This window comes from Beta vulgaris, chromosome 6 (genome assembly GCF_026745355.1).
Source record: "Beta vulgaris subsp. vulgaris cultivar EL10 chromosome 6, EL10.2, whole genome shotgun sequence".
Classification (NCBI taxonomy): Eukaryota; Viridiplantae; Streptophyta; class Magnoliopsida; order Caryophyllales; family Amaranthaceae; genus Beta; species Beta vulgaris.
The window spans coordinates 55,929,847-55,999,671 of record NC_079207.1 but is presented as its reverse complement, the minus strand read 5'-3'; the positions used below and the strand labels follow the sequence as shown (position 1 = coordinate 55,999,671).

At 35.8% G+C, this 69,825-nt stretch overlaps 2 protein-coding genes and 2 long non-coding RNA genes across 6 annotated transcripts; 2 read left to right on the top strand and 2 right to left on the bottom strand.

Moving 5' to 3' along the window:
- Positions 1 to 24,873: 24,873 nt before the first annotated feature.
- On the bottom strand, positions 24,874 to 32,133 carry LOC104897246 (probable LRR receptor-like serine/threonine-protein kinase At1g67720). Of its 2 annotated transcripts, XM_048637524.2 has the most exons (16): positions 31,693 to 32,133; positions 31,058 to 31,595; positions 30,178 to 30,689; positions 29,937 to 30,069; positions 29,699 to 29,770; positions 29,549 to 29,617; positions 29,392 to 29,463; positions 29,233 to 29,301; positions 28,984 to 29,150; positions 28,641 to 28,894; positions 28,206 to 28,332; positions 28,026 to 28,091; positions 27,747 to 27,933; positions 27,529 to 27,658; positions 26,916 to 27,235; positions 24,874 to 24,992 (listed from the first exon to the last, which is right to left on the bottom strand). In XM_048637524.2, the coding sequence occupies exons 1-16, from the start codon at positions 31,760 to 31,762 to the stop codon at positions 24,947 to 24,949; spliced, it is 2,832 nt and encodes a 943-aa protein (XP_048493481.1). In that variant the 5' UTR covers positions 31,763 to 32,133; the 3' UTR covers positions 24,874 to 24,946. The 2 variants fall into 2 exon arrangements, with proteins under 2 accessions (XP_048493481.1, XP_010682389.2); XM_010684087.4 differs by lacking the exon at positions 24,874 to 24,992 and having other exon boundaries at positions 26,631 to 27,235; positions 31,693 to 32,132.
- On the top strand, positions 24,877 to 27,031 carry LOC109135361 (uncharacterized). The gene is made up of 3 exons (XR_007270379.2): positions 24,877 to 25,006; positions 26,019 to 26,229; positions 26,923 to 27,031. It is a non-coding gene; the product is annotated as an uncharacterized LOC109135361 (long non-coding RNA).
- LOC104897244 (E3 ubiquitin-protein ligase AIRP2) lies at positions 29,983 to 53,235 on the top strand. 2 transcript variants are annotated; one of them, XM_019250393.2, is made up of 5 exons: positions 29,983 to 30,116; positions 51,187 to 51,349; positions 51,456 to 51,522; positions 51,618 to 51,852; positions 52,518 to 53,235. In XM_019250393.2, the coding sequence occupies exons 2-5, from the start codon at positions 51,230 to 51,232 to the stop codon at positions 52,723 to 52,725; spliced, it is 630 nt and encodes a 209-aa protein (XP_019105938.2). In that variant the 5' UTR covers positions 29,983 to 30,116; positions 51,187 to 51,229; the 3' UTR covers positions 52,726 to 53,235. The 2 variants fall into 2 exon arrangements, with proteins under 2 accessions (XP_019105938.2, XP_010682387.2); XM_010684085.3 differs by lacking the exon at positions 29,983 to 30,116 and adding an exon at positions 50,029 to 50,391.
- Positions 34,613 to 35,495, bottom strand: LOC125494021 (uncharacterized). The gene is made up of 2 exons (XR_007270380.2): positions 35,186 to 35,495; positions 34,613 to 35,097 (listed from the first exon to the last, which is right to left on the bottom strand). It is a non-coding gene; the product is annotated as an uncharacterized LOC125494021 (long non-coding RNA).
- Positions 53,236 to 69,825: the final 16,590 nt, after the last annotated feature.

Below are 69,825 nucleotides of genomic sequence, written 5' to 3'. Positions count from 1 at the left end.
TTATATGCTTCAAAATTTGAAGTTGCCTTAATTGTTTTATATATCAATCTAAGTTTAACTTAACCATCTATTTGGAATCATAGGTCCATAACCTAGATGATAACACTCTAGAAGGAAAGTTGAGAAAAATATTGGCCGGTGGTTTAAGCAACCGCGGTAAAAGGATAAAAAGCTTCATTATTAATGGTTATAAGTTTGATATTGTGGATCGTGAACGGTTTCGGAAGACACAAAATTCTGGAGTGATGGTTGAAGCCGATGGCCAAGTGTATTATGGAAAACTGAAAGACATATTTGAACTTGATTATTATAGTTCTTTCAAAGTTGTAATGTTTCGTTGTGACTGGGTTGATATACGTAGGGGTGTAAAACATACCCAAGTGGCAGAGTAACTGTCAACTTCTCGAAGTTGATGCACACTGGTCGAAATTTGCCAGATGATCCATTTATTTTCTCTTCTCAAGCAAAACAAGTTTTTTATGTCGAGGATGAGATACAAAAAGGATGGCTTCATGTAATTAAGACTAAGCCCAGGGACTTGTTTGATATACCCGATGATGATGAGATTCTAGAATAGTAGGGTTTTGGGTTCTTATAATTCATTATTCATTATATATATTATTCTTTTATGTCAGGTTCGTGTCCTTAACTGTTTTAATGAAATTTCAGTCATTAATACTATTGTAATTGATATTTCCCCATTTCTTTGTTCATATAACTCTTTCTTGGACTATATACTCATCATGCATTTTGAAGTATATGATTAATAATTAATATGTCATCTTTTCATGTCATTCTAATAAGTAAGAGGACTTATTTGCTAAGATTATATAGTCTGAAATCCACACAAAGGCTGCAGTGAATGCGCTCACGTTTTGTTGTGGATATTTTGTGATTTTTGCAGAGTCCATGTGAGCACGCCTTCTGTCTTGATTGCACTAGGAGTGATTCAATCTGTTGTCTGTAAGTGCTCAGTATTGGTCCAATTTTGTAATAATAGTAGTATTGGTAGTTAGGTTAGTACTAATAGTAGTTTTTCAACTCATGATAAGCATTGGAAGCCCTTTGATTACCTAACATTAAACCTAAAATCAATTTTATCACTTTATTTCTTCAAGGTGTCATGTAAATGTTGACTTGATTTTTGCATTGGGGTCTTCTGGGATTCTCTCCTGTAATTTTCGTTCATTTTAATATAGTATATGGTGTGGGTTTATGATCATTTGCTGATTGGAGACACTTATTGATATAAATGAATGTATTGATCTGGTGTCCTTGTTCATCCAAGCTGGGAAGCTATCTTACAATGAAATTGGTTTTTTTGACAATCAAAGAATTGTTCTGTCTTTGGGTTACAAAACTAATTGTCAATGTGTGTTTTCTGGTTGGTGATCATGATGATGATATGACAGCTCCAAATGGGTCTTTGTGAGATGTGGTTGAATAAGTTTAATCTAGATCCATTTTGCCAATTTGCCTATTGTAGTGTTCCAGTACATTGAGGGTGTTGTTAACATGTCATGAATGGAGTTGTTTAGACATATTTCTTCTGGTACTTTTATCGGTGGTTCCGCTATATTTTGATTATTTCCGCGTTTGCATGAAGGAAGATGTTCATAGTTAAAATGAATATTAGGTCAACCTCAATGGCCTTATTGATTTGAGAAATATAGTTAGTTGAATTTTTATTATGAGGACATTCTGTGTAAGAACATGGTTGTGGTCAAAATGGTGGACAAAGATATCGGAGTTGTGGTCATTGTTGACATGGGTGTTTATTTACAGTAGCATGTATAAACTCATTAGTATTACTAATACTTATTATTATTATTAACGAGGAATCAAAGTCACATATAAAAGCCTTTCTTCTGAAACTGGTTCATTTTAGCTGTCACTTTGTGAGCAAGATCTTTCGCTGGAAAGATGGGTCTTTGTTTGTTTTGGTATAGTCTGAATTTTACAAAACATGAACCTTTAGACCATGTTGTCTTTAATCTTTGTCGACAAGCTTGTTCTCAGCTTGCAGCGCAGGAAGAGCTTACTAACAAAGCACCCACCAATCCTGAACTCCAAGTGTCAAGCTGTTCATCAACCATAGTAATTATTAAATTTTGTTAGGAATACTATTTACATGTTTAGTAGCGGGTAATGCATCATGATAATGATAATAAATCTGTATGGGATACTCCTATATCAGTTCTTATAGTACTGAAATTCCACCTTCGTAAATTATATTTCGACCGAGTCTTATTATAGTAAAGGCAAATTAAAGTATATAAGAAGATCGCTATATATAATTCTTTCAAAAGGATTTCTTGGGATACTTTTGCATGTGTATGGCTACTGGACTATTGTTTTCTGAAGCACTGTGTCAAGAAGTGAGGATTTCCATTCTTTTAATGTAATCTTGCCATGAGTAAGGTTCCAATGTTTCCTGTGAATGTAGTATGGTCCTTACACTAATGAAAAGTTAGAAGCTTCCACTGATTTGAGTATGCGTTGGCTTCATTTCTTGTTTTGGCCTTTTTTACCTTTAGATGATGTCATAGCTAGTTGCTGTTCTAGAAAAAAGGTCAACTAATATATGTCGTGTAGATGGAGTCCACCCGTCTGAGTGTTCATATGTCTGTTTATTTCATTTCTTAGTTCTTACTACCACTCTCAGTTTCTTGAAGAAGAAAAAATATAGCAATTATTTACGCTTATCAATCACTGCCTTTCCTGCTTCAATCTGAGTAACTACATCTTGAACGTTTCAGCTCTGTTTCTCCAATGTCTTTAAATGCTTGATGCTTTATTGAGACCACCACTCTCTTGTTCGAGTTACCACAGGAAGGATTAGTTGCTCTTGGTAGTTTAGTCACTTGGACACATGTCGAATGTATATTGTTAATGTTGAATTACTAGTTCATAGTGGTACAGTTTCAAACTTTCAATGAATCATAGTTAAGGAAAAAAATAGAATGTGGGTTGTTTTGTCGGCCAGGGTAAATTATTTCACTACTACAAAAAAGGCCAAAGAGACCATTTATAGGAGACATGTGAAGGCTACTAACACATTTCTTAAACATAGCAAACCAGTGATTATCCAAAACTAGTCTCTTACGTTTGCTATCTGAATTATTGAAAAAGCTATTGTGAGATAGGAGACTGCTTCTTAGTAAAACCGATTTCCTTGACATATTTCAATTTATTTTTGTTTGACAATTTCTTCAACATAATACTAGTGTACATGCTATACACTCTTCTTATTGTGAGATAAGAGACTATTTTTAACTAAAATCGAAATTCTCGGAAATTTTATATTCAATTTTTTTTAACAAAATACTATATAATGTATATATATCTATACGTGATATTCTTCTTTATATTTTTAGAATTGTTTTCCCTCCTTGCAGCAACAAATAAGGATCATCCCTTTCTAAAAAAAAAAAATCAGTTGTTCAGTATTCCTCTTTTATCTCTCTCCACCTTCCTTCGCTCTCTCTCTCTCTCTCTTTCTCTTGTTTTTACCAAATTCTAGGTTTTTGCAGAGCTTCCAAGATTCTCTCATGGCATCAAAGCATATCCTCAAGTAAGTGAAGGATCTTCACAAAGATCCTCCGACGTCATGCAAGTGCTGGTAAATTCTGTATTTCTCCTGCATGTTTCATCTTTCCTTCATCTTCAAAGTTTTTCGCTTTTATAAATTTCGTCTCGAATTCGATGAACTTCGTTCCCAATTTGAGGAGAATCTAGTGAAATTGATTATTTAAACTCTGTTGTGTCTTTTAGTTGTTGTTCCTGATTTCCTGATTGTTTTTTTTTTCCTTGTGTCCGTTTTCTTTCTCAAAAGAGCAAACATATGGACTGACTTGGAAAATCCTACCTTATTGGGGTCGATCCCTTTCATTAATTCAACCTTAGTGCTACCTGATGTGAGAAATCAATTGATCAAATCCTACTCATAGAGGATGTCCATGTGAGTAGTATAACTTTATGGAATCCAAATCAATCGATTAAAGCACGCATTTCAGGTCTTCTTTGTTAATACATGAATAATTGCAGGTCTCCGATTTTTCTTCTGAGTTAGAGGTAACAGTTTTTCTACTTCCATGGATTATACTTGTCAGACCTCGCATTTGATAACGTCTGTTTTGTGTTTGGTGAGTCCTCTTTGTTTCTCTTTTCTCTATCCGTATCCCTAGTTTTTTATTAAACCAAAACAATGACATAAACAACATACGCCTAACTAATGTGGCTTTTATCCAGCTTTGCGACTGATCCCAACTACATAGAACTATATGGGGCTCTCGACGCACTTGTTCAAAGAACATACCTTCTCATGATGCAGATGCAACCATTCCATAGGAATTTTTTCATGTGATCGCTCAAAAACAAAAATATTTTCAAGCCAATGTTGTAAATGTATTAATTCATTAAAGTAATAGAATGTTTCATTTACAGCTTCACTCCATTATGTCTAACTACTGTCATTTTGGTCATGTTGTTTGAGTATTAAAAGTTTAGAATGTTTAGTCATTTTTTCGTAAATATACATAAGTCCCCCTATAATCATGAACAATTGTCATGATGTCTATTTAGAACAAATTCTAGCGAGTAAACTATTTTAGAGAAAGAAAATTAGATTTAAACCTTTTGTATCCAAGTAATTGTACTATACAAAGTGACAGTATATGGAGAACTCACTGCATGATATTGTAATGCATGGTAGATAAAGTAAATAAGCTGGAGCTGCACAACAAGTAATGGGTCATTTAGAGCTCCACAAGTGTTTCAATGTGAGTTGCACTTTGCCATTTAACATGGTAAGAAGTCTGCACATGTTAGCATGTTGTATATTATCAGCTAGCATGCTTTTGTATGTAAATTAAAGGATTCCATGGTTGAACATGAATGGTACACAAAAGAACTTATCAATTTACATGAAAAATATGTGATTTCGTATGATTGAATAATTAAGTAACATGTTCAAGTTATTTAAGGGAAGGCATAGACTTATTCTATGTCTTTATTTACCAATACTAGAAACCTAGAAGTGTAGAATTATTTTCTCATTTGATCTTTATTTTAAGAAATATTTTAGGGTGAGTGTTATGGGTGGGTTGGGGGGGGGGGATTCGTTCATGGAAATTTTTATGATGATTTGTGCTGCAAACCGGTACTTGAAACTGAAAGAAAGTGATTCCCTTTATTAGTAAGTTTCATACATTTGGTTTACTTGTTGACAAACGCAAAGAGTCTGAAAAGTGATAAATTAGAATGATAGCATATAAGTTTTAGAATAATGCATCTGGGTAATTTTATTTGTGAATGTTGGTAAGAATTTTGCTTGATGATGGGCTAAGTATTGAATTGATTCATAATTTGTAAAAGGGTTTTGCTTGAAAAGTTAGAATTCTTGTATTTTATTGATAAAATATATCTAGAGGCATTTCTTGGTTGATGAATTGTTGTTAACATCATTATGCTAACTGACCATCTAAGTCTTATATAATTACATGATGAATCCAGTTCTAAGGCCTTCTTTTCTTGATGAATTGTATACTTGATCATGACTCGTTTCTTAAGTGATAATAATTCTTGTAGTATTGCTTCAGATTAAATTTGGGTCATTTGGTTTTGTTAGTTCTGGTAAAGTGATGAAAAAGATAACTACCATATAAGATTAGCTTGAAATTGCCCAATTCTTGAAGTGAAGTCCTTTGTTCGCTATAGAGGGAATTAATGAGGTTATGTATATGTCATTTGGTACTGATGATTAGATTTACATAAACTAGAAACTTAAAAATTAGGAATCGTTTAGAAATTCGATTATTCTTGCTTTGATTTTTTCTTGTCGAGTTTGTATATATGAAAGTTAGAAAATATAGATATACTAGTTCTAATTATAATTCTTTGTAATTATTTTGTAGTACTTTCTTGGGATTCCTAGAACTTATTCACAAGAGATGATTGACGAGCTAAGAGATACGTGGGTGAAATATTTAAACAATCAAACACGAGACGATGGAGATTGATCACAATGGTCAAGTTTCAATTGTACTCCCTCCGTTTCCTAAAGATCTTCCCTCTTTCCGTTTCAGGGTGTTTCCAAAAGATATTCCCTCTTTTGCTTTATTCCTTATTTGGTAAAACAAATTTCCCTATTTACCCTCTCATGTCACTATCATATGGTCCACCATTACATTATAATTCAATTTTACTCCCTTTCTCTCTCCTACTTTAACCTCTTTTATTTGTTTATTTATTTTAACCCTTTCTCTCTCCTACTTTACTCACACCATGCCCCACACAACTTAATTTTCCTTGGTATCTGTAGGAACAGTAAGTGGGAAGATCTTTAGGAAACGGATGGAGTACATATTATTTACTCAAGTTAGAATTTTAATTTCTGTAGATATCATTAAATTATAGAAATTTTATTTTTAAGACATTAATTATTGGAATAAATTGATGCTTTGACTAGTGAAATTGATTTTGTATTTAAATTAAATGTAGCAAATATTTTTTACATTCTTGATAAAATAAGAAAGAATTTTTGTTTCATAATATTATTATTGTTATTGTGGTTATTTATAGATTTTTTTTAAAGGCGTATATACAAGGAACAACAAATACAGGAGCAGATAATGTATGTATATTGTAACATTTTAATTGAAAAAATCATGTAATACACCTAAGAAACTGGTTGTGGTTAATAACTGGTTTCAAAGGATAAGGTAAGGATACTGGTTATAAATGTTAACTGGTCTCCTAACCTCTTTTCACAGTGTACACTTATCTAAGAGACTGGTTTTACCTATCAACTGGTCTCCTAAATAAACAAAGAAACCAGGCATTATAACCGGTCTCTTAACCTAAGACCCATGTGAGATGGAGATGTGTTATAGTCCGGTTTCCTAGGCCATTTTCAACCGGTTTCCTAGGCCTTTTTTGTAGTAGTGTTTTATGCTCGTGTTACCTATTTTTTGGGATATATTACATGTGCTAATTATAATTTTTGTCTTATTTTTCATCTTTTGAAGGTACTCGAAAATAATAATAAAAGTCCAACAGATTAAGAACAAGAGGACACTACTTAAGGCTTCAAATTGGCTACCATCATTGTTTTGCTAGATCTTAGTATTAGTTAGTTTTGTAAGGCTACAACTACATTTTTAGTCTGTTTTAATTTTGTGGTATTTTTAGTAACATATTAGTTATGAAGTCTTATTGATGAGCGTGTGTAGGAATTTTAATTGTACGAACTACGTTTATGATTTATGATAACATATACATTGTTCGAGTATTTTTATGTAATCTTCAAGTTCCATTGTTGACTTTATATTCTAATTACTATAATATTATTATTACTGTATTATTATATATGATTATTTGTTATTAATTAATTATGAAAAAAGTATCAAAAGAGTCCATTACAAAATCTAGACGTTTTTCCTTGTCAAAAATTAAATGACAAATATAAGAATAATTTTTCAGCCAAATTTCTCTCAACACTAAAAGGCGTCGTGACTAATTGCAGTCGACAAAAAGCGTCTCGAAATAGAAAACTTTAAAGCGTTTATAAATTAATTGATGGCACCCCCACTAACCAATGTGGCGACGGCTATACAGGTAAGGGGGACGTTGTACAGCGACGCTTTTTGGTGACGCGAATTGCCGACTGATTCTGCTCGACGCTTTTTGGCAGCGTCGAAGCAAATTTCGCAACGCTTTTAAGCGTCGCCAATTGGGCCAAAAAGCGTCTAGGCAATACACCTATTCTAGTAGTGATTGGGGTTGAATGGTTCGATTTACTTAGTTGAATTTTGGGGTTGAATTCCAGGTTTGAAAGTTTGGGGTGATTTTGGTCAGTGTGGTGGTGACGACGTTGTGGTGACGAGGTGAAGGTGATTGGTGTGGTGGTCAGCAAATGTCAGTGGTTGGTGTGGTTGTCAGTGGTGGTTGGCGTGGTTGTCGCTGAGGAAGGTGGTGGTTAGTTTGGTGCTCGGTGAGGTTGGTGGTGTTTGATTATATAATCTTCTCTCTCCTCCTTTTCCCCTAATACACCCCCCTAAACTACAATATCAAATTTTCTCTAGGAGTCCATGTCGACCTAAAATATTGCAATAATTTTGTTACGGAGGAAGTAGAAGAAAAAAGAGTACCAAGGAAGTAAGGAACTCAAGTAGATGTAACACACATTCTCCCCCATATCCCAACTGAAGACAACTTCTAGTAACCAATCACGACCACGAGGGAAGACAAACACCACTAAAAATTGAACAAACTCCAAAATCTTATTAAAGGATCCGCAGTTACTTGAAGCAATAGCCAAAGACCTACCACTAAACTAATAAAGAAAACAACAAGAACTAAAAAAGAAACAAAGCATAAAATAGAAAGAGAAAACAAAAACAAAAAACAAATACTAACAAAACGGTTGCAGATGATGAGGAAGCGAAGTCGAACCCGCCACCCAAATCAAGAAAAGAGGAGGACCAATCCCTAACTCGAGCCTAGCAGAAGAAGAACAGATCGAGAACATCACCACCCCACCGACGAAGAGAAGCTTGAGCATCGATCTACCAAGGAGCGAACCAAAAACGACCACCCACGCCGCAAACGAAGAGCAAACAAGACTCTATATGAGTCAGAAATCTACGTGACAGGTGCAAACTAGTGCACCTGGCACAGGTGGACAGAGTTGCGCCTAATGCAAAGATGTGCGCAAGGCCCTACTCCAGGCACAGGTTGATGCGCTAGATGCACCAGCCTGGCTCCTAACGTGCCTTTGCCAGCTTTTTAGAAAACGCGTTGAAAAAGATTTCTTTTATCCTTTAATTTACAGGATAAAATCTAATTTTAACTATAAAAAAATATTTATCTATTAAAATAAATCAATTAATTATGGTCCAACAATTAATTGAACTTTTCAAAGGATTGGGCTCAAGATACAATTAATTATCATGAATAATTAATTGGGCTTAATTTAGAATAGGACTTTAACACTTTTCAAAATGGTTTTGAAGGGCTTTTTAATTAGACGGCTCTACCCTTGGGTCGGACCAATTAAGACCACGATATGTTTCATCATCGGATCTTTAAATGAGGAGACACGATTATGTGTCTGTAAAAGCCCCTACTATGACTGAGGTTTAGGAAACCGAAAGTTAAAGTATACGTTGTCGGGACGGAGAAAGATTATAAATGCTCTGCAGTTTAGAACTGATCTATATACGCCAATCTAATCTCTGCGAAACGAAGTTAGTATGCAGGACAATAACTACAAGCAATCTGATTACTTGCAGAAAAAGATGTTAGTAAATAGGTGCAAACAACTCAGATAAGTACATAATTATGCAATAATGCAAACTCAGACTCTTTAAGGATGCATAAGATGCTATGTAAGGAATAAAGTTATGTAAAGCTAAGAAAAATGACACGTCATGCAAGTTTAGGGTTATAAAAGACTAGAATGTATTAATATAAGGTCAGGGTTTTGCAAGGCTGAAATGCAAGGTTAGGATTTTGCAAGGCTAGAAGATGTGTAGAGTGATAGAATGATCATAAATAGATAGAATGATTTTCGAAAATCATTTTTAGTAAATATTCAGGGTCCGTAAACGAGGTTCGCAGATCACAACTCTTTGAGAGTTTGATTTGGAGGCACCATCATATAAGGAAGCCCCTACTTTGGGTGAGTTTGTCTTGAATTTGTCATGTACTTAATATAATATAGTGATGTAGTTGATACATTTTGAACATTGAAAGTTATTGCTGGGGATTCTTCGTTGGGAAGTTAATGCAAGCGAAGTCAAATATTGCCAGAAACCATGGAACTGTCAGAGACTCCTTCAGGGAAAATGAGAGCTTGGATCAAATGAATGTAGGTGGGAAAAGGCTTTGATAAGACTAGTTTCAGACTTGAGTCTATGTCGGGATCTAGCAATGATATGCTCCTAAATTATAGAAAAGCAAATCATTATACCATGTTTATTGAAGCGGTCGGACCTCGAGATGAGGATTCCGACGTAGCCTTACGGAATCAAACCGTTCGTAGTTCCGGATCTTATTTTTTGTTCCCTAACTTTTGCCTAGGCTGCCATTTCAGATTTTTAGCCTAGCGAGCTTGTACATACCTTGAGAAAGGAGTTATTGTTGATGAAAGGTTGAAAGGTTTAAGGCTTGAGGCTTAGATGAAGGTTTAACTGATTTGGCGAATGGAGGATCATGGATTTGGATTATGTGGTTAAGGTTTGATGAGGTTAAAGGATTTGAATGAGGGCACTAGTAGAAAAAGGTCGATTTGCGCCGGACCTCGAACCCCTATTTGCATCGGACATGGGTCAAACGGCACAGGTCTCGACGCAGATGACCAATAATTGATCTGCGTCGTATGTGAAACGACGCAGATCTTTGACCTATTTGCGTCGCACCTTGTATACGGTGCGACGCACATGACTCCTCCATCCAGCACTGGCACATAATAGTCATGTGCGTCGGACACATGGTAATGTGCGACGCACATAACAGTCATCTGCGTCTGAAATATTTCCACATGCGATGCACATGAGTCATCTGCGTTAGACATGTTGCAAGATGCGACGCACATAACAGTTTCAGACAGATGTTATTTCCTTTCGTCCATTAGTGTTGCATTCAGATCAACAATAGCAAGTGTGTTACATTCAGATCAACAATAGGAAGTAAAGAATCAACAGATTATTATAGGAAGTAATGAACTTAATTGTTATAGAGTTTAAAACCATTGCCTCACTATTCAGATCAAGAATCAACGGTTTTAGTAATTGAAATGAATTTAAGTACAAAAGAATCCTAATACAAAAAAAAAACCCCTAAAATCTAGAGAACAATACAATCTGGGTAAGAACTAAGTGAGAAAATCTTCAACATTCTAGTGGCCCTTCGCCTTTACATCGGCGAGAGTGAGCAGATGAATCCCAGACCTGAAAGAAAAAAATTGAACAAAAAGAAACCAGATCTAAAAAATGAAAAAAAAAACTGTAACATTCAATATTAACAATTTATAACTCAGAATTTTCAATTTGATAAACATTAAAAAGCGAAAATTCAAAAGTAAGAAAAAAAAATCAGAAGTAAACTAAAAAAAATAAGAAAAAATCAATAAAAACAAGAAGAAATTGAAAAAAAAAATTACCAGTAAATAATCTTGTTTGTTCGTTTCTTCGAATGAATCGTAGCTTTATCAAAAACAAGAATCTTCGAAAATTTTTTGCAAATATCACAAATTGGGAGCAACAAGAAGCTACGATTCGTGTTTGTTCTTTGTTCGTTCATTTGTTTCTTCGAATCACAAAAGTTACCAGTAAAGAATAATCTTTGTTTGTTCGTTCTTCACATGAATCGTAGCTTTATCAATTTTTGTTTCTTCGCATGAATTGTAGCTTTATCATCTTTTGTTTCGAAGTGAGAAATTTCGTCTGAGAAGAGGAGATGAGAAATCTGGGTTTTTTTTTCTTGTAGAGGGGAGGAGAGAGAAAGAAGATGAGAGGCGGCTGAGAAAGGGAGGGAGAGGGTTGAGTGAAATTTGGGTTGAGTGAGGGAGGGAGAGGGAGAAATGAAAGGTGCGTGCAGTTTCTGAAATAAAAAGGGTAGTGGGTTGTGGCCTCGTGGCCTTATTATGTGCGTCTCACATTGTATAAGGTGCGATGCAAATTGGGTCTTTTGCAACGCACCTAAAAGATGTGCTACGCAGATAGTTTGAATTTTTTTTCAAGGTAGAGACGATTTGCGTCGCATGAGTCAGGAAATCTGACGCACATTTGGCTTTTGCAACACACCTAAGGCATGTGCGACGCAAATGGGGTGCATCAGGTGCTTATGTACCCATGTTGTACGTCGCACTCCTCTCTACGTGCAACGCAAATGAAGTTATTGCGTCGTTTTGCCTTTCATGCGATGCAAATGGGGTGACGCAAATCATCATTTTTCTACTAGTGGGGGTAGAGCTTGTGTGCATATATTTTGATATGACTGAGGCATTTCATTTGATGATCTTAACTCCAGAGTTATTCATATTTTCATATTATCCTTCATCTAGCCCCGCTGAGCCTTTTCTGATTTTGTTTGATTGATACCTACATTACAAGCCATTGGCCTCATTTGATTCTTGTCCCAAGCCTAGCTTGGGGGAGCGAGTATTAGTTTTGGTTTGGTTTGTATTATTGAAGAGCTCTATTTGTGGTTTAGAAGAATGGAAAATATGTTTAGTGAGCTTGGAAATTGAATTGAAAGTGTTAAAAAAGGAAAGAAAAAAATAGTGAAAAATGAATTGAAAAAGAAGTGAAAAATAAGTTGTGAATAAAGTGAAATAAAAAGGGTTATGATTGAATTTCTTAAGTGAAAAAGGTTGTTGATTATATTTGGAGATTGTTGGTTGTTGCATGGAGTTGTTATAACCTTTCACGGTCATGTTTTCGGTTATATGATGCTCCTCCTTATTGGTTTTTCCACCATAATTTCCAAATTATTTCCATACCTTTAACCTTAGCCCCATTACAACCCTTAAAAGTCCTCTTATCATTGTGTATTATAGTGTTGAATATTAAGTGAGTCAAAAAGTCAAAGTTAAAGATTATTTGTTTCATCTGAGTCGACTTTTTAGGTTAAGTTTGATCATTTATCCTTTAAACACATGAATGATTTGAGTGCACATAACTATAGTGAGGTATGTCATGTTTGGTTGAATCTAGTTTGGGAGAGATGGTTCTCAATCATTGGTTTATGTAGTGATTATATCTCTAGTATTTTCAATTGAGTGCTTACTCCTAGTTTAGTCTTATATTGTAGGTTGTCTAACTTTTTCGATGACTGTGTCTTATTGCTTGAGGACAAAGAATGGTTTAGCTTGGGGAAGTTTGATAAGTCATATTTTTATATATAGTTTTTAGGTGCATTTAGGTTGCATTTTAGAGTATTTAGTTTCATATTTAGGTTCAATATTGCATCATATTCTTAAGTTATGTTATTCTACTCCTATTAGGTATGTTTTCTTGTTTTTGATGAATTCCAGGTAATGAGAACATATAATTTGCTAAGCTTGAGGATTAGGAGCACTTGTAAAGAAGCTACAATGCACTACGGATCGTATGGATATGTCATAATACGGTCTTGATCGAAAACAAAGCTGGAAATCAGTAAAAGAAATGTGAAAAAAGAGTCTCTTCTACTCTTATGATCATAACTTTTGATGTGCTTATTGAAATCGACTAATTCTAGCATATTTGGAAACTAGGCTTGAAGAACTTTCCAACGATATGTTCCACGCCCCAAGAAGACATCTATTCAAGGAGTTATGCCTTCCGGAAGATTGCACTAATTATGTTGGAATCTGCCATGCGTACGCGTGGATCACTAATCCACCCATTAGTGATTTATTCAAGACTTTTCTTATCTTGTAAATTACTTTCCTAGTCATATTAGGTTACCTAGTTTTTATTATATTAGGTTTTTATTCTTTCTCTCTTCTTCTTCCTTTTACACGTTAGTTATTATTTTTTAGGTTTAGTTTTAGTTTTCTCTTCTTTTTCTCTTTAGTTTTTTTAGTTGCAAACCCTAGTTTTTCATTTTCTTCATTAATTCATGATTTCTATTTATTTCTTTCATTAATTTCGTTGGTTATATTTTTCTTGGTAGATGTAGTTTTTATTCTTTGTTTAATGATTGAGTAGTCTTATTTTCTAGGATTTGGGAAGCCATGTTTATATGATATGATTCTTGATTGATATTTATTGATGGTTTGATTAGTTACTTATATCTCTAATTAATTAGTGTTTTTATTGTTAATCCTGCAATTTTATCAATTGTCTGATTAAATATTGCTAATATCGAGTCATAGATCGAGAGATAGTACTCTTTAGAGGCTTACCTACAATTAGCAAATCTGATTATGTTGAGCGACCGTACTAGCATATGTTGATTTGAGAGCGTTAAGACCCACCGTAGGATTAACTTGTGCTCTAGATATCTGATTAATGGAACTGTTGATGATGTTTTGATTGATTATAGTTATAAACATGGTGAACTATTGCCCTACATCTTTTTTAGTTTGATTTTCGTAGTTTGATTAGTTTAAAACTTTAATTAAAATATTTGTGAACTTATTTAGTTTCTCTATACCTTAGAAACTAGATTAAAAAGACCATCTCTATGTGGATTCGATCCTACTTACCCTACTACATTGTTAGAAGGTTTTGCAGGAACTATTTTTGACAAGATTACAACAACCTATAAATCATGCCCATCCACTTCTTCCAATATCTCTGCAACCTCCTGCCTCCTTTGCACTTCCACTCCTCTACTAAATGAGACTGTTGTCTTATCAAAAATCACCTTTTATCCCGAGGTCCTCTTATATATTGCAACATTTCTCTCACAATCTCAACTTCGCCAACTCTAGCACGCCCAAAAGTAACGCAGTCCTCTGCAAATAGTAAATGAGATATAATAGGTGTCGCAGGTGCAATAGGGATCCCATGTAAACTTCCTTCCTCCGCCGCGAAATCCTGAAAGAGCCTCTTCCACTAGGATGAACAGATATAGAGATGATCTCCCTGCCTAAGCCCCCTAGAAGGACTGAACTCCTTCGTAGGGTATCCATTAATCAAAATAAAGAAAGAAATAGAACATATACCATTCATCACTCTATCAATCGAGTTTCAATCAAATTGCATCCTGACCGATACTGCTTCCAAAAAATTCCACTCCACCCTGCCATAAGCCTAAGCCATAACTAACTTTAAAGCCATATACCCCTTTGATGCTCTAGAACTTTTCATGTAATGGAACATTTCAAAAGCCACTACAATATTATCAGTAATCCATCGGCTAGGAGTAAAGGCACTGGTTAACAGAAATAATTTTATCAAGAAATTGTTTCAGTCTATTAGCAAGCACTTTCGACACAAGTTTATAAACCACATTACAGAGACTAATTATTATCTCCTTTCTTTTTTCGGAATCAGCACAATGAAAGTTTTATTTAAATACCTGGGCAATGACTCTCCCTGCAGATTGCGGAGGACCAAGTGACGAACCGTCGGGCCAACAATGTGCCAGTTGGTTTGGAAGAATAAGGGACACATCCCGTCAGGACCAAGCGCCTTAATAGGATGTATTTGGCTCAAAGCTACCTTCACCTCTTCCATAGTATAGTTGGGTCAAACGCATTGATTCATTTCCTCAATGACTCGACCCTGCACTCCCCGCCACGCATCATCAACTCTCTCGATACCTTGCGACAAAAACAACTCCTCAAAATACTTCGTGGCCACCTTTCTAACCTCCTCATCCCCCTCCCTACGAATTCCTGTAAAATCAAGCAACAAATGGATATTATTTCTTCTCATACGCCCTGAAGCACGCTTATGAAAAAAACTAGTATTGCGGTCGCCCGCCTTTAGCCACAAATCTCTCGACCGTTACCTCCAGATCACGTCTTTATGCTTCACCAAACTCTCTATATCCCTTAGAAAATTTCGCCTTTGTTGAAGTTGGGCAGCAGTAATATTGCCTTTATTTAGATTTTTCAATTTTTTCCTCTTTGTGCGTAGTTCCTTAAAAATTGCTCCATACTTCTTCGCTCCCCATCCCCACAACTGAGCAGCACACTCATTCAACTTCTCACCCGTCGAAACCCTACCTAAGGTCCAAGCCTCCTCAATTACCTTCGCACACTCCTCACTCTCCATCCATAATTGCTCGAATGCCACTAAGTATTAAAAGTCATCCAATACAAATGACTAACCTCACAATTATTCTTAGCACATAACATAAGGTAAGTCTTCTTCATTCCTATTAAAAAAAGAGCATAACTACTAAACTTTTTTCGTTCAAAGGAATAAACCAGAACAATCTTCACCTTTAATAATAAATCTAAAATAGTCAACTAGGCTTACTTTGAAGTCATAATTCTTCTAACACTCATAAATCAATATAAAACAAATATATGCATACTTTATACATTTCATATAAATCACTTTGCATACATGCATATACGATAAATAACCAATAATTTATTTCATAGAAAATATTCATGCTAAAAAAATATGCCTTAAGAGATGTAATATCACAATATGCAAGTAGTTTCATAATAATATGCCATGAAAGACAAAATAATAACTCAATTCTTATAATAAACACTTTCTACTGCTTATGATTTTCATATTAACTTGACAATCGTCACACTTCCTTAAAATATATATATTAATAATAATCATATTCCTAATATAACAATAATAGCTAAATGATTCAAATAAAAAAAAATCAATGCTTTGTTAAAAAAAAGTTTAAGCATTTTGATTTAAAAAAATATATATAGTATATAAGTAAAATACGAATTACATATTAACATAATAGTCAAAATAAAAATAAAATCTTAACTACAATTTGAAATGAAAAGAAAAAAGATTTGAAATTCCAAAAAAAATATATTCAAACTCTCATGTATGTGTATTAAATTGAAATGAAAAGAAAAAAAGATTTTGAAATTCCGAAAAAAAATAAATTCAAACTCTCATGTATGTGTATTTGAAAATCGAGTATTTAGCTTATGATGTAATAATTTAATAATAATATTTACTTAAGTCTTGCTTAGATACATCCGAACTCTCAAAGCCTTCTATTTAGGGATGAGGTTTTGGACTTTTGGTAGCTTGGGGTAACAACTGCCATAATTAGGAGTTGAGTTTTTGCATTACCTAAGAATAGTCTCTAATAAAGCTATAAATTAGGCGGGTTGGTAAAGTATGAACATTGTAGGATACGACCTAAGGAGTGTAGCAAACAACACCTTGAAAGGTCTGCAGTACTTGTTGAAGGTTTCATACAAGATCTTATAGATAAATGATCTTATAGATAAATGAGGTAACGGGAAGGGCTCAAATGACTAGAAAGAAGCATCTAACAGAGAAAGCTAAACCCTTGAAGAAGGGAGCTATAATTGAGGATCAACATCAACAAATTGAAGTAACATATTCATTTAGTATTAACATCTATTATAAAGTGTCGTGAATATAGTTTTTAATTGATGGAAGTAGCACACATCTCTTAATGTTAATTATGCATGTCAAATACTTCAATCCACATTTAGCTCCATTGATGGTCAATTTATGCAAGTGATTGTAATTTGAATGAGGCTAGTAGTAGTTTTTGGGAAAATAGGTTTAGATACATGGTGTGTTCAACATTGATCAAGACACCGAATCAGTTAGTAAGAACACACATCGATCATAAATACAATTGAGTCAATGTTGCAAACTTGTTACCCTTCCAATTAGGGTTGACAAAAACTTACCCAACCCGATAACCCGACCCGAATCCGACTTAAAATTAGTGAATTTGGGTTGATATTTTCAATCCGTTTAAGTAATTGGGTCAACCTAAACCAACCTGAAACTTTAACGGGTTAGGTCTGGATCGAAGATCTCAATTACGCGCCTAACCTCTTTATTAATTTTTAACTAACCCATTTAACCGGTTAATAAAAATATGCATCTATTTTCTTATTTTGGGCCAATCCCAACACATGATGTATAAAACAAAAGCCATACATTATCTGCTTCCTTTTGGTTAGTAGTTTATCCCTTTTCTCTCTATCTTCACTGAGTTATTCAACGACTCAATCTCCATCTCTCACAACTCTCGTCTCTCAAGGAGAAGAATAAAGCTCTACGTCTTGATGGAATGAAGCTCCACACTTATGAAGCTCTGCATAATTAAAATTATTTCAGAAAAATAAAGCTCTACATCTTGCTGGAATATTAATAATATTGTCATTCTTTTCATTTGTGCTTGTAGATCCACATGCTGGGATTGAACCAATGTAATCGAAACAAGTTTATTTTGAAATGATGAAGCTACATAATTTGTATTCTTTTCGGAATTTGTGTTAATAATTGTAATATTAAAGTTCCATTTGGTTTTGAAATTGTAATAAATGTTGAGTTTTATAACGATATAATTTTTAGAAAGTTTTTTTTTTATCTATACGTTTTATTGTACGAATTTCAGTCTGAGTCGATTCAATTTCGTGATAACCCAATTTTAAACCTATGAAGTAGCTTTTACTAGTCATCAGGTTAAATAGGTCAGTACAGGTCAACCTGTTTATAATAGGTTTGGTACGACTTTACTATTCTAACATGTTTATCTAAACAGGTCGGATTCATGTTGGAGGGGGCTGGCATATTTACATAAATATGTCAACCCGAAGCTGATTCCTACAATGTACTTCAATCGTTGACGGTCACGTTGTTAAATTTAAAATGTAAAATTATATATAGTTTTTGATGTGCTTTCGTATGTCGTAAAAAAAAATATTTGATGCTTATTATTATTTCTTGAATTGCTTATAAAATATCAATGTAAGTAGGAATATATATGCGTCAATTTATGGTACGTACATCTGCCTTTAAACATTTTCCTAAGTTTATCAGCTTAACTAAACAAAATAATTTTTTTCAATTGATCAGCTTGGATAAGATTGTTCGTATACAACATTTTGTACTGCTTCCGCAAAGTCATAATCACTGTTTTCATTTTTGTCGGACCCCAAAGCATTTTACACGCTATGGTTGTCCCATTCTCCTATCCGAGCTGCAATTGGATTCCAATTAAGCTTTACACATGAGGAAATTATGTCGTAAATAATCTACAGAAGGATTAACAGTAAATTATGGTAGATCATTACATGTATAAAGAATAACTTTTGTTTCAATTACATGATGATATAAAGCAAAATTTTGCGCAATGCATTAATACTTAATGACAATAAGAATGTGTGACAACCAAATTTCTCTTTAAATGTGTGAAACTTTGCCGTGTAGTAGCTTAGCCAAACCAAAACATACTTGCCCCAGTTGTACTACCAAGCATTGGTGGCCTTGTCCAAAACACTGAGGGGGCGTTTGGTTGTCATGTGGGATAAAGGGAATGGAATCAAGAAAGGGGTAGAGAGGGAAAGGAATGCAAAAACCTTAGATGTTAAGTGTTGTTTGGTTGGTACAAAGTCATTCTCTTTCTTCCTCCTACCTCTCTTCCACCATAGCACCACCACTTCCTCCTCCCTTGTAGTGCTGCCGCCACCCTCTCCCCTCCAGTAGCGCCGCGAGCCGCCGCCCCTCCCCCTCCTCTTCTCGCCGCGCCTCCCTCTATCCTTCACATCGCGTCACACAACCCTCCCCCTCCTCTTGCCTGTGTCGCCTCCCCTTGATCCCCCTCCCCGTGGTTTAGTGGATGGGAGAGGCGGTTTATGGGTGAAGACAAGGCGTTGTGCGGTGGTCTGGAGAGGTGGTTGTCTGGTTGGCGTGGAGGAGACAAAGCGTTGTGCGGTGGTTGGGTGGTCAGATGGTGGTGGTTGGGTTAGGGTTCCAGTGGTCGGGTTAGGGTTGACGACAGGTGGGTGGTCAAGGAAGTGGTTGTGGTGGCGGTTGGGTGGTAGCTGGTTGAGCAAGTGGAGGAGTCTAGTGGTGGTAATGATTGGGTTAGGTTGTGATGGTTTGATGGTAGTGGTTGGATGGTCAAGGAGGTGGTCAATGATGAGTCAAAGAAAGGGAATGAGAAACCTTGAAGGGGAGTGGGTAATCAAATGAGAGGGATTTGGGGGTAAAGAGGGGAAAGGGTGGAAAAGAAACCCCCAAAACAAACAACATAAAAGGGAATCAAGAGGTTCTAGTCCTTTTCCCTTTCCCTTTCCAGTTTCCTCCAAACCAAAAGCCCCTTGAGGTGTTTTGGACTAATTTATTTACGTTTTTGTGTTGGAAAAAGCAGGATTCTTAGTGCATATAGGAGGAAGTATCTTTGGAATGCTTCTTTGTTGCTTACCTAAGATGTAGCCATTTAGCCATGTTGAGCAACTCCTTTTCTCTGATGGCACCAAACTTAGATGTAAAACGATCTTAATAATTATGAAAGATAAATATGGATATTCCAACTTATCATATTATTAGAAAGATAGGATAATATTAGCTTGTTGGATTGCTAAAATTTGAGTTTAAATACGATGATAGAGACTAGTTTGCAGGTAAGATAAAATTTAGTATTATAAAGCTAATCTTCTTACTACGTGAAGAAGATGATAAAGTCATATAGTTAAGAACCCCTAAATATTTGAATAAATAGATTAATTAATTAAATAAAATATATAATATTGAATCATAATAAATAATTATTTTTACTTATGATAATAAACTCATAGAATTAACGGTTTTTTCACCAAATACCCTTGACAAAAAAATTTATTCACCAAATACCTCAACTTTTTTCAAAATTCACCAAATACCCCTAACTTTTAAAAAAATTCACCAGATACCCTTACTATTAACGGACGTTAGTGTTCCGTTAGCCTGTATTTACAAGTTTGCCATTAGTCAACTTAATTAGCCCGAAGTCAACCCAATTAGCCCTAATTAAGCCCTAATTAACCTAATTAACTATCCCTAACCCAACCCCAACCCCCAAACCCTAGACCCACCATACCACCCAACCCCAGTCCCACCCCTCCCCCTCGCCGGCAACCCCCCTCCCTCGCCGGCAACCCCCTCCCCCTCGCGCCGCCTTTCCGGCAGCCCCCTCCCTCACTCTCATCGCGCCTCCCCTCCCCTTCCTTCCTTCCTTCACGCTCCTCTTTCCGGCAGCAGAAACAACAGCAGCGAAAACAATAGCAGCAGCGGCGAGGCCGACGAGAGTGAGGGAGGGGGAGGGGAGGCGTCGACGATAGTGAGGGAGGGGGAGGGGAGGCGCGCGCGACGAGAGTGAGGGAGGGGGCTGTCGGAAAGAGGAGCGCGAAGGAAGGAAGAAGGGGAAGGGGAGGCGCGACGAGAGTGTGGGAGGGGGAGGGGGTTGCCGGAAAGGCGGCGCGAGAGGGAGGTGGTTGCCGGCGACGGAGAGGGGTTGCCGGCGAGGGGGAGGGGAGCCGGTGAGGGGGAGGGGAGGGGGTGGGGGGGGGGCTGGGGTTGTTGGAGGGGGTGGTGGGTTAAGGGAGAGGGAGGGAGTTAGGTTAGTTAGGGTTTTTTAGAGTTTTTTAGGGTTTTTTAGGGTTAATTAATACTAATGACTAATGGAGTTAACCGCCGTTAGTCATTAAGGGCATTATTTGTCATTTTTTTTTAAACTTTGGGGTATCTGGTGAATTTTTTTAAAAGTTAGGGGTATCTGGTGAATTTTGAAAAAAGTTGGGGTATTTGGTGAATAAATTTTTTTGTCAGGGGTATTTGGTGAAAAAACCATAGAATTAATATTGTTTTATAGTATGAATTATGGAGCGTAAAATAAGGTATAATTTTGCATGTAAAATATAGAATATTACAATATATCACCCTTAAAGAAAGATTCGACATCGAATCTTGAATCACAGAGTTAACCAAGTGGTTTACGAATAATGTCATAGTCATTCTTTCTAACTACTGATATTGAACTAAGTAAAGCCAATATAGCTATTATCTCAACACAAATTTAGAGTGTTAAAATCCATCTTCCTTTAATGGAGTTACGTCTCGTAATTCAAATTAGTACCTGGTTAAATAAGTCAGGTTAAGGTTGCATTGTACTATCTTTTGTTTTCCAAGTGGCTTCCTCAGGGTCTGTTCTCTTCGGCAAAACAGCTGAACTGAACTGAACTGAACTGAACTGAATTGAACTGAACTTAACACAACTGAATTGAGCTGAACTGAAATAAATAGTGATATATGAGAGTAAAAGTATTGTTCAAAGCTGAACTGAACTGAACTGAACTGAATTGAATTGAACTAAAAATAAGTTGGGGAGAACATGCCCTCAGTCTGATGGTTTGACCATAATATTTTTCACTATTTTGACTTTCTTGTTTCTTTTTTTTCTTGTTTTCTCATCCAAAATCTATACATGTTTCTCTTCATACTTAAGACCAATCTCTAGGAATTACAATTTAATCACATAAAATGGATCATGGATGTATTTCTTAAGTTGTAAAATATGGAACACGTCATGCACTTGATACAACTCAAAGTTGGAAGAGCTAGTCGATAAGCAATTTCTTCGATTCTCTCCAAGACTTCATAGGGACCAATAAATTAAATCTTAGACTAAGCTTACCCTTTTTGCCAAACCTCATGACACCTTTGGTCAGGGATACCTTTAAAATTACCTTCTCGCATGCTTCAAAGACATCCTGGAGATGGCCACGATCAGCATAAAATTTCTGTCTATCCTGGGCAACATTCATCTTTTCCTAAATTATTCGAACTTTCTCAACCGTATCATGTAAGTAATCAGGGACTAGCACGAGTTGATCAGCCATATCACTTCCACATAATGGGCTTCTACATTTCCTTCAATAAAGTGCTCACAAGGGGATATTCTTATGCTTGGATAGTAGCTAGATATTATTATACGAGAATTCCACCAAATCTAGTTGCTCTTCCCACGATCGCCTAAACTTCATAGCATAGGCCCGTAGCATGTCCTTCATAATCTGAATGGTTCTTTCAGTTTGTCCATCAGTGGCTGGATGAAAGGAAATACCATATTTCAAGCGAGTCCCAAATGCTAATTGCACTTTCTCCCAAAAATTCGACAAAAATCTTGTATCTCTATCCGAGATAATACTATCAGTCACACCATGATACTTCACAATATTCTTAACATACACTACAACTATTTGTTTCGTAAACTATGTTTCCTTCATAGCAATGAATCTCGTAATTTCGGTTAACGATCTACAATAACCCAAATAGCATTGTTTACAGCCTTGTTCAAAGGGAGAGCCGATACGAAATCCATCAGAATCGAGTCCCACTTCCGCCGTGGAACATCTAGGGGATGAAGTATACTCTTGGGTTTGCTTCTTTCCACTTTCACCTTCTGACATGTTATGCATCTTAAGACAAACTAGATAATCTCTCTCTTCGTTCTCGGCCACCAAAAGTGTTGCTTAATTAAGGTCCTTGTAGTGTTTTCCACTTCCCGGATGTATAGAATATGGTGTAAAGTGACCTTCCTCCATTAGTTGTATTTTTACCTCTCCACACTTCATTGGTACACACCATTGACCATTCACCCTTGTAGCGAATGCTACCATCATCGTGCACCTTAAACTACCTCTGCATTATTCATCTTGGATATTACCCTTTTAAGCTTTATGTGATCAGTCATACGTGATCAGGTTGACTATTTCTTATTTGCTCAAAGTATGGTAGGGACTATTTACATTGCATAAAGTTATATCTCAGTTTCTACATCCCCATGTTCTTTGATCTCCAAGTTCAACCTCGAGAAGTCTTGACATAGCTTCTTTGGAAGTATCCACATCACACTTATGGAGTGACTAGACTTTCTACTTAATGCATCTGCAACTATATTGGCCTTACCATCATGTTAATGAATTTCAAGATCATAATTCGTGACGAGTTCTAATCATCGTCTCTGTCTCATATTTAACTCCTTTTGCTTGAAAATATACTTAAGAATCTTATGATCTGTGAAGATATTGCATGTTTTTCCATACAAGTAATGTCTCCTACTCTCCTTATACTCAGTGCAAACATAATAACCGCTGCTTCTAGATCGTGGGATAATTTTCCTCAAATGGCTTTGATTACCTAGAAGCGTAAGCAACAACCTTCCCATATTGCATAAGAACAAACTCCGACCCTTTCTTTGAAGCATCACTATAAACCTCAAAGCCCCTTATCTCCAGATGGTAACGTCAATAACCATCATGTTAATGAATTTCAAGATCATAATCCGTGACGAGTTCTAATCATCGTCTCTGTCTCATATTTAACTCCTTTTGCTTGAAAATATACTTAAGAATCTTATGATCTGTGAAGATATTGCATGTTTTTCCATACAAGTAATGTCTCCTACTCTCCTTATACTCAGTGCAAACATAATAACCGCTGCTTCTAGATCGTGGGATAATTTTCCTCAAATGGCTTTGATTACCTAGAAGTGTAAGCAACAACCTTCCCATCTTGCATAAGAACAAACTCCAACCCTTTCTTTGAAGCATTACTATAAACCTCAAAGCCCCTTATCTCCAGATGGTAACGTCAATAACCATCATGTTAATGAATTTCAAGATCATAATCCGTGACGAGTTCTAATCATCGTCTCCGTCTCATACTTAACTCCTTTTGCTTGAAAATATACTTAAGAATCTTATGATCTGTGAAGATATTGCATGTTTTTCCATACAAGTAATGTCTCCTACTCTCCTTATACTGAGTGCAAACATAATAACCGCTGCTTCTAGATCATGGGATAATTTTTCTCAAATGGCTTTGTTTACCTAGAAGCGTAAGCAACAACCTTCCCATCTTGCATAAGAACAAACTCCAACCCTTTCTTTGAAGCATCACTATAAACCTCAAAGCCCGTAATCTCAAGATGGTAACGTCAATAATGGGACCATTGGTAACCTCTTTTTCAATTCTTGGAAATGTCTCCTCACACTTTTTATGAAGAGCGATGTAAATGCTTACAAACAAATAACAATGAATTATGAGCATATCAGAAGGCTAGAATCCAAAATCGAAAATTCGTATAGGTAGAGGGCTATGAGAGCTACGCGTAGGTTGATATCATGATGGGTTTCAATGAGGCTAGATGGTGTTTCAAGACTGTCGAAGTGGGGCGGTGGCCTATTTAACTATCAAGTAATTTTGGATTTTTAAATAAAATTATTCTTAATCAAAACCATCCGATAATTCAATTTTTTTTAAAAAAAAAAACTCAATCTAAATCCAATACCAACCTAGTTCATATCCAATCAAATTACTAATTTAATTTGGATCATATTTAATTATGGATTTTATCCAAATCCAATCCCTATTCCCTACCATAAGAGAGTTCGAACTCCAAAGTACTCAATAAGTCTTAACGGCTAGTGTCTTGGCAATCCTCCTTGGGCTTCAGCTTTTGCAAATAACAGTGGTTTCTCTGATTAGTTTGGTATTTGCCGCCATATGATCACGTCAAAATGTACAATTCTGCAAGAATTGAGGTAACAATTTAAGAATTTTAAACCCTTTTGCATCAATAATACTATTATATGGGTAGCTTCGAATCAACTTATAATCTGATCAGGTAAAATTTTGGTGCTCTTACTATATGATAATAATCTTGAAAAGCTATTTAATTGAATAACTCATTTACTTAACTCTAGATGGAAGCAATTAAACATCTTTAGATTCCGCGGTAAGTTTCTGAAATTTTGCATGAAATTTACAAGTGCAAGTTGTATAATCACAAATATTCTTTTGGAAGTGCTCTCTTCTATATATTCAATTTGGTTATTTCGATGTCTAAATCCTTTGTTCCTCATTAGACCACTTTCAAAACCCTAATCTAGGTTGATGATGATTTTATAACTTTATAATTCGTCTTCAAGAAGTTAACTTTTTAAATGCTGCATTTATTTGGAATTTGTGTTCTTTTTAGGATGTGGTTCTTTTAGGGGTAAAACTGCATAAATCTAGCGATTTTGATATTGTGCTCGAAGTGGGTAGCCTGTTGCACCGGGCTGCTGTTGTGTTCTTTAAGCTTGAATGTTTAACTATGACATGATTCTAGACTTCTAGTGTACCATACCATAATATTAGGGATTATAGTATGTAATGCCAATGCTTCAATAGTAAAGGGGAGTTGTTTATGCTATAATTTCTCTATTGGAAATATAACTTACACTTTGTTTCGATAAGAGGAATTGAAGAGAAAGGGAGGGAAGGGAAAGGGAGGGGAACTAGTTCGCTTGTTTAGATAAGAGGTTGGGGAGGAAGGGGAGGGAGAGGGAGGGATCTATATTTCTCCAGAATTGGAGAGATTTGGAGGTAAAAGGAAACTCCACCTTTCAACTCTCTTTCATTCCCCTTCCCTTCTCTTTCGCTTCCCTTCATTTTCCTTCTATGTTGCTATCCGGATAAAGTGTCGAGGACTTCCTCAACTTCTAGTTGAAAGATTTTTGCTGAGTACCTAAACCATATGGAACACACTGCTCCTTGGCATGGGGGTGGCAGGTCTATGTTGCTCAGACTTGGCAATTTTTCTGCCTCACTCGCATCAATGCAATACAACAAGGATATGGGTTGGAAATTCAAAACCGATACTTGACCTTACTATTGGAGACTTCATGCTGCAATGAATGGGAATTGAACACGAAAGAGTAGGTGAGATGACAAAGAGCAGTGCGATCCAAGTATCTAGCTATACGGATCTACTTTTCAGTAGGTTAGTTGATTTTTATGTGTGGGTCTGGATCAGTTTTTGTTCCTCTGGTAGTCTGGTTTCCTATAAATCGTTTCATGTTTTATTTATTGCTAATTCGTGATAAAATGGTATTCTTAAAATTATTAAGCAGTCAGGTAACGACCGCCCTCCTTTATTCATGCACAACCCTTCCTTATCCATTCTTTATCCCTTTTGGCTATCTCTAGCTCTAGTATAGTGTCCCGAGTCCGAAATATCGAGCCTTGGCAAGTCAAATTGAACTTTTACCTGTATCCAACACCTGTACCTGAGTCTTATTAAGTAGTAGCAGGTTGCATTGACTAGTAAGAGCAATGGAGTTGAGTTGAGTATATAAGCATATATTGCAGCTTAGGGGTGATGTCGTTTGAATTTTTCCTAACTAAGAAGTAAGAACTTTGGGTTCTTTTTATTATTATTATTTTTAAATCAGTTGTAGGAAAAAAGATTTGTACTAAATCTAAAGTATACACAAGTTACATTGCAACTGGAAGGGACATGTCCCGAAGGCTTGTGAAGGAAGTTAGAGGATGGAAAAGTTTGGAAAGAAATCTAGAGCTATCTTATTTTTCCAGTTCCAAACTTTATCACTTTAGATGAAAATAATGTGTACAATACATAGATAATCTACATTTTGTATAGGTAACACCAATTATTTTCATGTTCACCTTGCAGATGGGGTCAGGCGAGCATTTGACAAATCTGGACTCTCTATCTCAAGGAAGCTTGTGAGCAAGGTTTTTCTTGAAGATTGTGTTTTTCCACTACCTGAAGAGAAATTCTGGTTATTTTCAGTTCCTTTCTCTAAAATAACTGCATCTTGTATAGCCAAGATAATTTCCTGCATTTTAGGCCGTGAGATTCCGTGCTGCTCAACACATTGTATGGCCACTTCAGCCACTCGCCATACAGACTCAAGTTTTACACTGTCAACTAGCAAAGGATCCATCATGCTTCCAACATCCCCTTTACGGATCAATGATCTCGCCTATAAAAGAAAAATAATCATCGTTGAGGTTTAAACATTTAATTCCAGATATTGAAGATAATACCCTTAGTATTTGTTATATATTTGTGGTGTTACATTCATCAAGAATGGCATGTTCTTCTTACTAAGCTGCTTATGAACTTAGAATTGGATGTGACCTTTTGAAGCCGGAAGAATATTCGTGTCATACTGCTCATAGGGGCTCTACCAAAAATATCTTGATGTAAAGAATATTTTCAATTAATAATTTGAAAATATAATGCTCCTGAATTTATAAAGCAAAACAAACCTACCCAATGAACGATGTTCCAGTCCATCCCGTATTCTTCTGTGATGGGCTTTCTTCCAGATATCAGTTCCAAGAGAACAATACCAAAACTATAAACATCACTTTTTTCAGTGAGCTGCTGATTGGCGTAGTACCTAGAGAAATACAACCAGCTAAGTAGAATGCTTGTTTGGTAATCAGTAATACTGAAATAATTAATTGGATGTTCATGAAAAATCTTACTCTGGATCTAGATAGCCTAATGTTCCTTTAGCAACACTTGATATGTGAGTGAGATCTTCTTCGGCTTGTCTTGAAAGACCGAAGTCTGCTACCTTTGCCCTCATATTTATATCTAGAAGGATATTGCTAGTTTTTACATCCCGGTGAATGATACTAGGACTGCATCCGGTGTGCAAGTATTCGAGACCTGTGAAATTCTTTTGGTCTTAGATACAATATAGTCCATGGTGAGCAAGTATTTATGTAATACCTTTATCCCCTTAAAATAAAAAGTAATACCTTTAGCTGCATCTTCTGCAATACGCAACCGAGTTAGCCAGTCTAGCTGCCTCTGTTTGATGGGATCTGTCAAACGATCACATATATCAGCATTCAGAGTTTTACCTCTGACTTAGACTACAAGATGTTCATCAAGCCATTCGGGCAGTCAAAATATAAAACTGGGTTTGAAAAGCAGACCATGTATGTGATCTCGGAGGGTTCCGTTATGCATATACTCATAAACCAGAATTCTGTGGTTTGCTTCTTCACAGTATCCAATCAGGGGAACCAAATTTCTGTGATGAATTCTTGATAACAAGGAAACCTGCAATTGTTAATTGATTCATTAGGCAACAAATACAACGGGAATCATCTCTGTTTCATGTTGCTTGACTTCTCTCTTAGTCTTCTATGCTATTGGATGTACTACACGAAGCTTGATAATGCTTCTAGATCGAACTTATGGCGCTGTTCTGTTCATGTTTATTTGAATTTGAAATGTATGTTTAGACTGTGTATACATATGAGTTGTATTTCCTCGCACAAAATAAAGAGAACTACTTTTCTAGTCAGTTTCTTATATGCATGATTGTGAACCATTATACAGAGGCATAATGGTGAAGGTTATATTACCTCAGTCAGAAATTGCTTGGTTCCTTGGCTTGTTGGGTCACCTATGGTTTTCACCGCTATCTCCTTGCCATCCTTCATCCTGCCATAATAAACAACTCCAAAGCTTCCTTTTCCAATGTTCTTTGAGAATTTCATAGTGGCATCTTCTATTTCAGACAGTTTAATGCAGCAAGCTACACCGTCTTCCATTAGATGTGTACCTCGTTTGAGGGTATGGCCCTTCGGAGGCTTAGTACTTGTATGCAAGGAGGAACCTAATTTGTACAGGCAAAAAATATTGATATGTGCATCTTTTGTCACTCGAATTTTATAACAATAGAAGGAAAGAAAACAATACCAGTACCTTTATAGTCAATTTTCTCCCTAGATGCCTTTCTTCTGAAATTGCGCAATAGTAGCACTATTACTAGGATTACAGCCACAAGTGCTCCAAGTGCTGCCACAGAAATTCCTAAAATCTTCACTGAGCCTAGTCGTGTTCCTTTAGTTAGCCTAGGATTGCCATCGTAGCTGTGAAAGAAAGCTTTTAATTTAGAACCACATTTATCTTCTATGATGCATATTTGTCGCTAGTTGCTGGAGGTGTACTCACTTGAATACTATTTTCTTGCCCAGCAATGCCGGAGGTATCTTGCCATTGAAGAAGTTGTTCTGAATGTACCTGCCACAGGAGATTTCAAATTGCTTTCGACATTAATTGAATTTTATGCAAGCGGAGAGAGTTTCTGCATCTAATCTTCATGACACTTACAGTTCTTGTAAGCTTGGTAAGCTACCAAGATAAGATGGTAAAGGTCCACTGAGTCCGTTGTTCTCTATATGCCTGCCCATTGATGAAAAGCGTGAGAAGAGCATCAACTAGTTGACCGCACCTTGTATATACAATTTGCATTTTAGTTGTAGCTTACACAATTTTCAAGTTGATGAGGTTACTTATATCAGGGATGCGTCCTGTGAGGGAATTACCATCTAACCACCTGCGAAATTTGGTAAGCAATGTAATACATAGAAGCAGAGAATCATGTAGAAGGTAATTTAGTGCAGAACAACAAGCTTACAAATCTGTTAGTGCATCCATATTCTCGATCTCAGGAGGTATGTTCCCTGTCAGATTTCTCTGTGATAAATGTCTGCATCCAAAATCAAGAGGAAATTGTAGTATTTGTTCGTAAAGAAATTGCTCTAAGCTTCTTATGTCCTTATATTGTTTGACACCTTCGTACTCAAATCTTAGTTGGTCCATGCATCATGTTTTGAATTGCATATAAATATAGCCTCACTGTAACACTGACTTACATTTCAAGAATACGGGGTGGTGCTGTTGAGCTACAGATTACCCATTCCCAATGTGTTGGACTGCAAGGATCCCCTTCATCTTGTTTCCCCAAGCTAGCGGGCAACATGGCACGAACGGCATTAAGGGCAATCACTTCCATCAGAAAACAACATTGTCAACATTAGTTGGGCTTTGTTAAGGTAAGTTAATGTCTGCAAGAAACTAACTTTTATGCATTTCTTCATCTCAGTGCAAACATACCATCTTGAGCATCAGTTTTTGAACCAATCTTGACATATTTGCTGATCTCAATTGCATTTAAGACCGGACCTTTTGTCGAGTCTGGTGTCTTAACAAATGAAAATGACAGGACAAAATCCAGAGTCACATTCATGTAGCTAGGTTCGTAAAGCTTGTTGGTGCCATTAGCATTCTCTGCTATGTTCACGACTGCGTTACTGTAATCTGGTACATACGGGTGCTCCATTTTAAATTTCCGGGTCTCATTCAATCTCAGATTCTCTATCTCAGCAAAATATGCAAAAGCTCTAGCATTGCCTGGGAAATCTTCTAGGGTTAGCTGGTAGCTTAGGTTCCCCTCTGTACCAACCACTGCCGTTTGCATCACTTTAACTGGCGGGTACTCTCTGTTATTCACTTCTATGTTCTTTGTTGTATTGATTCTTTCCGTTCCTGGAGCTATTCCTACTAAAAAGTTTGGCCTTTTTATTAGGTCTGATTCCCATATTCGATCATATGGGTCATCCGGGTACCTTAGAAAAAAACAAAAAAAGACATAATTGTATTTCATAGTCGTGCTCTTGCAAACAAAAACAGTGGATCATCCAAGGAATTGGGTCTTCCTAAATGAATTGTGATTTTATGTAAGAACTTACTTCTGCTTCATTCTTTCAGTAATACAACCTACAAACTATGTAGCATGGAAACGAGGAAAGCTTAGGCCCCAGCCATTTCCAGGCTTCACTAGCACGGAAATATCTGGGGTTCTAGAACGTTTTCAAGAAATGGAAAAATCTCACATCCCTGAATTTTTGTGCTTCACAGTCTACAACTATGCAATGAAGAGTATCTTTGTCATTCCAAATTCTGCTATACATATCTTTAATAAATTGGTCCTTACCTTATGGGTTTTTCATTAGGAGCTCCAAAGTTCACCCTAGCAGCAACCTTCAAGTAAAACTTGTCCTCATAATCCGTAGCATACATGGAAAGATTCAATGGGCGAAGCTCCAGAGTTGATATGAAAGGAGACCCTGTAGTTGCACAGCAAAGGCAGACATCAATAGAGCTAGAAGGTGCCCTAATGATCATCTCTCTGACGTATGTTCTCGCTCCGTCGAACACAGTAACTGTTGCCCACTTTGTTGCATCCAAGTATAGTTGGAAGCTAGGGTATGTATCTGCATTCCCTGTGCTTCCATATAGAAATGTTGCCCTCACTAGATACCTCCTCCTCTCCTTTGTGCTTAATGTATAGCAGTATTTCTTATCATCTGTTGGGAAATCCCTCCTCTTTTTGTAGGGTTCCCAATCATCATTTGTGTTCTGAACATCTACTACTTCTCCATGACTCATTATTCCACTGTCTGAAATCCATGCTAACCCAGTTCTTTTATCACTGTAATCACTGCCTCCTCCACAATCTATACTGATAAACTCTGCATATATTTATTTAATAAATTCTTATTACTATTATTATCAATTTTTTTTGTAATGCAAAGATTTGAATCTGAGTTGATAGTACTACATACATACCTGTTACTTGGGATAATATACATGGTAGAGAGAGTAGAAGCAAAACTAAAACCTGACAATACGAACCCATTTAAGATCTGGAAGAGAGATAGAAAGCTATATACTCTTACAGTACACTAAACTTCTCTCAGTGTTTGAATAACAAACATTTTTTGGTATTCTTTGGTTTTTGGTGCAAATTCTTTACTAGAGGTACCTTTTTTTCCTTCTCTTTACCTTTAACTTTTAGGCTGAATAATGTTCATTCACGGCTCTGATATGTTACTTTCCATTTCTCAATTTCTGTTTTTCTATATGCTTGTTTGATATTGGAATCTGCTTTATCTGAGATAAAGTTAATTTGGTTGATTTTTAGTGTCACTTTTTTGCTTAACTTTGGTAAAGAATACGCCATGCAACTTTAAAGCCAAAGATAGAGAAAGATATACTCGAGTAGATTGGAATCAGTTAATATGTTGTGTTTGCCTAGAAGTGTAGAATAATACTCTATTTGTGGTAGCATTTTGATCATATATCTGTATGCTTTGAAGAAAACCGTGTGGGCCTGTTCATAGCTGACATGTGACAGATTACTCCTTGATTGAATCTTAACCATCTGATTTTATTTGATCTAAGAATGTGTCTTGTGGGTCCCAAACTGTAATTGTAAATTAGTTATTCAGTCTCCTTTAGCTATGAATTTTTTTCCTTGGGCAAAGGAAATAAATTTCACTATGATTACATCCTTCTATTCTGGATTATCTTAAAATGACTATTCTACCTATCTTATTCTTATGTAATTATCTCTCTTAAATATTGCTTTATCTGTCTTCTTATGCTTTTCAAATTCTAGGAATATTTTCTAAAAATCAGGGATGTTGTTTAGTATAGTGACTCATATCACTATTTCAGAAGAAAAAACTGTGATAGAATAAAACGATCATATACTTTGATATTTAAATGCTCTATCTTATTACCATGAAAAACTAATTTAGTGTATATAGAGAGTCACAGAAGATAGTAAGAAAAATCGGATTTGATCTTGAACCTAATCAATCCAAAGTTAAACTATTATATATAAAACATTCAGATATGAAAATGTATCACTATTCAAAAGACCAAAAGAGCGTTCTGATTAGTCAATTTTTGTCGTATTTTAGTAATTCGTATGTTTTTAGCTATGACAATTATGATATAGTGAAGAAAGTACCTATGCGTTGTATGTCCTACAATTTGCATTGAACTGAGATTATTTGGAGAACTATTTTCCATAAAATATGTATGAGGCATTTAGTAAATTGATTTAACGTGGATCAAACACTAATTTCTCCTCTTTATTTGATGGAGAACAAGTTTTCTATTTAAGTATATTCTTTACTTTGAGAGTGGAGGAGAGGGCTCTTCCCCACCTACTCATTTTAATTCTTCCCCGCAGAGCATAACCAAAAGTCCAAAATAATAATAAAATATAATTACAGAATGATGATGTTGAATGTTGCTGAGGTACTTTTTGAAGGGATCTTGACCATGCACAATCGTCTGAAAAGACAGGGGATTACATTTTGCATGCCGTTGGTTTTTTTAAACTACTCCCTTTTTCTTAAATAAAGTTCTCATTTTCATTTTGGGTGTCTCAGTTCTCATTTTCATATTTAGTTTCACATTTTTTCCGTAATTTGTTTAGAAAAATCGTGTCCTATTATTTATTTGCTTCTTGAATTTTGTTTTTTCCTTTGTTTATTCATCTAAAATGTTTCAATTAATGCTTTCTCACCAATTATTTTCCATTTTCTCTCCTAAAATCATTTTTTCTCATACAACATTTGTTTAGATAAACAAAAAAAATCTTTGATATCTCTTTTAAATTCTACTTGTATATGTTACCGTGAAAAAGGGAGATAAAAACTATATTTTGAGACAGAGTAAACACCTCCCCCCTTCTCTATGCGCACTTATAATTGCTATGCTAAAATTTCTCTTTGCTGTTTTCCATTTAGACCAGGTCAACATCACCTTTTTTCAAAAAAGTTAACAAGAGTAAAAATTATTCCTATTTTTCTTCTCGTATGAACACAGTTCAAGATTGGTCCCCTTTATCTTCACTGAGTACTGAGCCCTCACTAAATTCCAGAAGAAAAGAATCATTTATATTGTGAGTGTTCATATTCTAAAAGTACCATTTCGATGTTTTGTGTTCATATTATTTGTGAACTTCTAGATTGTTGTCTTCCCTAAGAGGTGGTGTGTTTCTTGCCAGTAGTATATAGAGCTGTCAGTTTGGTTAATAAACTGTTGGTTGAACTGAACAAACTGAAAATTAAACTGAATTAAACTGAACTGGGAGTAACTGTAACTGAAATCAACTGAAAAATACTAAACTGAAACTGAAATAAACTGTAAATGAAAAACCAGAACTGAACTGCAACTGAACTGAAACAAACTGTAACTCAAAATAACTGCAAAAAACTGAAAAGTTGATCGATCAACTGAACTGAACTGAATATTTAACTGAATTAACTGAACTGATTCAAACTGAAACTGATTCAAACTGAACTTTTTTAAACTGGTTTTTTAATTGTACACGAACCATCATATTTATTTAAGTGGATTTGGAAATCAAGCAAAAACATACAGTTAAGAAAAAAAAACAAAATATAAAGTCCATCATATTTATTTATTCTCCGTTCATATATAAAACGAATACCAGTTATTAATGTCATTTATGGATAAAACAAGAATTCAACTTAATCTCTAGAAACCCCAAAAAGAACAAAAACAATTAAAGAAGAAATGAGAATACTGAACAAAAATAGAACGAACCCGGAAACTAGAAAAAAACAACTCCATCCATCATTTATCTTTCCCAAACAATTACTAGAGAAACCAAGAGATAAAAAATTAATCTGTAAAGAAGAGAAATAAGAAAGAAAGAAAAGGAGAGTAAGAATTGGTGATCAGATATAATTAGTTGCGGAGAAAAAATCAAACAAAAATAACAACAAGACATGTAAATCTGAACAAAAAAATTGAAAAATATAAACATGAACTCTAAGAAAACTAGAGTTATCCTGATATTTAGATCTAACACTAAGCATTACATCAAGTATATAAACAAAGTTCTTCAAGTATCAACTTTCAGCCTCTGTTCCTTGACTTCCATCTTTATCTCCCAAGCTTATCTTAGACAACACATCCCGAGCCATCTTACTAACAACAGCATACCTTGCACTATTAATCCTCCACCAACCTAAGATATCAAACTTCTCAGAATCTTCCATTGTATCTTCTTCTAAGTACCTATCAATGATTATTTTGCCTCTTCTTTGTCTTCACACTGAATGTTTTGTGTTCCTGGGGTGCAGTAGAAAGATCTGGAATTTCGTCCACATCAATGTGAACAGAATGAGATGTTTGAGCATTTGACATCTGAATCAATTATCAATGTCCAAAAATTAGATTGAAAGTTTAAATTAAAGTAAAATATTATGAATAAGAAGTTGAAGTAGATGCATACCGTGAATCGTGATCGAAGTTGAAACTTCAAAGGAAACACTAAGCAGAGACTCAAAGAGACTGAGAATCTGTGAGAGAAAATAGAGAGAAAATGAAAGAGTGAGGAGTTAAGTGAGAGAGAGTGTTATGCGGCTAGTACTGTATTAAAGAAGTACTCAATACTAGGACTAATGAACTAGGGTTATTGGCTTTATTGCCTTACTGAGAATCAATGAGTCAAGTTTTTTAACAATGGCGCCAAAATAGTAAAGTGGGTTTTTGCCTTTTCACTTTTACCTTTCAAGTTTTGGAGCCAAATGAAATTTTGTAGCGCCAAGTGAAATTATGTAGCGCCAAGTGAAATTATGTAGCGCCAACTGCCAAGTGAAGTACATAAAGATGGAAGATTAGAAACTCTAAAATTTTAAAAATAGTATTAATTTTTTTAATATATATATATATATATTAAATATATAGTATATATAATTTTTTTTGGATTGGACTGGACTTATTGGACTCCAAAGGGGTGAGTCCAAATCCAGTCCGAAAATAGTTGGGCTCAAAAATTTGAGTCCGAGTCCAGTCCAAAAACTTTTCAGTCCAATCCAGTCCGACAAGTTTGGACTGGACTTGATTGGACTCTGGAATTTTCGCAATCCGCTTACACCCCTAGACCTTAGCTTATAGTATACTACATATACGAATTTTCACTTTTCATTCAGTATCTTACTAATAAGCAATAAGGTTTACTACGACATACTCCCTCCATTTCATATTAATCTACACACTTTGACATTTTACACTATTCACAAATTACACTTTGACCCTCGTTTGTGATTTATACGTGAATAAAAACATAGTCATGTGGGATCTTGTTAGATTCGTCTTAGTATGTATTTCATTAAAATGTAATTTTTATAATTTTTACTAATACAAAACTAAAGATATATGTCTCCAAAGTTTTACATTGGCATGCGTGAAAAGTGTAAGTGTGTAGATTAAAATGAAACGGAGGGAGTAGTAACAATAATCAACTACTTGTTTCAATTCAATTAGATGATTTGAGTTTCAAAAATGAACTTAACTTAAAGACGATTACCTTAGATAGAGTATTGTTATCTTCTATTAAGTTAATTAATTAACTTACATTGATACATTTGTTGATATTATCAAATATCCATTATCGTAAACGAACTTACGCCATTGAATTAGCTAATCGACTTACATTGATACATCGATCTAATCCAATATTAACTTGTTTCAATTCAATTAGATGATTTGAGTTTCGAAATGAATTTAACTTAAAGACGATTACCTTAGATAGAGTATTGTTATCTTCTATTAAGTTAATTAATTAACGTACATTGATACATTTGTTGATATTATCCAATATCCATTATCTTAAACGAACTTACGCCATATTGAATTAGCTAATCGATCGACTTACATCGATACATCGATCTAATCCAATATTAACTTGTTTCAATTCAATTAGATGATTTGGGTTATGAAATGAATTTAACTTAAAGACGATTACCTTAGATAGAGTATTGTCATCTTCAATTAAGTTAATTAATTAATTTACATTGATACATTTGTTGATATTATCCATTATCTTTAACGAACTTACGCCATCTTGAATTAGCTAATCGACTTACATCGATACATCGATCTAATCCAAAATTAATTTGTTTCAATTCAAATTAGATGTTTTGATATGAATTTAACTTAGAGACGATTAACTTAAATGAAGCATTGTTATATTGAACCAATCTACTGAGTTATACTGTTCTACATCTGTTGCAACTGAATTAGATGTTTTCGGTTCCGAAATGAATTCAACTTAAAGATGATTAATTTAAGTAGAATACTATTATTATCTTGAAATAAACTTAGGGTACTGTTTAAATAGATGTTTTGAGTTTCAATATGAATTTAACGTATAGAAGATTAACTTAAATGAAGTACTGTTATATTAACCAATCTACTGAGTTACATCATTCTACATTTGTTGTAACTGAATTAGATGGTTTCGGTTCCAAATTGAACTCAACTTAAAGATGATTAACTTAAGTAGAGTACTGTTATTATATTGAATTAGTTTATAGACTTACATTGATACACTCATTCCAATAACAACATGTTTCAATTTAAGTGAACGTTTTGAGTTTCAATTACTTTATCGACTTACATTGATACATTCATCTAATCTAATATCAATTGTAATTTCTTTTAGTTTGGCTAAGATACGTGAGTTTCAAATTGAATATCGTTAACGATTAACTTAAATGGAGTATTGTTATCTTGATTTCACTTATCGATTCACATAGATAGCTTGAGCTAATCCATAATCAACTTATTTTACGTCGATTATAGGCTTTCAATTTTCAAATACATAGAGCTTAATGACTTATATAGATATATTACTCCATTGAACTAATACACTAAAAGTAAGACATTAATATAATCAACTTTTTTAAAACGTATAACTCGTCTTTTGAGGAAGTTTATAATAATTTATATTGATATGAGACATCCTTTTTAAACCAAATATGATATGATTTACATACAACTAAAAGTTTGAATACCGACTTACATAGATTTGTCTTATTCAAAATCATATATATGTCAGTAATAAAGTACACTTTTACCAATGTCACTTTCATTCACGTTTTTATGAAGTACAACTGTTTTTTTGAGACAATTTGTGGAAGTGTCGACAACACTTATTTGTTGCATTAATTTTTAACCGGATCCGAAAAAACACTTGGCCAAAATCGACACAAAGCTCAATTTTTCCCGAACAAATACAAGAGTGTGATTAACTTCTACCCGAACCGATGCGATTATCGTCGAAGTTATGTGGTTTTCGTTAATAACTGAAATAAACCGAAACGAAACTGAAAATAACCGCAACAAATTTTAACTGCTATGGATTCAACCGTTGGTTGGTTTATCTGTTTGGTTAAAACTGATTTAAACTGCAACTGAACTGAACTGAAAATGGAAAGGGAAAAAACTGAACTGAAAAGTTTGTTAACTGAACTGAACTGAACTGTTAATTATTTCAACTGATACAAACTGAACTGATATCAACTGAACTGTTTGGTTATAACCATAACTGAACTGTTGAACTGAATTGACACCTCTAGTAGTATAGGTAATAGGTTGCTTTCTTTTGGGTTGTCATCTAAGCTCCAATTGAGCTGTTATTTCTTTCCTTTTTTCTATGTGGATTAATTGTTGTCCTCCCCAAGAGATGGTATTTTTGTTTGCTAGTAAAAGTTGCTGTATTTTTGGGTTCAATGAAGAGAATGGCATGTGGTTAAATTTTAATTAGCTGAATTTTGTGAAATAATACGGATAAATTCTTTTAGATAGAGAAGTGATACGTTTAACAAATTCTCAGAAGACTATAAAATAATGGGACATTGCTACATCTACCCGGTGGGTAATCTACCCACTACTGAACCAAGCAGCGAGAGAGATGAGAGAAGTGAGAGAAAAACCTAGAGAGAGAAACCTTGAACATCAATGGCAGACTGTCGCCAAGAGGAAACCTAAACCCCATCTACCCCAAGCCCTTCATACTTGTTTCATAAATTATCTCCCTCTTTCCATAACCAGCTCTAAATTGAAAAAAAATTCTGAATTCACGGATACATAGAATTCATCTATATCCCCATGATAAAAAAACACAAAAATTACAAGTGTCCTTTTGTTAAATTTAAATATCCTCAATCCCTCCCATTTGCAATCCAAGATGAAAACGGCAAAAAATTGGGCCACCTCCAAATCACGGTGTTCCCTGCAAAATATGACAAAAACCCTCCACCTCAAACCCACCACCATCCTCTTCACCTTTCTCCCCCACCCAAAATCTATCCTTCCACCAAGTACCATGGCCCCAATAACAGAGATGCAAGACGGGATCAGAGATCTTACAGAGATGTCGCCTTCCAAAAACTGTCCAAAATCTCCCTAAACCCCCAGACACCCAAAAACCCCTCCAGCACCTCCTCCCTTTCGGTAAATCACCTCCCCAAAAACCAAACTCAACCTTACCTCACCCTTCGAACCACATAATTATGAGTTCTCGCACTCTTGGTGAGGACACTGAAAACATCAGAGAATCTCTGGGGACTATTGACATAGATGGTGATTATATTGCAGCGTTAAAAGGGAAAAAATGCGATGAAAAAATGGAAATGCTACAAAAGAAGTGTGGTAGCAGTAGCTATTTCTTCCCATAAGACATTATGGATGCCATCTTGACTCAAGGAGTGAATAACATGTCCATAAAACCAATGGGGGTATCCTACACCTTATCACGTTTGTCTCCCTAGAAGATAAACAAGCCATGATTGAGAGTAAATGGCTTGAACAATGGTTCCTCACTCTGCAAGATGTCAATAATCAATCATCCTCTCTATGGAGTGAAACATGGCTCAACATTTACGGCACTCCCCTTGTAGCTTGGAGCTATGACAACTTCTACAACATCGGATGTATATTTGAGTGTGTCTAGTGAGTAAATTATCAAAATTTTGACTGCGCTCATGTGCTTGTAATCACAGATTGCTTATTTGAAATAAATGGGAAGATAGCGTTAGAAATTGACAATAAACAATACCCAGTTTTTATCTTTGAAAATAAGGACAGATGGAATGGTTTAAACCCAGGAAGAAAGTCAGAAGTTATGTCAGGACATGTCAAGATCAATCCTCACCCTCCTCCTAATCCAAATTCACCAATGTCAAACAGTATCAGAACAGTCCATGGAAGCCCAATCATTCCCCATGGAAAAGAAGAACAGCCACAATCATTTAATGGTTGCATGGAAAATAACACTCCTACCAAGACCAACCAATCAAAACCCCAAAGACTGACAAACCTTTCCACTACCCTTGAGTCGCCTTTTAATAATGATACCAATCTAGTCAGCTCCCTACAAAAAGCCCCACCTTCCAATCATAACCAAATCATTCCTCTTCATGACGTCACAGGATCTTGCCCCCACACTCCTATTTCCCAATTCAACGGGCCAATTCCCCATGGGCCAAGGAAAAGCCTCTTTCCGGAATTCTCACCAACAACCAAAAGACCTACCCCCCCCCCCAATCCAAAATAAGACCCTCTCCCATCCCTCTAAGCCCAATCTCATCCTCCCAATTTTCAATAAAATTTGGGCCTCTCCTCCGAAATTATAAAAATTTATCCTCCTCTTTAGTGACTTTGGGCTCATCCTCTGAGTCAGGCCCTCTCTTCCCCCCTGGTTTCAAAATAATATTCCAAACCAAACTAAATTAGCCTAACTGGAAAAAAGAAAGAAAAAACAGGAAAAAAAGAAGAGGCTTAAGCTGATTGCTGCAATGGACCAGTACATGGTTCTTGAAGATCAACCTATACATTCTTTGGGCTAAATCAAGGTTGACGACATCATTGAGATGGCTGACAGCTTGGGCTTGACTTTTAGTGGTCCAAAATCCGAGCTTCGGAAAAGAATTCACTCTATTCTCGCGGGTCAAGATCAAGAATGGTGCAATCACCAACAGTAAGTACCAAGTCTCATCCCATACTATCTTTTTATTATGATCATCATTTCATGGAATGTGAGAGGGCTTAATGCCATAATTAAAAAAAAACTCCCTCAGAAAATTGATTACTTCCCATGACCCTAATTTCATATATATTCAAGAAACGAAGATCTCAGACTTTAATCCTCGGCTCATAAATCCATGTGGAAAATGGACAAACTAGCCCAGTTGTACTCCCCCTCAACTGGAAACTCGGGTGGATTGCTATCTCTCTGGAGGGAGAAATTTTTTCTCAAAGGAAACATATAGAATAGAGAACAGTTGGATCGCAATCTCTGGAACCTTCCCTTCTCTGAACTTTAAAGGGTGCCTGATAAATGTTTATAAACCCTGTGACAAAGAAGAAAGATCGCTAGTCAGGAATTTCCTGGCAGAGTTTTGCTTAGAATCTCACCAGCCACGTCTCCTGATTGGAGATTTTAACGAGGTCTTAGGGCCTAATGAAAGGGGTAGCAACCAAATTTGTCAATCTGGTGTTTTGGAGTTTCAAGCCTTTATAGATCAAGTTCGTCTCTCAGAAGTCCTTGCAAAGAATGGTTGGTTTACGTGGTTTCGAGGTCAAGCAAAAAGCAAATTAAATCGTTTGCTTGTGAATCCGGAACGGATTGATCTATTTCCAGCTCTTTAAGTCTCAATCTTGAAAAGAAGCATATCAGATTATTGTCTTTTTCTTGTATTATCCAAAGAAAGGAATTGGGGCCCAAATCTTTTTAGATTTCAGAACTGTTGGTTAACCCACCCAGGATGTATGCGCATCATTAGAGAAATATGGAATGAATCCCCAAACTGTAATCTAAGTGAAGAATTGAGGATAACAAAAGGAAAGTTGAAAGAATGGAACCTTAAAGAATTCGGCCATATTGACCATAACATTGCATCCCTTGAGAATACGATCCATGAGTTGGATCAAGTATCTAACTCAAGAGATCTCACTATTGATGAACTAAGTGTGCGGAGGTCCGCCCAATTCCATCTGTGGACCTGGCTGAGGAGGAAGGACATGTTTTGGGCCCAAAGCTCTAGGGAAAAGTGGTTAAAGGATAGCGATAGAAACTCGAAATATTTCCATGTCCTTGCCTCGATTCATAAACAAAAAAACACAATAACCTCCCTTTCTACTAACGGTTTGCTTATTGATGATCCAACGGGTATTCAAGAGGAAGCAGTATCTTATTTCTCAAATATTTTCAAAGAAGAATTTTTGTCCAGGCCAACTTTTAAGGGACTGAACTTTAAAAAACTCTCATCTGAGTAATTTGATTCTTTCACTGCTCAAGTCTCTCGCTCAGAAATTGACGAAGTTGTGCAGTCTTGCAATTCGTAAAAAGCTCCTTGCCCCGACGGATATAATTTCATATGTATCAAAGCAGCATGGGAGGTGCTAAAATTTGATGTCTATAGCATTGTCGAAGAATTCTCGCTCTCAAGCCGTCTCCCAAAGGGTTCCAATGTAGCTTTCATTGCCCTTATTGCAAAATGCGAAAATCTGGAAGGGCTAAAAGACTATAGACCAATAAGCATGGTGGGATGAATATATAAGATAATTGCCAAAATTCTTGCTTGAAGACTTCAAAAAGTCATGGACTTCCTCATTGGGCCATATCAATTTTCTTTCATTGCGAGAAGATAGATACTTGATGGTGCATTGATAGCCCGAGAACTTATTGAGACTTGCAAGAGAAGGAAAATAAAATCAACTATCCTGAAATTGGATTTCCACAAAGCTTTGATAGTGTTTCGTGGAATTTTCTAAAGTGGGTCTTGTGGCAAATGAACTTCCCACTTCTTTGGATATCGTGGATTATGGCTTGTGTGACAAGTGCGGCCGCTTCGATCCTTATCAATGGAACTCCCACCATTCCCTTCAAACTTCACCGTGGTTTGCGCCAAGGGGATCCTCTCTCCCCATTCCTTTTCAATCGATCTGGTTGTGGAGTCCCTAAGTCTAGTTATTCAAAAGGCCACGAGCCTCGGTCTACGGAAGAGTATTTAAATCTCTCGTGGTGGCACACCTTTAACTCATCTTCAATATGTGCGATACGGTAATTTTTTGTCCTCCTAATATTGACTACCTCCTCAACATTAAAAGAGCTCTCATAATATTTCAATTGGCCTCCGGTTTGAAGGTGAATGTCCACAAAAGCTCTATTCACGGCATTCACATTGAAGAATCATGGCTACAAGTGACTGCTAAGTCTCTCTTATGTAAAGTGGGTGGGTTTCCAATAACCTACTTGGGCTTGCCCATTGGGGGTAATACCTCAAGAATCTCACTGTGGGATCCTATTATCAAGCGGGTGGAGAGAAAATTGGCCACTTGGAAAGGAAGTCTCCTCTCGCTAGCGGGTCGCTTGACGCTCATAAAAGCCTCAATTTCAAGTCTCCCAGTATACTATCTGTCACTTTTCCGGGCTCCAAAGGGTGTTCTTGACAAAATGAATAAACTGCAGCGGCAATTTTTGTCGAGCGGAGGTACAAAAAATTCTTTTATGGCTTTGGCTGCGTGGGATCTCTTAGAACTTGTGAAAAATTTGGGAGGCCTCGGATGTGGGAATTTGTTTCACCGTAATCTATCTCTTCTCTTCAAATGGATTTGGAGGTTTCTTCATGAACTTTAGGCTCTATGGCGTAAGGTAATTTCTGAAAAATATAATTATCTATCTCATTTTCTGCATCATGAATTATCCACACCTTCGAAAGGAGGTCCATGGAGGAATATTTGTGCGGCCATTTTGAATAACACCCAGACAAGTAATATGCTGAAATCCAATATCATAAGGCGTGTGGGGAATGGTTTCAACGCTCTCTTTTGGCAATTGCAATCTCCTCGGTTTTTTCTATATCGTCACATCCATACGCCACTGTCTTCTCTTGTGGTACGTGGGATGGTTATTCATGGGCCTGGCGACTCTCTTGGTGTCGCTTACTAAGGCCGAGAGATTTGGAGGAATGGAAGCGGCTTCTCTCTATCTTAGAACCGGTTCACCTCTCAACTTTGGGAGATGACTCATTCTCATGGACCCCCTCGAAATCGGGATTTTTCACTGTCAAATCCCTCAGCTTTGAGCTAGCCAAATCATCTTCTGTGACTCGAAACCAAATCATCTCCAGGAAGAAAATTTGGAAAGGTCTCATTCCACCTCTGATTGAAATTTTCACCTAGATGGCTCTACTTGGCAAAATAAGTTCCAAAGTTCTACTCGCCCGGAGAAGCATCATCCCCACTGATGATGTTACATGTGTCTTATGTAATGAGCATCATGAATGTGCTGATCATCTTTTGTTGCAGTGTTCTTTCGCAAGGAGTATATGGTATTGGTGGCTTGGTCTATGGAATCTAAACTGGGTTTTTCCTAAAAGTATAAGTGAGGCCTTCGAACAATGGGCCATTATTGGTTCGCCCCCTTTTCTCAAGAAGGTATGGAGAGCAATTTTTTCGATAATTATATGGTCCATTTGGAAAGAGAGGAACTCCTGTATTTTCAGATATATTTCTTGCACACATGATCAGATTCACGATCTCGTATTAACAAGGCTTAGTTGGTGGATAAAAGGGTGGGGAACCCCCTTCCATATTCTTGCGAGGAAACTATCAGAAACCCCCTGTCTCTCTCTCTCTCATGGTCTGAGCCTCGCGCCTCACTTGCAATGATGGTCTCTAATTCTGATAAGTCATGGTCTGCACCCCCAAAGAATTTTTTCAAGTGGAATGTGGATGCTTCGGTTAACAGTTCCAAATCCATGTCGGCTATTGGAGGTGCACTTCGCAATGATCAAGGCCACTTCATGTGCATGTTCTCTAGCCCAATTCCACCGATTGATATTAATTCAGCTGAATTTCTTGCTATCTTTAGAGCCATACAAATCTCAATGTCATATGAGAACTTGAGAAAAGCGCCCTTGCAAATTGAGTCTGACTCCGCCAATGCGGTAAAATGGTGCAACGAAGTGCAAGGGGGGCCATGGAACCTCCGCTTTCAACTCAATTATATTCGCAGCGCAAGGCGTGAGTGCCTGGGTTTATCCATCTCCCACAAAGGGCACAGCTCCAATGTAGTTGCTGATATTCTGGCAAAGCAAGGTTTGGTCAGGAATGCAAAATTTTTTGCGTGGATTTAGCCATGCAGTTTGGATATGACTTGGTCTGTATCGCATGATGTCTGTTCTCATTTTGTAAGATTTACTTTGATTTGGGCAGCACCCCAACCTCTCTCTATATATGTCTATTATGGCTTTGCAACCTTTCTATTGAAATAAAATGAGCCCCCCCAAATTATCAATAAAAATCTACCCAGTACTAATAGAAGCATAAAATATTCTTAATCATGTGAGTTGGATTCCACTATCATACTTACCATCACTCTCTATTAGTGGTGGTTATATTACCCGATAGGTAGACTAGTTATTTTCCGTAATTTACATCCCATAAATTTACTAGTATGCCTTTTTGACTTTACTGACATTTACCTATAGAGAATTTTTCTTTGCTTAATTAGCTTTCTTGGATTTCATCTAGGAGTCTTTCGTAAACTTTTGCCTGTAAGATGGATTTTCTTAGTGTTATTAGCACGTCAATAACATTATCAAAGCCTTAGTATATAGAAAAGATATGATTGCCTCACGAACTAAGATATCATACCAATGAGTCATGGTTATCTAGATTGAGTCAAGGAAAAAAATATCGGATGCGGTCGCCACAGCGGTAATGTTTGGTTGTTGTGGAAGCTGCTTGTAACGGATGAAAGGAACGAAACGCGGCCGAGATGACGTGAATTTTTTGATACATTAATATGTTCTAACCTTATTTGCATTGATTAGTTTATGAAGCATTATTACAACATAATATAATCAAAACTATCATAATATCATGTTTTTTTGGCCAATGTTACAAAAGAACGGATGTAACAAGATATAAACGTTCTGACGCGGTGAGTTTGCGTTACGGAACGGACAATACGGTGAGACTTTGGTGATTTTTCTTAGGAAAAATTGTCAAGAATAAGTCAACCTTTGCGTTGACCGCTTTTAACAAGTCAACATTCATTTATTCCAGTAGCAAGTAAAGCTTGTACATGAATTAACTTTTAACAAGTTTTTTTAAATGGTAACCTGCAATAGTAGGTTCCAATAGGTAATTAAAGATCCGTTAGGTTTATTGCAATTAATCTTTAAATTTTTTCCCACCTATTATAAAACCCACCCAAATGCTTCTTCCTCCCTCTTTGATACTCTGCTTCTTGTTCCCTTCTTCCTCCTTTTCATTTTTTTTCCTCTGTTATCTGATCCCAACTGACATTACTCCTCAAATGAATAACAAAGCTATCTTTCCGATAATTATTTGAGGGTGAGCATCTAATAGGAAAAGCTATCATTTTTATGAGCCCTACTCAAATTTTCATCAGAAATGATAAACCCATTTGTTAAATTAACAAAATTATCACCTACGACGCCCCACCATTGCACATGATCAGACCCAGGTAGCATATCAAATTCACTAACCCTAAAAGAAGAATTGTCAACTACTGTAAAAATACTTCTCAATTGATGTTGCAACATTACAAATTCAGACTTTAAACCAGCCAAAGAGGTGTCATTCGAATATTTTGAATCAGAAGAATCATAAATACAGCAGAGATTCAAAACTATAAAGAACATTAAAAGGGATCTTAGAAACCCTAAAAAGACCAATTTATATGCCATAGGAAGGGACGATCCAAAACAGATCTGGGCACCCCTCCCTACCTATTCCCCACAACTTAATCCTCAAATTTGGAGGATACCCTTTTCAATTGAACATCAAAATACCCAAAATCAGGTCAGAAATTTGCCTAATACGGTGTAGATTGAAAGATAGAGGAGAAAGAATCAAATCAAAGAGTAGCAATAATAGAAACAATGAAGATGAAAAAGGAAGGTGAAAACATATAAATAGTGATTGCTTTGCCCAACAAATATGTCGAGAAAAAAAAAAGAGATGAAATTCGTGAAGGGTTTACCTTATTGGTGGAAGCCCCCCGAAAGTCAAAAACTTTATCGTGTCAATGAAATCGGTACTACGCACAGTGCAGAAGAAATTGGGAGGAGAGAGACAGGGGGAATTCTGGTGCGAGAAGAAATTGCAACCCTAATTGGAGACGAAGAACAGGAGAGAGAGAGAGAGTGTTATACGAACAGTTAGGGGAAACGAAATGTGGAGGGAATTTTTTTTGCCAGAGTCAATAAGTCAAAGGGAATGGTAAGTTTAAAATGAAAGTTTACAGGTTGTTCAGGTCATAAGTAAAAAAACTCGTTAAAATCTAATTCATGTACAAGCTTTACTTGCTACTGGAATAAATGAAGGTTGACTTGTTAAAAGCGGTCAACGCAAAGGTTGACTTATTCTTGACAATTTTTCCTTTTTCTTATTGCGTTTCGTAACGAGCTTTCGCAGAACGGCAAATCCAAAATCTGTTATAGAACGGCCGTTCGGAGAGTTTTAATTTCATGAATTGAGTAGATTAATTTCATCACACCTACATTGTAGTCGTAATTAAAGTCACCACATCTCACATTGACTAGATTCACTAACACAACTTTTTAATCAATACTCCCTCTGTTTTTTTTTATCTTTCTCACTTGGAATCTTGACACTATTCATGCATAGAGAGAATCTTCTCAAATGTTCTTAATTTATAAGAAAAAACATAGTCATGTGGGGTCTTTTTGATTCGTCTCAATTAGTACTTTATTAATATTCAATCGTTATAATTTTTACTAATATATAATGAAAGATATTTAAGTTTTAAAACGTGCATTGGAAGACGCGCACAGGAAAGTGAGAATGATAAAAAAAAAACAGAGGGAGTACTAATAAATTTTTTCAAGGATTAATTGATCGGCTACACTTTTACATTTAAAGAATGTCTATGAAAAAAGTAAGCTAGAATATTTTTTTTTTCTCTCTTCCATTTTAAAAGAATGATTTAGGCAGAGAGATGCAATTCAAGAAGTGGGAGAGAAAAATGACCTTATTGATTTGGATGAAGCTCAGTGCCTCAGTGGCCAGTGCTAGCTACTGCTTCTTCCATGAGAGGTCAGTTTTATTTTTGCTTGGAAAATGTACAAGAATAATTTGAACTAAAGCTAGTTTTCTCTAATAATCTCAACTTTGTATTATTTCATAATATTTAAACTATAGAGTATGTATTCTGAAAATTATATAGCAATAATCTGTGTAGTTAATCATTGGAAAAATATATAAAAAGTTAAAAAATTATATATCACGGGGTTTTTTAAAATGCCACCTAAAGTTTAGATTATTATAGAATTTTTTTTTGAGGGGTAGATTATCATAGAATAATTAAGAGTTATGAGTATTATGGGAAGATCAACTATGTTTGGGATAAATCTTGTGAATTTTCTTTTTATCTATGAACTTATGTTGTGATCTTTGTGATCATCCTCACATGCTCGAAGACTAATTTTCCAATAGTTGCAATTTGTTGACAATATTTTCATTTAGATATATAATACAAATGTTATTAGTATTTTTTTTAAATTTCTCAATGTATGAGATTTTATAATATCAATTCCTTTCATAATATTTTCTAATAAATGATTATAAATATCAATGGCCTAAGTTGTACATCGATAAGTATCACAATCAAAGTTTTGCAACTATTATGTTTTATGGAAAGTATTAGTATGAGACCATCTCATAATGTCTTACGCAATTTGAGATGTGGTGACTTTTTCAAGAACCATTTTAGGAAAAGTTGCAAAAATTATTCTTATATATAGAACTTCTAGTTGGGCCTGAATTTTAGCTTTGAGAGAGAGGATAGGCCCAAGAACTTTTTACCTCAAGGAAGGGCAGGTTGCAAGGAAAGGTAGAAAAGGTAGGAGTAACTTATAATGGATCATCCTTCTTGGGTATAATTTGATCCATTGAACTTCACCAAGGTTTGGGCCCAACTTTTAATAGTAAAGATGGCAAACCAAGCCCACTAGAGCTCAGATAAAGTGGCTTTGTCATTATTAGTTATTGATGATGAGCGCATCCTCATATAAATGGGGAAAAAGAAAAAAGGGAGTGAAAGATGTGGAAGTGGTTATTTAGATGTTATTAACATTCAGATGAAATTGATTAGGTAGGTAGGAGAGAGAGAAGAGGTATGTGAGGGGACTGGGGGAGGTGCTGTAAATTAGGTTCTGGCCATCACTTTTGTCTTTTGTTGGTAAAATGGTTGTTAAACAAAAAAGTCTTCCAGTAATATCATTCTGTTTTAGCCTTCTTTTTCCACTTTTAGTATTTAGTGACAATTTTGTATTCCAAACAATGATACTCCAAATTCCTAACTCCTAATTCATATAAATTTGTGCCTAGGTTATCTATAAGTTTTGCTACTTCTGAATCTCTAAAAAATACTTTACTCAATTGCTTTTTCGATTGGGACCATATGACAATTATAATACTCTCGAGCGATAAGTGCTACAAGTGGTATTACCGTATTAGTACCACCTCCGATCCTATATGTCATGAAATCTAGTCTCACTCCTTAGTCCTTCCCCTTCTTTTCGAGGGACTTCAACTTACCTTTTAAAAAAAAATTATAATACTCTATTACTCTTTCTATGCTCTATATTATCCATGATCACCATAATAGATGTTTCAGAATTTGAATTGGAGTCGGCTCAAGTGGTGAACTTTTCCATCTTCCCTAACGAAGTTTAGATTCAATTCCTACCCTTAGCATTTGCTTGGGATTTGGGGGTGTCTGGCTTAATGGGCCTTTGGGTGGGGCCTTGTGCGAGAGCATCCCGAAGGATTTAATCTTACCAATTTTTTTAAAAAGAAAGTGGAAATGTTTCAGAATATCTATTTTATATTGAGATTTTTTATCTTCTATCTCATGTGTCCACCTTTTCTTTCTATGTCCCTTTCTATTTCTCTCCTTTTCTCTTTCTTTCCTCAATGAAAATACCAACTATTTCTTAGTAATTATATTTTGAGGGAGAGAGTATCAATTTTGACTGATTAGTCTCTCATCTAATTATAACACTGTAAAATAATAATTAAATTATTACATTTTATTTATAGAAATCCAGGAATAAAATATTTATAATACCATATTGTAAGATGGAAGTAACAACAATGTTAATTGTTTCAAAAGTATAGACTGTTGTGAAGAATATGCTAATTAGTCCAAGACCACAAAAATTATTTAAGAGGGAGAATTAAGACAGAGTTAGGAAGAAAGATTAAAAGAAGCCATCCTTTTCTTTCCTTGGGGAACCAAAAAGGTTTCAATCTTAAGCAAGTGGGATTTATCTTATGCCATCCTTTAGTGGCAACTAATTTTGAGGAAATCACCTGTCATTACTCTTCTCTCTTTCCTTATTTCTCTTCCTTTTCTTGGGCAGGTGTCCTTATTTCTCTTCTTTAAAACATTCTCTCCAGAAAAAACTATATCTCTCTCTCTCTCTCTCTTTCTTAAACTCTTCCTCTCTTTTCATTAAGATCATTTTATTTTATCACAGAATTCTGGTGAAAAGTTAAAACAGGACATATGTGGCAGAAGCAGCCCAGTAAATCTTCCTACAGAGAATCAATCAAAACTCTTGAAGCTGATATACAACATGCCAACAATCTGTAAATATTCCAGACTTTCAATTTTTAATTTGAGTTTTATGAACTTAATTAATGGAATACCTGTAAAGATTATGTTTAATCATGGTAATAAGCAAGCTTCTTCCTTTCATATTGTTGTCTTGTATTTTCATGTGTTGTGAGTCAAATGTTATCTATGGGTGTTGGGCCTGTTGGTTGTTAAATATCATGCAAATGGTAAAGTTGGTGCATAGAATTAGTAAAGTTTTCCCTTTTATAACCAAATGAAATAAGTTAAATTGTTGAAGTTTGTTTGTTTGGCTTTTAATTATACTGCTTGAAGCTTCAAGAATATGACTTATTACCTCAGATGACTCAATTCTATGCTTGATTATAAAATCCCCAAAAAAAAAAATTGACATTAAGGTTTAAAAATTAAAGCATATGATTTTCTAATGTTGTTTATTTTGGTGAAAGTATGCATCATCCCCCTTAAATTTTATGTAGCACTATTTTGTTTTTACTGTGGTTTCTCAAGTTCTGTATTTGATCATTGAGTTTTACATCTTATTTTGAGAATATATTTGGCATTTCAATATATTACTTTATCAACTCAGGTGATTCAGTGAGCAGTTCTATGATTGATTATGAAATCCCCAAATAATATGGCATTTCGGTTCTATAATTAATTCATATGACTGTCTAACTTTGTTTATTTCTGCGACGAAATGTATATTGGCATTAAGATTTTACTATCTAGCTCAGATTTTGCTGGGGTTTTGATACTTGAGTTTCATATCTTGTTTTGAAAGTATCTATGCCATTTTAATTTTGCAGGGCAGCTTCTCTTCCAAGGGATTATTGCGGGGATAGTGTTCAGATGAGACTATCTTTCAGCCCTTTGGCACCCTTCCTCATATATTTGATAGAATGGATGGATTATACTTGTACAGATGCCCTCCCTAATTTTTTGGGACTGCATCACCTTTTAATATACAAGGTGCACCTTCCTAATTCCTATGCTATGCTACCTATTGTGAAACTTTTGATTTCTCGTTTATTTTCTCTTCCTTAATCGCAATTCTGAAAGAAGGGCTTTTCCTTAGGTGTATGTTGATGGAATGCCAACAATGTCTTCCCAAGAAAAGAAGGCCTCTCTAAGGGAATTCTATGGTATGATGATGAATTGATTGTGCTTTGTTTGCTTCTTTCTTATCCTAATGAGTCATGTGTACATTGGAAGCATAATATGAATTATTTGCTTGCAGCTGTGATATACCCGTCATTAAGGCAACTAGAAGGTAATCTGATTGAATTGGAAGAAAGCAACAAAAAAACTAGGATCTCAGATATTTTGAGCAGAAAGAGTTTCGATGAGAAGAGGAAACTTCTTGATAAGGATTTAGAGAGGGATGATGAATGCGGGATTTGCATGGAACCTGACACCAAGATGGTATTGCCTACCTGCGGACATTCCTTGTGCATCCGTTGCTTTCATGATTGGTATGCTCATATACGATCTTCACTACTAGAATTCTCTAAAAAATTGTTGTTCTAAATGAAGTTACTTTAAGGGACGGGGGAACGTGGAGAGGAAATGACAAGTTAGGGATTTCACTTCCTTGTGGATGATGAAGAGGGAGGATATAATTTATAAAGTTGAAATTTCCTGAGGACCATATTCATTTCCTCAAATGGGGGAAGATTTGAGCCCCTTTCCTGGCTCTTAGTACCTGATGATCTCGATGGTTAGCGGAGTATAAGATTTTTTTTTTTTTTACATTATTTATTTAAAACTTGATTTTTAGAGGATGTGCGCATATATGACTATTTTTTTCCGATTGAAAGGGTATGTTCCATGGAATAATGACAATGATTTGACATCTGCACACTATAGTTTAGGTAACCCAATTGCAAAAATTGCTGAAACTAACTGAGGCTAGTGATTTATGGCAATTGTCCTTTTGAGTTTGTATAGTCGAAATAAAGGGAAAGGTATGGCAAATATGATACTCTTAGTCTTTGCTCCCTTCATCCTTGTGCGTTCATTCGTCTTCCTTTCTATCTTTCTATATTTTTGACGTATTTCTTCCATCCTTATATTTTTTCCTGCAATTATACCGAAATGAAGCTAAAAGGGGAAGTTTGTTATAAACTGATAATGTCAGGAATGCAAGATCACGGTCTTGCCCGTTTTGCCGGAGAAGCCTAAAGAGGGTCAATTCTAAAGATCTGTGGGTTCTCACAAACAACCATGAAGTGGTTGACTCGATCACTATTGAAAGGGAGAATCTGACCCGTTTCCACTTGTACATCGAAAGCCTTCCTCTTGCGATGCCCGATACCCATTTATTCGTATATGATTACATGATATGATACGAACTGCAGAAAGAAGGAAATATTGTACGCAAGTACACAAAAATAGCCGACCACTGATTGTATATAGTGTCTGGTATCATATCTTCACCAGTGATGGATTGGTGGATTAGCAACTGCAAACTTTGTTATTGGATGTTCTTGATCGACTTTGGTATTCTTCGGCTGTTTGTGTTTCTAAGGTCATAGGAAGCTTTAGAATCAAGTTGTTGAAGATTAAATGCAAAGAATAAGAGCGCTTCTTGGTTGAGGCATGTGTAACTTAATGTAGAAGCAAGTTAAGGTATGCTTGACATCCGACTCTGGCATTTTAGAATCTGGGAAGGAATTGTCAAGTTACTGTATTGTGTAATGTGTGGGTGTTACCCCTTAATGATTTGACGAATTTTTTTGCGGGTTTCCCTGTACTATGTTCTAATGTCTAATGTAACTGAATTACAGTTGAGTAGTTATTATTTCCTAAGTACCTTAACGCTGATAGGATTTTTTCTATGTAATTTTTTTTAGTACAATGAATAATCTCTTGACTGACCTTGCAAATTCCCTGACCCGGAGGCCCAAGCATTTCATATGGGTAGAACATCAAAAACAAAGTCCAAAACAAAGTTCCTAGACTCTCAAAATGAGATGAATAAAGTCCAACATATGGGTAGATGTAATCTAATACTTCATATGTAGGGATGGCATATGGGCGGGGCGGATGCGGATACCCCTAAATCCACACCCACCTCCACCTAAATTTTCCATACCCACCACCTACCCGCCAACCATGGCGGGTACAAGTTTCCATATCCACCTCCGCCCACGTGGGTATAAGGTTATACCCACATCCGCTCCACCACCCAAGTGGATATCCATTACCCACTTATACCCGCCCATCACCTAGGTGGATTTTCCACCGGCCTATCTGATTTATTTTCTATATATAACCTATTATATAAATTAATTATTAGAAACACCCATTTCAAACAAAAAAAAGTACACATTTTTTGTATTCATATTTCTTAATTATTTTTTAAATTTTTTAGATTTATGAACATAATTCTTGATTTTATAAAGGGTAAATTAGTAAATATTATACGGGCGGATGGATATGGGGCGGGGCGGGAGGATATGGGGCGGGGCGGGTGGATTTGGGGCGGATGTGACCTCATATCCACCACCTACCCACCACCCATGGCGGATTTGACTTTTCGTATCTATACCCACCCACTACCCACCAAAGTCATATCCATACCCGCCCCAACTGGGGCGGATGCGGTGCGAAACCGGCCAAATTATACCCACCTGCCATCCCTATTCATATGGGCAGATAGAACAACCATAAGTAGAGAGAGATGAAGGTTTATTGTAAAAAACAAATAACAAAAGGAAAAAAATGGGGCTTCTCGTCGCCTAAAAGGGTGGTGGTAGTTCCTCGATCAAAAAAGAAAACTAGGGGTTTTTAAAATATAGAGCACACAAAATATGTAGTTAAGCTAGATTAATTATAGCATACTAATTTGAGACAAAATTAATAGGATCAAGAAAAAATCAGATAAGATAAGATCATATAAGATAAAATAATATCAGATAAGATAACATAAGATAAGTTCATATAAGATAAGACAAAATAAGTTGAATCAAACGGACATATCACATAGTGTGAATGTCAAATCAACTTGATAAGTAATCAAAAGAAAAGAAAAAAAAATGATAAAAGGACAGTTTGAGCAAACATGAGGCTTTTATGACTTCTTCTGTTTCTTTTTACTTGCAACGCTTTCTTAAAAGGAAAATAATTAATTACTCGCAAAACCTTTTACTTTCGCTTTTCTTTTTTCTCTCTCCAATCACATGGGCCCTTCTTTTTCCTTATTTTCTACCTTTCTCCTACCCAAAATTTACATTGAAGTTATGAAAAACAAGTGTTGCAAGTAGAAAAAAAAACGAAGGAAATAATATACTTCCTCCGTTTTTTTTTAGATGTTACACTTTCTATTTTAGGAAATTTTAAATTAGATGTTACACTTTTATTTTTGGTAATAACTTCTCTCTATCTCTCTCCTATCACATGTTCACATGGGGCCATTTTGTTTTTCATTCTCTCTATCTCTCTCCACTCCAAAAATTACCTAGGAGTCCGTGATTTGAAAAGTGTAACATCTAATAAAAAACGGAGGAAGTATTTGAAGAGAATCTTTATAGTAGACCTGGGTGTACCATGCTCATGGTACACCCAGGGATATTTTCGTAATTTATAGCAACTTAAGGTGTACACTCAGCCCAAACTTTTCAGCCCAGGTCATAATGTTTCAAATGGATATAAAATTTGTCTGATTTCTCTCTCCTCTTTTTCTTTACGTTTCTCTCTCCTTTGTCACTATGTCTCTCTCTTCTTCATTTTTCCTCTCTGACAATCTTTAACCGCCATTTTTGCTTGGTTCCAGCTTCTTGCAAGCTCCTTTTGATGCTCATTTTCAAGCTCTTTGTTCATTTTAATTTAATTTCTTTAGTTGTTATATCTGAGCAAATAATCATATTTTTGTGCACATATGAGCAAAATAAAATATGCTCATTTTAAGATAATGAGCAAACATTTTAAAAAGATAATGATCAAATCATCAAATAACAATTCACATTTTGACAAATGAACATATAAACTTGTTCATTTTGTGCTAATGAACAGTGATTTTGGAGAATCAATTTTGCAACAAGTAACTGACACATATTTATTCAAAGCAACAATTGAGCAAAACTCTTCTTGCCCATTTACATTATTTTGAATCATTGTAATATTCATTTATCAAGTTTCAAAAACAAAATAAGAAAAACAATGCACATTTTAATAAATGAACATATAAACTAGCTCATTTTGTGCTAATGAACAACAATTTTGGATAATGAATTTTGCAACTAATAACTGACATCTATTGTCATTCAACTCAACACTTGAGCAAAATTCTTCATGTTCATTTACAGTATTTTGAATCACTGTAAGATTAATTTATCAAATTCCTAAACATAACAAGTAAATTCCAAAAAGAATTAAAAAAAATTCAAAAAAGGTATTAGATGTTTATGTTATCTACAGGAAAATATGGCAATATTCTGAGTTCACCATTGATGTCTTCATCTTCTGTTTAGGGAAAAATTAAAAATTGCATAACTAATTAGATAAATTTAGGGCAAAAATTTACCTGAATTAGTTTCTGATTGCATGCCAACACTAAGTATTTCACTGAATGAAGAAATTTGCAATTATGTTGTTGATTCGCATGTTTGAATTGATTCCGCCATTAATGATTCGCACGAATGAGTTGAATCCGCCATTGTTGATTTGCAAAAATGAGCGAAATTAGCTTTTGAATCATCGTTAATACAATTTATTGCTTCTAATAAAAGAATTTGCAACTCTGATTCAGATTTTTGAGTTGAATCCGCCATGAATGATCCGTAAGATTGTGTTGGTTCCTCCATTTTTTTCTATTTCTAAGCTTTGGAAGGAAGAGGGAGAAAGAACAATTATTGCCCCGAAATTACCAGTGTGCCCCTTAACTTGCAACTAACTAAGAAAATACCCCTGGGTGTACCATGAGCATGGTACACCCGGGTGCACCATGAGTGGACTCGTATTTGAAGGTTATTTTTAAGCCAAGATAGAAGATTGTATTTGTATATCTTTATTAAACCAAATCCATAAATGGTAGTATCTGAGCAACTAAATCTACGTAATATCTTTGCAGATTTTGACCGCTAACTGCCGCTAAACTGCAATTTTCGTGGGCCAGTATTTTGGGACCATAAAAGTTTTTTCACTTACCAATTAGCAGTAGTTTTCAAGATTCTCCATTGATACTATAACCAAAATGTGGTTGGTTAATCACTATTCACTAATCAGGATTCAGGGGTCTCTATTTTCCTCGTCCTAAATCAATGACATACAATTTGAAAAAGAAAAATTCGAAGATAAATCTGTTTGAGATTCAAGGGTAACTTTTATACACGGGCCAAAACTCCAATATTAGACCTTTTGCTTAGGTTGTATAGTTCACAGTTTCCTTTTAAACTTTAGTAACCAAAATTTCTTGCTAATTTTATTGATTGGACCTGGCTATTCCCAATCGTGGCGGGTAAAGTTTTTCCAGAACTGATGGGCCAATACAGTAGGTGCATTATACTTACTCCGTTTCTTAATAAGTGCAACATAGAGAAAGTGGGGGAATACCAAGGAATGTAGAGAGAGATCGTTGGGACCACAATAAAGTAGAGTAATTCAAGTGATGAAACAAAAAAGTTGTGGTCCCCTCTTGCTTTTTGGTGGATATTTGTAATAATATTGAACTTTTTTTACCATTTTGAGCTTGGTTGCACTTATTGTGACTATTCCAAATAAGGGAAATGTTGCACTTATTAAGAAACAGAGGTAGTATTAATTAATGGATAAAGTATCCATAATAACATAAGGAGTCGCCTCCGCAGGGGACAATGATACTCCCAACGTTGTTCGACACCAAAAGGGATAAGTCTAGATAGGTGAGGGGCAACACAATTATCATCCCGTAGCACAAGAGACCACTTAACATATACAATATCCTCGTTAAAGTATAAATCATCTTCTAGCACAACATCTAAATCAGAATAAAAGATGACACCTCTCGACAACCTGTTAGAAACAGTAAGACAATTTGTTTCAAATATGAAATTACGTAACTCATGACTCCGAGCCAACTTGATTGCAAGACATAGAGCCCCCTCTGCAACTTCAACGGGCCACCATGCTTTCACCCTACGAGTGGCTGCAAACAAGGCTTCTCCTAGATCGTTACGAGCCACAACACCCATGTCGACCCACCCATCATCACTAATCAAGGCATCTGTGTTTAATTTGACACACCCAACAGGGGGGAATTCCACTTTTGCACTCCTCGAAGCTTGCCAAGCCACACTTCCATAAATCTGCCGAGAAAACCCACAATAACCTGTCGCTGCTCTCATTGCAAGGGTTGCAACCTGGTCATTTGGCCTGCACCAATCTTCAAAGACAACTTTGTTTCTCCTATGCCACACATAGTAGGCCACGTAACTCAAAGCAACCAAGGTTTTGCTCTTTACCTCTTGCCTATCGTCCCACAATTCCAGCCAACTTTCCCCCTCCCCTTGCGGTAGTTTGCTAGTAAGCAAAGCATGTGATATAGTTTCGATCCCCTCTAAAAACAAAGGACAAGTATCATCCATGTTGATAACATGTCTATGCTTCAAAGTGGCTCGAACCGACAAATAGTTTGAACAAAATTTCCACAAAAAATGTCTCACCTTAGGAGATACTTGCAATCCCCAATTGTGACCCAACCTCGATGAAAAAGATCAAAGTTGTCGAACTTACCCACCATGTAGGCTGTTTTAACAGAATATTGACCATCTTTTGTGAAAGCCCATGCTACACGATCATGAGGGAGGGGTTCACTCAAGGGCACCACCAATATAGCTTGAATGTCTTGCTCATTAAAATGCTCATTCACAATGTTAGTATCCCACTCCAATGACCCAAAATCAATCAAGTCACACACATACTTTAGCTACTCAACTTTTCCACTTGAAATGAATTGGTTCTCTCCATTAAGCAGAAAAGGATCTTCCCAAATACTAATAGTAATTCCATTGCACTAGTAGTATAAATGCTTATTTTTGCGGTCATTAAGTGGCCTATTGCAGTGGATTTGGCCGCGCAACAATTAAGGCCGCAACAATAGGTCAGCAATATGTCAAGCTATTGCTGCGGTTCCTGGCAAAAACCGCAGCAATAGGTATTTTTTTAATATAAAAAATACAGGTCTATTGCTGCGGTTTCTTCCCAAAATCGCAGCAATAGACACAAGGCAGGAATTTTTTTTTTCATTTCTCTAGGCGTAAATTTATTGTAGTTATAGTACAATTATAATATAAACATAGCTACAACATTTCATTGTTACAAACACCCAATACAAAAGAGATATAAAACTAAGAAAAACAAACGAAAAAGAGAAACTAAATCTGAGAGAACAAACTAAAAAATTAAAACACTGAAATGAAAAGAGTAAGAAACAAATTAAAACTAAAACATAAGAAACTGAATGAAAAATCTAAGAAACTGAAATGAAAAAACTAAGAGCTGAGATCTAGGAACGAACATTAATAACATTAATAACAAACAAAATCTCTCAGCATTAGTTTGTGTGAATTTCGAGTCCGAGAGATTGATGAGCCACATGCTATGTGTGACTGATGAGTGGCTGACTTCCCTCAGATCTGGAGACGAACGACGTGTGAGAAGACGGACGTCGGAGCGACTGAATTTCGAGTATGAGAGAAGCGAAGGCGAAGCGATGATTGGGGTTGATGGTCAAGCAGGAGAGGAGGCGGGGGTTGTAATTGGATTGTTGCTTGTCGTGTCATTGATTGGAAGAATCGCCGACAATGACATTGCCGACGGTTTCAGGGGAGTTTGTTAATTGGGGAGTATCTTAAGGGTTTATTGGTGGGGGAGAGAATGGAGATGGGAATTGAATTGGATGGGTCATGGGTGGGATTGAGAGAAGAAGTAATGCTAAGAGAGGTAGAAGAATGAGAGAGTGAGGAGACTGAGTGTGAGGCGACCGAGTGTGAGGGAGAAAATTGAGAGTGTAAGGAGACCGAGTGTGAGGGAGAAATTGAAAGAGTGAGGAGATCGAGTGTGAGGAGAGAGAGAGAGGGAGAAGATCAAGAATGAGCGGCGTGCCTAAGGTTAAATCAGAGAAGTAAAAGGAAACCTAGTTGGGCCCCTTTTATTTTTAATTTTTAAAGTCTATTGCTGCGGTTTTATGTAAGAACCGCATCAATAGGTTCAAATATTATTTTTTTAATATTATTTTAATATATTGTTGCAGTTCTTGGGAGAAACCACATCAATATGTCTGGTCAAATAGTCAACTTATTTTCAAAAAATTTCCCGTTGAAACCATATTGTTGTGGTTTTCGGTCGAAATCGCAACAATATGGTTACTTTATATTTTAGCTTTTCTTTTTACGTGATATATTGATGCGTATGGGTAAAACCGCAACAATACCATCACAAAAATAAGCAATTATTCTGCTACCAAAGAATCCCTTCCTTCATTAATGACTTCGAACCCCATATGCTTCTCTAAGAATAACTACCAACAAGACCCAACGAGGCATCAAGAAAGCTTGAACTAGATAATATTTGGCTTTCAACACTTTTCTAAGAAGAGAATCCTCACATTGAATCAAACGCCAAGCTTGTCGAGCAAGAAGAGCCTCACAAAAAGCTGACAGCTCTCTAAAATCCATTCCTCCTAAGCCTTTAGGATTGCACAAAGACTCCTAACTCTTACAATGCATCAATCTCCTATCACTTTTAGAGCCCCTCCAAAACTTAGCCAGCGCCGAGTGAATATATTTTACAATAGGCACATGAAACCTGTAAACACCTATTACATAAGTATGAATAACCTGAATCACAACCTTCAAAAGTACTTCTTTACCAACCCGAGAACGCAACTTTTCCTGCCACCCTAGCAATTTCTTCCACACTTTATCCATAATTCCTAGCAAAAGATGATGTTTAGATCAACCTGCAAGTTCAGGGATACCTAGGTACTTGGAGTGCCTGTAAACCTGTCTCATAGCTAAGAAATCCACCAACTCCTCTTTCTGGACAGAACTGATGTAACACCTCAATAATTTTCTCTTTCCAAAAATACCTTTTCGATATAAAACACAAAGAATTACTAAAGCATTATTGCCCGTGTGATAACGTATCGGCTTATTCAGAATTTTGCAGCGGAAAACATATAACTAAACTTCATACTTTAAATATAATAAATAAACAAATCACTTAAGCCAACACACTATAAATGTTAACTTCAAAACCAAATTTAATATAATATGTTCCTATTAAATCAATAGATAAAACAATCTGTTATACAAGCTCTCCATTCCCAAATCCCCATGATGCAACATCTGCAAACCTCTAGATGTCAATGCTCAAAAGAATCTGCTCACGAAAATGGGTCATCACAGGATCAATAAGGCAAAGCCATGATCAACATATACACAAACAAAGCACGTAATCAGCAAAGCTGAGTACTATATACGAATAATAAACATACCTAACATGATACTAATGAATAATAAGCAGGGATAAATAATAATATAACAATCTAACATTCTGAAGATAACTTTTACTAAACTAAACGTTAAGCATCTTTTTATTACTTTACTGGAATAGTTATTGAACCGAATTGTCTAACCAAAACATGCCTTCACCTAGGAAGACGAAATACGGGTGCGACTCCGTACTCCAGAATGACCTGCGATATCGAGGAACCTTTGAAAAATAGGAACGGTGGTCAATCTGTTTTCCAGAAAAAGCCATGGGCTACCACCATGTATTCCAACTCCTAATTGTCCAACTTCAGACGTGCATTAGTCTAAAATTTATTACTATCCAAGTTACACTTTACGTGATTTACAATTTATTACTTGTTATGACACACAAGTAACACATACATATATAATCAAACATTCATAACTGAACTTCCTTTTTTTATCTTAGGATTAAATAATTGATCACACAACTTACAATCCAAGATTAATTGCTTTTTATTTCAATCTTTCTTATTTGTTGAACCTAGTCAACAACCAACTTACCTTTCAAAGGCATAAATCATCAATTTACCAAATAAGACCCACAATCCTTATAAATACATAGTGAAAATAATAATATAAGGGAACACATGATTCAACATGATTCAACTCAATAATTATATTAATTCCCACATGTGAATTAATAAATAAAGTTCCCAACCAACATGCTTTCATCAATATTCCATACAAACATGATAATCAACTGATAATCAAATCTCAAAATCAACATGTTTGCACACATGCATAAAACATGTAAAATCCAATCATAATAGAAATCATATATGAACTTAGAAAGTTTCTATACATGATAGTATAATTTTTCCTTCCTAAAATCATGATACTACATCACATAACACATAGGTAAGTACATACCCTGTGTAAACAAATTGATGGCCACTTTTAATCACCTTAAAAATCACCTACTGAATAATCTCCGCCAAAAACAACCAATATAATTCAAAGTCAATACTCTAATTAAATTCCAACAACTTTAAAATACTTTCAATCCTCTTTAAAAATATTTAAAAAAATTTTTACCATTAAAACTTCAATTACTTAGTTTACCTAGCATAGTACTACTATACTAGTCATAAAAATCTATAAAACTCCATTATTAACACCTTTTCTAAAATTCCAGAAACTTATAAAATATTAAAACTCTCTTTAAACATACTTAAACATACTTAAATTCGTAAGTTAAATTAATTTCATAGTTTATAACATGCTACTATTATTTTCCAATATTTAACACCTTAAAAATTCATGCTTTCATAGTTAAAAACTCAATTTAAATATCATAATCAAATCTGAAATTTTATTCTTTCAATACATAATTTATATAATCCAAGATTCATCATTAAAACGGTAAATTAATGTTATTATCATAATTCGTACTAAAACAAAACATAAAAACATAATCTTTAATCAAAACTTGAGGAGGAAGAAAAGAATTCAACCAACGAATCAAAGAGAACAATGGAAGTAGGCATCGACAATCCCCTAGCATCGGCGGCAGCAGCAACAACACGGTGGTGGTGGTGGAAATTGTGGTGTTATGACGTTTTTTTGGTGAAGAAGAAAGTATTTCTTGAAGAAGAAGAAAGAAAATTGGGAGAAGAAAAAGAAAAGCAACGTGAAGAGAATAGAGAGAGTATGGGGCCAACTGCTTAGGGATTTGTGAGGAGGAGAGAGAAAATTTGTGTGGTAAAATAATTGGGGTGCAGGCTCCCGAAGAGGGAATTAAGGTATTTATAAGTAGGCTTTTCCTTTTAGGCTTAGGAAAAGAAAATTGGGTTTGAATATAGTTTTATGTTGAATAGGATTGATGATTTAAAACTGCTAAAATAGAGATCATTTTCCTAATCCACTTAACCTTAAGCCCATTTAAACTCCTTTTCCAAATCCCATTAATATTTCAAATATTTTTCGAAGCATGCGCCTTAACAAAAATATTTTAACTTTCTTAAATCCTTAAAATAATTTCTTTAACATTATGTTGGGGTATTTTCTTAGCATGCTTTGCATGCTTTACCAGCCAATGTGCTGGTAGTTCTTACAAGGCTAGTAGCATTGGTAGGGGTTAGCCCTTGGGTTGACCTAATTTCCCAATAAAAAAAAAATGGTCAAGCTTCTTTAAATAATAAATAATTTCAAACTAAATTATGTTTAAATATAAATATATAAATACTAAAATATATTTATAAAATCCATAAAAGTACTGGGGATTACAGTCTACCCCTATTAAAAGAAATTTCGTCCCGAAACTTGGCACGAAAAACTCACACATTTTCAAAAGTTTGAAACTCATCTTTCATTTGAGAAATATTGTGTCCCTCATGTGTACACTTTTACCAACTTAAAACAATTGTGTTACTCATGAACACGTTTTCTTATGCAGAGAATCTATTTATTTTGCACCAATATGTGCAAATCGCCAAAATAAGCATAAAAATGAGTAAAAATGTCATAAAAATAGCCAAAAAGTGCGAAATTCTATCGCATTCTACCCCCCCTTAAAGAAAACGAGTTACGCCCTCGTAACGAACCTGAAGGAACATGTCTGGATATTTCTTCTTCATTTCATCTTCGACTTCCCATGTTGCCTCTTCAGGCTCGTGGTTAGAGCAAAGTACTTTCATGATATGGACATCCTTATTGCGTGAGGCTACTATCGATCTGAATCCGCTCAGGCTCTAGGACATGACGCTCATCAGGGATATATCGCTTGAGTTTGGAAATATGGAACACATCATGCATCTTCCCAAACTCCATTGGCAATGCCAACCTATAGGCTACTTTCCCAATTCGCTCCGGAATCTCATATGGGCCTACATATCTAGCACTTAACTTGCCCTTTTTCCCAAATCTCATGACGCCCTTAGTGGGTGATACTTTCAAGAACACTTTATCACCTATTGCAAATTCATCCTCGCGTTGTTTCAAGTTGGCATAACTCTTTTGCCTATCTTGCACAGCTTGAATTCTAGCCTGAATCAGTTTGACATTCTTGATGATTTCCTCAATAAATTATGTCCCCAAGACTATATTTTCACTAAAATCATTCCAACAGAATGGGACTTCTACACTTCCGTCCATATAATACCTCAAAAGGTGCCATCTTAATGCTTGCATGATAGCTATTATTGTAAGAAGACTCAATCAAGTCGAATTGGTCCTTCCAACTAACTTGGAAATCAATAGCACACGCGCTCATCATATCCTCCATGGTTTGGTTAAGCCTTTCAGTCTTACTATCAGTCGCAGGGTGAAAGGCTATACTCATCTTCAACGTTGTCCTAAAATTTAATTGGACCTTTTTTCAAAATTTCGAAACAAACCTCGAATCACGATCAGAAATGATATCACTTGGAACCCCATGTAATCTAACCACATGCCTAATGTACGTCGTTGCAAGTTGCTTCTTTTTCCATGTCTCCTTAATGGATATAAACACGACGGATTTTGTCAGTCTATGCACAATAACCCAATTAGTATCATTACCACTCCTCATTCTAGGCAAATCAGTCACAAAGTCCATAGAAATAGCATCCTACTTCCATCCAGGAACCTCTAAGAATTGAACCTTCCTCATAGGTCTCTTATGATCTATCTTCACCTTCTAACCGGTTAGGCACTTAGACAGATATTCAGCTACCTCTCGCTTTATATTTGGCCACCAATAGATATCCTTAAGGTCTTTATACAACTTGTCACCCCGAGGGTGGACAAGGAGTGTTATGCCCCTCATCCATAAACGTCTCTTAAGGTCATTACATTTTTGTGGTACACACCACCTCCCCTTAAACCTCAAACTTTAATTTCATCATCATGAATCTCAAAGTCGGCTTCATTACCTTGCTTCATTTTCTCCTTAATCTTATGTAGGTGCTCATCCCCAACTTCACCCTCTTTGATATCGTCGAAAACTGACAACCCTAAAGATAAAGCGCTCAGTCTTGGCTCACTTTCCGCAAAATTTAAAATTTTCTAGGCTCAACCTTTGCATATCTCGACACAACTTCTCAGGTACTATCAAGGCACTCACGCTATGACTCAACTTTCTACTCAAGGCATCGACAACCACATTTGCTTTCCCTTCATGATACTGGATGTCTATATCATAATCATTAATCAGCTCCAACCATCTTTGCCTCATATTCAAGTCTTTTTGGGTGAAAATGTACTTCAAGCTCTTATGGTCGGTAAATATCTTACAAGTTGCTCCATAGAGGCAATGTCTCTAAATTTTCAATGCACACACTATGGCAGCTAACTCTATCTAGGTCGTGGGTAGGGTAATTAGGCTCATAAGGTTTCAATCGACGCGACGCATACGCAATTACCTTCCTAAACTGCTGTAGCGCACATCCCAAACTAATCTTCGAAGCATCACTATACACCTTAAATCCCTCATTTCCATTAGACAAGGTCAAAACAGGTGCGGAGGTTAAACACTCCTTCAAAATCTGAAAGGCTTCTTCACACTTTTCACTCCACTCAAATTTTGACTCTTTCTTCATCAAGTTGGTCATAGGTCTCGCTATCTTCGAGAAATCTCTTACAAATCTCTTACAATAGCCAGCTAGACCTAGGGAACTTCTGATATCTGACACATTCTTTGGAGTTGGCCACTCACTCACAGCTTAAATATTAGGAGGATCTACAAATACTCATTCCTTAGACACGTAGTGAGCCAAAAAACGCTACCTTCTCCAAATGGAACTCACACTTAGAGAACTTGGCATACAATTGATTTTTCCTAAGTGTCTCCAAAATGATCCTCAAGTGCTCATCATGCTCAACCTCGTTCCTCGAATATATCAGTCTGTCATCAATGAAAACCGTCACAAACTTATCTAGATACTCATGGAAGATCCTATTCATTAAATCTATAAATATAGCAGGAGCATTGGTTAAACCAAATGGCATTACAGTGAAGTCATAGTGACCATAACGCATTCCAAAGGCAATCTTAGGTACATCCTTATCAGATACCCTCAATTGGTGCTACCCTGAACACAAAGCAATCTTAGAGAGCTCACTCGCTCCATTCAACTGATTGAATAGGTCATCTATTCTAGGGAAAGGATACTTGCTCTTGATGGTTACCTTATTCAGTTCCCTATAATCAATATACAACCTCATGCTTCCATCCTTTTTCTTCACAAACAACACAAGAGTTGTCCAAGGTGATGCACTAGGCCTAATATAACCCTTATCCAGTAATTCTTGCAATTGCATCTTCAGCTCACTCATCTCAAGAGGTGTCATTCTATAGGGTGCTTTAATTTAGATATCGGTGCAGTTCTAGGAACTAAGTCTATGGTGAACTCAACAGCTCTCGCAGGTGGCATACCTGAAATCTCACTTGGAAACACATCCATAAACTCATTCACAATTGGAACATCCTCAAGATTCACTCCAACTTCCTTACTCACATCCTGCTCACTACAGAAGAATAATTCACACTCCTTTTTCATCAACTTCCTCACTTGCACCGCATAGATAACTCCAAATTTCTTAGGCTTCCCAAAACGTCTATAGGAGGTCGATTTCCCAACAGGTTTCTCAACACCACCTTCTGAACCTCACAGTCTATGTAGCCTTGTAAAGTTTAACAAGTTCATCCCAAGAATCACATCTAGGTATCCCAAATTGAATTCCGTTATGTCAGATGGAAATACATAATCTCCTATCTTCAAAGGCAAATTTCTAAACAACTTTGTACACCTTATGATCTCCCCAGTAGAAATACTGATAGGCAAGTCAATTTCTTCATAATCTACTAACCCTAGACTCTTTAGGAGATATGATGACACAAAATAATAAGTTGCCCCCGAATCAAACTATGTTTCAACAAGGACTGAGTTAATAGAAAAATTGCCATAAACTACATCGGAAGATTTCTCACCTTCATTCCTACTCATCACGTACAGTTCACCTACACGCTTATTCTACTTGAGATTCTCACTAGCAAGCTTACTATAGTTCCCCTGGTTGTTCTGTTGCCCTACAAGCTTAGGTACTTGGTTTCCTAACTGGTTGAACCCTGATCTGACCTGGTTACCACTCCAATTGCCTTTCTGCTCCTTGCTCTGCTTATTATAGCACTCGTACTCCCTACGGCCCTTCTTTTGGCAATAGTTACAAGTCACTAGTTCTCCCTTACAATCTTTCCTAGGGTGGTTGTTGTTACACTTCTTGCAGTGATATACTCTTTTAAGTAGACCCCTATTGCGGTTATCCTAGTTGTTCCTCCATTGGAAATTCCCATTACCATTTCGGTTTGTCTTGAAATTCTGCTGGTTTCCCCCAGCATTAAAGTCCTTTCTTTTTTCACCTACCACAACATTCTTCTTATATCTCCCTGATTGGAGTCCATAATATGGGGTGCTTTGCCGTACACAACATCTAGGGATGTAAAGGTCTTGCCTCCTATTCCCAAACTTTATCTCATTAGTCAACCCTTGCTCAAACCTCTGAGCATTCAACTCCTTAGTGGCTACAACCTCAAGTGTAAACCTCAACAATGTTATGAATTTACTGTAGTACTCAGAGATGGTCATACTACCCATCCTAAGGTTAATAAATTCCTGGGCCTTCTGCTTCCTCATGAACGCATGGTAAAATTTCCCTCTCAAGGCATTCACAAAAGCGTCCCAATTGAATTCTTCCACAACACTCGGTCTAGCTCCATTATCCCTCCATAATAAATCAGCCTCATCCTTAAGGTCTAACACAGCTTGACCCACTCTCATATTCTCAGGACAATTCATAGCCCCAAAGATTTTCTCAAACTCCCTAATCCAGTTTTCTAGGAAGTTGGATCAACTTGCCCTTTATAATATGGTGGTTTAACCTTAGCTAGCCTTTCAAACATGTCCCTAGTAGTCTCAAGACGCTCAACTCTTTCTTGAGTCAATTTTTCCGCCAAGAGGCGAATAGCAGCATCTAGGTCGTTGTTGTTAGCCATCCTACTCCGTGATATGAAAGTAATATAACTCTACTTTAGGTTTCAGTATGACTTTTGTGTCAATCTAAGAAGGCAACACCTGATTTGATCAAACAAGATCGCATCAACAAACAATTTCTCGAACAGGTCCAAGTACAACATAAAATGTTCTCTAGTGACCACATAATCATCCATGAAGAAAATATTCACATCAAAACATACAAGTGGAAACAAACAAGAATTTAATCACATAATAAAATTTAAATAATAAAAAAATTCCCAGCATGTGCCCATAATAAATTATTCTTGCTCACTCATATAAATAAATAATTAACTTTTATTTCTCCAAAAGGGTATTATCAAATAATTGTTACTATAACATTATAATTTCCTAAAACAATGATTCTGACTCAGTTTCATACTTGAAGGATGCATTGTAACACCTCCGAATTTCTCTCTTTTCGAAGAATATATTTTAATATAAAACACTTGAGAAACTTGAGAGTATTCTCGCCACGTGATAACGTTAAAGGCTAAAACTACTAACTACTAATTTAATAATGCAGCGGAACTAATAATAATAACTTCTCCTTATTGATAAATAAACATTTATTATTGCTACCATGACAAAGGGAATTATAAAAATAACTACTACTAAAATAAGCTATGTATTACTCCTCACTAGCTCCCCCATGCGAAGTATGCATCAATCAACCTGTAAATTCTGCTCGCCAAAAGGTCATCACAGGGACAAAGCCATAAAACAAACAAACAAAATGTGTGTCAGTAAAAATACTGAGTTCATGTATATGCGAAAATATAAATACGTTATGAAACATTCAAAATATTTTTATAAACCTTCCTTGGATACTTGTAACACTTGTATAATATAAAGTATGTAACCTTGATAAAAATTCTTTTTCCTTGCCTAGGTACCTTTCCTAAAGTGCGCACACCCCCCAAGTTTAGTATTCCTTAATGAGTCTATTACAAGGGGTTACTACCTTGTCCACATGACTTATACAAAATGTACATGGGTAAACTATCATAGTTACCGTTCCTGTTAATAAATAACAAGCCGTTGTCTCTTTGTAATTGTGATCATAAAAGATCGTATAACTAATAAAAATCCTTCAAAATATAAATCTTCTTTAAATACTTCTTATAAAACTTAGCCATATAAAAACAAAATATATACTTGAGCTTTGGTGTAATAAGAAAAAACTAATGATACCAATGATAATATTACAGACCACCATGTAGTACTACTGACGCAAGCCAAGTAATCACAAACATGTACAATGAAAATTAATGCTCACCTAGTATTAGCGTCAGTGTCAATTCACAAGCAACACAACTCATTAAACAATACTATTCTTTCTCTAATTACTATGAACATATGACTGACACCTATTATCACCTTACTGCTCCTTTAACTCTTAGCTTGATATAATAGCAAAACATATTATGGGAGATTAAAACAACTCCCTGTCTTGAACATAAATAATAACTCACACGTTCTCACACCAAAATTATGTTGTTCATAGCTAAATTAAATAAAACAACTATTCCAATCCAAATAACAAACCTAGAAAAATGATACTACGTATGTAGAACAATATTTAAAAAATCTACTTATACACGCAGTCACACACCTTGAAAATTAATAATTACTAGGGAGGAAGAAAAAGGTAGGCTAAAAGAGAGAGAGTTTAAACTTGAGAAAAGAGATTTATTTCTCAAATTTGGTGTAAAAAATATGATGGGTGGAGACCCTTATTTATAGTAGTTGGATAAGTATAATAGGAATATGAATAGGAAACTAAAAGATGATTTTAGGGAAAGAGATAAACTAATCTAGCTCGGATATAACTAATATTTATGATTATCCAACTAAAATTAAGAAAAAATATAAATTATTCCATAATACATAATTATATAAGGTAATTAAAATAACTAAAAGATAAGCAAAAGGGAAAACA

Excerpts from the sequence above, each read along its gene's own strand:
- LOC104897246 (XM_048637524.2), bottom strand. The coding sequence starts at position 31,762 with ATGGGTTCGTATTGTCAGGTTTTAGTTTTGCTTCTACTCTCTCTACCA. Across the intron at positions 29,464-29,548 it reads CTCATCAACTTGAAAATTGT|GCATATAGAGAACAACGGAC; the intron begins GTAAGCTACAAC and ends ATCAATGGGCAG. Across the intron at positions 29,302-29,391 it reads TTACCAAGCTTACAAGAACT|GTACATTCAGAACAACTTCT; the intron begins GTAAGTGTCATG and ends CTCCTGTGGCAG.
- LOC104897244 (XM_010684085.3), top strand. The coding sequence starts at position 50,309 with ATGTGGCAGAAGCAGCCCAGTAAATCTTCCTACAGAGAATCAATCAAA. Across the intron at positions 50,392-51,186 it reads ATACAACATGCCAACAATCT|GGCAGCTTCTCTTCCAAGGG; the intron begins GTAAATATTCCA and ends TTAATTTTGCAG. Across the intron at positions 51,523-51,617 it reads CTCTCTAAGGGAATTCTATG|CTGTGATATACCCGTCATTA; the intron begins GTATGATGATGA and ends ATTTGCTTGCAG.